General features: G+C 36.2%; 4 protein-coding genes and 1 pseudogene across 5 annotated transcripts in view; 1 reads left to right on the top strand and 4 right to left on the bottom strand.

Moving 5' to 3' along the window:
* LOC126722929 (GABA transporter 1-like) overlaps positions 1–1,770 on the bottom strand; it is a 7,802-nt gene extending 6,032 nt beyond the window's left edge. Inside the window, exons 1-3 of one of the 2 annotated variants that reach the window (XM_050426090.1) lie at positions 1,576–1,770; positions 1,082–1,312; positions 660–757 (exon numbers count right to left, since the gene is read on the bottom strand). In XM_050426090.1, coding sequence (XP_050282047.1) covers positions 660–757; positions 1,082–1,312; positions 1,576–1,687 — 441 coding nt within the window. In that variant the 5' untranslated portion in view covers positions 1,688–1,770. The remainder of the gene's footprint in view (positions 1–659; positions 758–1,081; positions 1,313–1,575) is intronic. The other variant, XM_050426091.1, reaches the window with a different exon arrangement.
* Positions 1,771–15,085: 13,315 nt separating this feature from the next.
* On the top strand, positions 15,086–15,580 carry LOC126722161 (40S ribosomal protein S2-2-like). Its single transcript, XM_050425311.1, has one exon. The coding sequence runs from the start codon at positions 15,086–15,088 to the stop codon at positions 15,578–15,580; it is 495 nt and encodes a 164-aa protein (XP_050281268.1).
* Positions 15,581–20,457: 4,877 nt separating this feature from the next.
* Positions 20,458–38,144, bottom strand: LOC126722928 (GABA transporter 1-like). The gene is made up of 7 exons (XM_050426088.1): positions 37,898–38,144; positions 37,408–37,638; positions 36,998–37,095; positions 22,170–22,356; positions 21,954–22,084; positions 21,269–21,502; positions 20,458–20,973 (listed from the first exon to the last, which is right to left on the bottom strand). Exons 1-7 carry the CDS (start codon positions 38,007–38,009, stop codon positions 20,593–20,595), a joined length of 1,374 nt encoding a protein of 457 aa, XP_050282045.1. The 5' UTR covers positions 38,010–38,144; the 3' UTR covers positions 20,458–20,592.
* Positions 38,145–53,205: 15,061 nt separating this feature from the next.
* Positions 53,206–57,758, bottom strand: LOC126722160 (uncharacterized; annotated as a pseudogene).
* Positions 57,759–60,652: 2,894 nt separating this feature from the next.
* Positions 60,653–65,083, bottom strand: LOC126722927 (uncharacterized). The gene is made up of 2 exons (XM_050426087.1): positions 64,383–65,083; positions 60,653–60,745 (listed from the first exon to the last, which is right to left on the bottom strand). Exons 1-2 carry the CDS (start codon positions 64,662–64,664, stop codon positions 60,689–60,691), a joined length of 339 nt encoding a protein of 112 aa, XP_050282044.1. The 5' UTR covers positions 64,665–65,083; the 3' UTR covers positions 60,653–60,688.
* Positions 65,084–72,089: the final 7,006 nt, after the last annotated feature.

Below are 72,089 nucleotides of genomic sequence, written 5' to 3'. Positions count from 1 at the left end.
CATATTGTTTAAAAAAAAATATATATAATTCAATCCTTACAAGAATGGAAAAAGGGAATTTGAACACTAGGAAGTGTTTGGTACATGCACTTAAAAACTGAAAATTGTTTGAAAATATGTACCAAACACCCCCTATATCTCCTATATGAATCTTAAGTCATTATTCCATACTTTAGAAGTGATGTTGCCTTTCAATTCTTAAATAATACTAGATTTCAATAATTAAATTCATAATGGGATATAGAAAATTGAATAATTATGGTTAAAGTTAAGAGTTTTGTAACCCAACTAGCACCTTCAGATGTTTTCAACAGAGACATTTAATATTCAAATTTTTCTACCCCTAACTATCAAATTATCAACCAAAAAAAAGGAGAGAGAAAGAGAGAGAGAGAGAATTAATTAGAGATGTTTACTAGTAAATTTAAGTAGAGAATCAATTAAGTATCCCAATAATAAACTATATAATGAATTTAATCACATATCCCAAATTGATAAGGAAAAATATTATTTTACCATTTATATTCACTATTTTACATCAATATTCACAATTAATACCGATATGTTTAAACATTTTAAAACATGAAAATGAATATTAAAAAAATAAAATGAATGTAAGAGTATCATAATAATAAACGTGGTAAACTGACACAACTGACCTTAAGGCTCTGCCCTCCCAGAAGGCTGCCAGCCACAACTGCGCCATAGCATATCCCAAATTGAAGTGGCCCAACAACATATTTGCCCCATCTAGGTCCTGCCAATGCCAACATATATATCTTGGACAATTTAGCATCAGGTACCAAAGCCTCAATTACACAGAAGAAAATATATATAAAAAAAAAAGAGAGGAAATGCATAAAACTAACAATTTATTTTCATTATAAACCCAGCAGGAAAAGAAAAATCATTAAGTATTGGTTCTTTTTCCAAATCAAACTTCACTTGAAATCTTAAAAAGGTTTTTAATTGTTTCTCTAATATCTTGAACATGGAAGAAAAAGTCGGTATAAAGAAGGAAATGGTATATATATTATGAGCAGTGTAGAAAATATAATCATATATATAATTATATACCCACCTAAAACATCACTAGCCACATCCCTATACCGAAGCTGGCGCTGACCAAGTTGTGCATGGTGTTCCAAAACCGCAGATAGAAGATTGTAGGAATAGAAAGTTACTAAACCTGCAAGGATTAAGCATACAACTCCTCCAACCCAGCCTAGCAAGCTTAGAGCAAAGGGAAGACTCAGAAGCACCGGTGCTACGATTGATGTGGTTAAATGGTATCCGCAGTGCAACCATGATCCTAATGATACCACAAAATTTACACCAAACCTTAGAATAATAATATTACATAGTTTAGGACCAATCATCATTACTCATATTTAGAATATACTACATGAAGCTAGAAAGTACAGAATAAAAAAAGGGAAAATTTGTCATGTACTGTTGCAGCATGTGAAGCTCTATATCAACAGGTCAAAGTTCTCCTAGAGTGGTCATGAAGTGCTAATGAAAGCATTTGAAAGATCTGTTGTGAACTGGGGGAAAAGAAAAGAACTTACAAACCTTTGGATTTGAGGACAAACAAAGCTCCAGCATCGAGCTGTTTGGGAGGGTGAATACCATTTTCCTTGCCAAATATGGAATCAGGGGAGGAGTCAGGAACCACAGCTGCCATCTCTCAGGCTCAAGAGCTAGGTGAATGAGTGGTATACCATTTGTGCAATAAAGTTCTAGGATAGAAGGATATTGACAAATGAGGATATTAATGTATAGAAAATTAGAAATGAAATAAAAAGGTTGAAACTCTTAGTCAACTGGTCACTATAGGCTGCTAATAAATATTAATAATCATGTCATGTTTGACTCAATGCAGGGAGAACATAAAACATAGACTTTTAGGTATTTATCTAGTGTAGTTGTTGATAGCTGTTCTGGTAGACTCCGCCAAGTGCACACGTGCAAATAGCCAATTAATATACTAGCTACTACATTTTTTTTTTTTTTTTGAGAATCAGCTACTACATTTTTTATTCAGGACTTATATGGTTTTTTTTTGTTTTTTTTTAAAACCCTTAAAGATTCTATGGGATTATTAATGACATAAACATGGACTAAACTATAATATTCATGATTAAATTTTTGAGTAGGAATAATTGTTCAAGTATATAATAAGAGCAAACCCCTTTTTGCAATTGACTCATATACATAGTTACTAAATGACTCTCGTACAAGAGGAATTTGTGATTGAACTAGGATTTTAGTTTAGGGGCAAGATCAAAAGCAAAATTAATAAAAAAAATATTAATAGATGTTAATGACAAAAAATAAATAATAGTAAGCTAATGTAGTTTTATTTATTTATTATTTTTTGTAAAATATGGGACCTACTAATTAAAATATAGTAAGAGAATTGTGAAAAAGTGGGACAAGATAAATATCAACGCTGTGAAAGCCTTCAAGGACACAACAAAAATTCACAAGTTCCCCTAATCTATCAGCTCATACGTGGTTATTAAAATAATTGTAAATTATGGTAGGCCTATGTGGGAGATGATAAACTAATTTAAAAATATTGTAAAATTATCAAATTATTGTGACTTTTTTTTTTGAGAAGTCATGTTACGTGCTGGCTTTATTCAGTGACAAAAGTTTATTTGTAATGCACTTTATCGGTGATATATTGTTTTCTGGGTTTTCATGTAAGTTGGGATAGTGTACTTGAGCCTCTCCTTGAAGACTAAAAACTACATCAATTAGAAATCTCACGGGTTGGAGGCGACCATCTCACGACCTAAGCTGCCTGCGAAGTCCATGTGGCAGGTGTTTGTTTAAGAGTACAATTGTGCACCTCGCGACCATCTCGTGACCTTAAGAGGTGAACAGGTTGCGAGTTGCACGATCTCTGTACTCTATAATTGCACCTACCACTACCATTCTGCCAGGACACACACATATAGTTGTGAGGCGTGTGTGGGAGCAAGCGCCCGTGATGGATCTATGGGAAGTACGCCTTGGCCTAGGGTGGACCATGGCGTAGAAAAATAATGGAGTCGCCACCTAGATTAGGTTTTGGAACCATAAGTGTAGCGCCCTTCGTGAAAGGATTGATCTTTTACTAGAGCACGTGTCCGGAGTTTATGTATGGGGATGGGAAGGTGTTAGGCACCCAACCCCACTCGACTCATGGGTTGACTTCCACTCATTGTATTCCAAATCTTAATCTCATTAAAGGTAAGTTCAATATTATTATTCTAACTCACACACACTCTAGCATGCATCTAAACATATGGCATAATCATCTCAAAACATAGCATTCACCTATCATGGCATCATAACATACATAACCCAAGGGCAAAAACATCATGAAAGATAATCAAACAAACATGTAAAGGCATCTTCACATCAAAGGCATAGCATTCAAACTAAGCATATTCATGTTCCTTAATCAAACCAAGGTTATATCCAAACAATGCATGTTCATGTAAATGCATAATTTATCTCACTTACCTCATTGCAACACGGCATCTATGCATCAATGCATGTTCATATTTATGCATGTTCATGGTATTCAAACAATCTAAAAACCTATAAGCATAAAAGAGATAAAACAAACAAAAATAAAACAAAGAAGTAGAGACTCAAAGACAGACAAAAAATGTTAAACAGTGGTTAAACATGTGAACATGACAAAAGAAAAACAAAAGGAAAATAGAACTAGGGTTTTTGGGTTTGAGTATGCCTGCGCATACATAGGTCATGCGTGCACAGCCCAACTGTATGCGTATGCATACTACAAGAACCTTAATCCAAAAACTGTAGAACAGAAACTCAGAAAGCAAGAAATCTAATAACCTAACATGCTTCAAATATAAACATGAAATAAACCTAAACTAAAAAACATATTAGAGCATATAAAAACATATATAAATAAAGAAAAATCAAAGAAAAGTGAAGAGCTAAAGTTAGAAAATTTATCTCAACGCTAGAACTCTTTTAGAGCTTGATTTTGACCATTCTCCTCGGTCAATCTAGTCACAACCAATTCAAAAATGAGTTAGTAAACTTAGAACTTAAAGATCAAGACTAGAATAGGTCCCAATCAAACAAAATTTGACTTGAGGATGTTTTATGAAAAACTTCCTCTTTGATTCACTATTTTCTAGTGAATCTTATATGTACCACCAGAATTCGTCCTCCTCTAAAAAGCAACCATTTTAGGCTTTATATAGTCAAAAATAGGGGTTTGGGGGTGGTCCTAGACCATGTGAGATTTGTTCCAAGTCAAGTTTTAATACAGAAAACTTTTCCATATTGGTTTTTGGAACCCTAGCATGTGCATGTATGCCCGTGTTCGTGTACACATGCATGAAGCATACGCATGTAGAGCTTGAGCATGTGTGTGCATATGCATGGATGCGTACGCATGCCCTAGGGTTCAGTGGCATTTCTTTTCCAAAAATAGATTTATTCTTCCAAAAATAAGTAATATTTTTCACAAATACTTTCCTTAAGTCAATTTTAATTTGATCGGGCTCTAAACCAACCTTAGGCTTTAAAATTCTAACATCATTAAAAAACGGAAACTCGAGTCGTAAGGGGTACAAAATGCGGTATCTACAGTATGGCAAGAGGCTTTAGATAAGTATTGAACAAACTCTAAAAACCCTAAGGGTGCCAAGAGAGTGAAGCCATTCCTTTGTATGGAAAGAGAGAACTTTTTCCTTAGAGAAAAACCAAGTTTCCATCTCCCTTATCCATCTCTTTCATTCCATTGATAGAGATTCTATAAACACAATCCTCATCCACAAACACTTAATTGTGAGTGAGTGAATAGCTAAGGAAATGTAAGAAACCACATCCTAAATCCAATCTTCATTGGTGGTGATTCCATTGGAGCTTCAATGGAGGGTCTTTGGTAAGCTAGGAAGAAAAAGGACTCGAAGAAGTTGGTTGGTAGCTGGAGCTTGGAAGGCTCAAGTACATGTAGGAGTTTGGGCTTAGAGGGTTCATTGTGTCCTTATGTACTGCAACTATCTTGACTAGTGGAGATTTCTGATGGGTGGTCGGGGGAGAAGCTTTTACACTCAGGGCTCAGGTTTTCCGCTTCCATAACACTTGTGGTGTTATGTGTGGTTTACTTGTTTTTTTCTCTCTATTTCCTTTAGCTTATTATATTATGCTTGTGTAGTGTAGTTTGGAAATTTTCTAAGTCACTTACACTTCGACTATGGATTAGTTTAATGATAAAATTAACTTAGTTGTAAAACTTTGTGTTAAGGGCTCTAAATACTTGCTAGGTCATATATAACATGCTTTCATGTTTATACTACACACAAATTTTGTTCACAAGTTTTTTCACCATTGTCTATCTATAAAAAGTGCCAATGCACAAACAATGCCACTTTGGTTTGTTCAATTGGCACTGTAGCTACAGTGCTTTATTTTTTTTTTCTCCTTTTATTTTTATATATAATTTTTAGTCATCTGTTCCATTTATACTTTTTTTTCCTTTAAATATTTATATGAGTTGGCATATATATTGTTATACTGACACAATAAATTTTACAATATTTTCATAATTATTGAGGTGTTAATTTCTTATAGATCGAAATAAAATAAAAAATATGAAACTGTGACCAACAACAATTGAAAATAAATGTTTTGTGAAAATATTGTAACATTTGTTGGGTGAATGTGTAAAAGCTACAGTATTTTTTGGTTTGTTTAATATGTACTGTTCATTATTATTATTATTTTTTCCAGTCATCGATTTGTGCTCTTTTAAAAAATATATATTTATTTATTTATGTGAGCTTGCATATATATTGTTATACTGACACAACAAATTTCATAATATTTTTACAATTATTGAGGTGTCAACTTCTTATAAGTCGAAATAAAAATATGAGACTATGACCAACCACAACTGAAAATAAATGTTTTGCGAAAATGTTGTAACACTTATTGTTATCACAATATTTTCCCAATTGTTAAGATCTCAGTATTTTATAGATCAAATATAAAAAATGCTAAGTCCACAACATTTACACATTAATTTCACAACAAATCATAGGTAAGCTACTATTGATGGATAAAAAAGTGATGTTAGTCATGGGTCCATTTTAAAATCAGTAACAACTTGCCAACTAGAATTTCTTATGAAACTTACCACATCTGAAAATAATGGTATTGTGAAAACATTGTGATAATTTGTTGTTTTTAAGACATATGTGAATCATGTTAGGAACATATATCAATATAGAATTGACTAATCCTTTGACAAAATGCACTTTACTTGTAACTGGGTAGATCTAGGATGTGTTTAATACTTCAAGGAACAAGGTTTCAAGTTCAAGTGTTAAAATTATCCAAGTCTGTCCAAGAATCAAGTGAAAAAGTGATGGATTTTAAAGCTTGACAGCTAGTATTTATCGAGGTTTAAAAGGCTGTTTAAGCTCGATGCTCGACAGCTTCTCGATAGCTAGGTTATCTGTCAAGATTTAAGAAAATCAGTTTTTCAAATCTGATTTCACTCCAATCCATGTATAGATGTTTGAGCTTTCTTTTTTCACAACCCTAAACATATATAAGGATTGTTTTAAAGGCCGTCATAACTGATGCAACTTAATGCAAAAGTTTTTAACAAGCATATTGTGAACCAAAGACATATGCCCTAGTTCATCTTTCTATTCAAGAAACTGCTGTCTTTGTACACCGTAGGGTTTTGTAACCAAGGAGTTTCGTGATCTTCATCGTATTGATGAACTGAAGAACTTTGCAGTCAACATCCTTCTCAAGTTGGTGAGTAAGCCGCGTACTGGAATCTGCGCATTGAATTGATTAGTCACGTACTAGAAGCCGTGCATTGAAAGAAGAGATTGTCACTACAGAACAAGTCCAATTGGGTATTAGGGTAAGAGTTCAACTGTAGGTTGGTATAAGGTATTGAGATTCCTTTACTTGTAACTGCTTGTTGTGATAATAGTGAATTCTCGGGAATGGTGACCTTAAAATCACCTAGTGGGGTTTTTGCCATATATGTTTTCCCCATTCGTAAACAAATCATCGTGTCAATTTATTTTCCGCTGCATTTTAACTTAGTTGGTGATTTGTTTGTGCTACCACGCGTATTGCATGCTAATTGAATTAATTAATTAACTTGGCTAATTAATTGGTTAACTCATCACAAGGGATCAATACATTCTTGGCCTATCAGTTGTGTTCTTAGACTTCTTTTTTGGTTTAGTCAAATTTGGTGAACAAAAATTCATTGTTTCATACACAATTTTCTTTTGTTGGTTTTTTGTTTGTTGTTGTTTTTAATGCATAGTTTAAAGTGGTTGTCCCAATTAAAAACCAATAACAATTTACCACCTAGAATTTGTTGTGAAAATGTTGTGGATGTAGCATTACTCTAAAATAAAATTATAAAATATCATATCAAGACCCACTATAGCTAAAATAAATGTATTGAGAAAATATCATGACATTTATTGTGTTATTGATTTTTTTTTTAGCCAATTTGTTAAGCCAAAATTCATAATTTTACGGACAGTTTTCTTGGGCTGACATTTTTTTTAACACATTGTTTAAAGTAAAAAATACATAGTTTTACCAACCAAAAAGAATTATGGAAAAAAGTACTTTCCCCCTTTATGTTTGGAGTAGTTTCATCCCCTCCAATTTTAAAGTTGAATAATTTCCTCCTTTTTTATTTTGTAGACAAGTATATAGTCCCTATTGTTACTCTCTTAGTTAAACCCTAACAAAATCTTAAAATTCCTAGAATATTTCATTGTGCAATAACTAAAATGCCTCATTTAATTTTAATGTCCCAAAAATTTTCCTTGTGTATTTTGAATTTTATGTGTTAGTCATACTTAGAAAGTAAAAATGGTGATGTATGGTATTCTATTTGTTGCCTAGAGAACACTAATTTATTAGTGGTTTAAATTTTCTATATTTATAATTTTATCTAATAGAAACTTCAGTGACATATGTCTTTTGTTATTTTGTTCTTTTTTATTTGTTTTCTTTCTTAAAAAGGTATTCATTAAAAATTAAGTAAGCTAAGTATCGTAGTTATGCTCATAAAATAAAATGACAAAGAAGGAAGTATGAATAACAATATATTCATTGCAAATGGTTCTAGGTATTTAGTTTGATGAAGAGTTTCAATTGTAGCATATGTCATTATTTATTGCGAAAATTTAAATATTGTGACAATGTTTTATCAAAACTTAGTTGTTAATTGTTAGAAGATAATGACATTTGTTATTATTCTTAGTAGATTTTTTTTTTTTGAGTAGATACTACCTTCAGTAAATAGGTTTTAAGTCCTTCTCAAAAAAAAAAAAAAAAAGATTTTAAGAAATGAAAAAGTATTTTGTATCAAATGATACCATGTCATCCGTATCAAAATCTAATAAATAAAAGACATATGTGCAAAAATAACTAACCCACTAATAATAAATGACATTATATCATTTGATACAAAATACCTTCTCTTAAGAAATTATCATACTAAATATATAGCCATATATTAAATAACAATTCTAAATTTAAATACATAGTTTGATACTACTTCAAAAAAAAATTATTTCTTAATTTTTCTCACAACAGCACGTGCAATCCTTACTTTTTTGTTGATACGATACGGTGCAATCCTAACTAGTATTAAACAAAAGCAAAAAATGAGATGTCAGTTAGGGCCTAGGGGAGCATTTTGTAGAGGCTAATGTTTTTTACACATAATTGTACATTTGAACAGAAATAGTCACTAATGACTAAACAACCCTTTTGTATATTGCACCAAAATCCACACCCGGTCTAAATTTACGTGCGGGAATGAGTGGGTCCCCTTATTTCTTTGTTTGACCATGTGTCAGTCAGCATCACTTTTTACATGTTAGGGAGTAGCTTGTTTCTTTGTTATACCACGTGTCAGTTTTTTTTTTTTTTTGTTTTTTTAATGAGTTATACGCTGTAGTCGAATGAGGAATGACTACGTTTCAGCCGTTCTATCTCTTCTTTTCTAGAAAGATAAATAGCACGTACAAAATAGAGTCAATTACCATACAAATTGTCCACAAAAGACAAATCGTGCTGAAGCTTGGTCCCTCCCCTTGCTAAAGTATCAGCATATTTGTTTGCTTCTTTCATTGCTAAACCATAGGCACATATTCTCTGCCTTTCAATACCTTGGGATGATCAGAAACTCAGAATTCCTCGTTGAAACCTAAGCTTAATTAGTACAAAATGTCATTGACATAACTTTCTCAAAACATTTTGGCACTTCAATGAAATGTCATTTTGTATCTCATTCCCAGAACTTCACGTGTACTATGTATCCTAATTCCTACATTCCAACAAAATATGAATATTGAAAAATTTGTCGTATTTAAAAAGAAGGGGAAAGTTAACGGGTGTTTTAGAGGTATTAATTTAATAAAAAAATTTTTTGAAACTTTTTATTAAAAAAAAAGAAAAAAAATTAATTTTTTTTATAATTTTTTATATTTTCCATAAAAATAGTATCAAAATTTTACTAAAATGATTATTAACAAATTTTTAAGGACACCCGTTAACCAGACTTTTAAAAGAAAATTCAGTTTTAAACCATCATGGTGCTAGCTTCCTTTTTTTTTTTTTGGCTTAAGTATATACTTTTTGTCACATATTTTACCAATAAATAAGAAAACTAACTTTTTAAGAAAATATTCCAACTTTGAAAATTATAGGATACCAAACTGATCACTTGCATGTACACAAAATAATAAGTCCAAATTCACAGCCTTTTAATTTATGCTAAAGTGCCTTTTTCTTTGGTTTCCCATTGTAAGAAGAAAACTAAAGTGGCCTTCATAAAGATTGGGCAGCTTTAGAAAGGGATATTTCGTTTTAGTTGGGCCAAAAATGAAACTTTAATTAAATAGGACTTTTGCTCGCCATGCTTGTGCTTAGAAGTTTACAATCTCAGGATCTGCGTTTTCTTTCCCACATAATGATGCCTATTGCCTTGTACTATGATTTCTTATTCGGTTTATTTGGTGCATATTAGGTTTGGATTAGTAGATTTGTTTGGATACTATTTATTTTGCTAAAAATTGAAAACTTATTACTAAAAATACTGTAGCTAAATAATTTTTAAAACTGAAAACACTGTATAACACTTATTGCTGCGTTTTTCCCTGGGTGGCTGGTCCATGAATAGTGTAGTGGGACTTGGGCTCCAAAATGCAGATTAATTGCTACACAAACACACGCTCAATGTTCATTTGGGAACAACTTATCTAGCTTTTTACTGAAAGTGTGCTAAAATATGTTTGTAGTTGTCTTTAAAAATTTGAAAAAGTGAGAAAATATAGGAAAAAAAATGAAGTTTTAAAAAACTGCACATAAAAACTAAAAAGTTAAAAACTGAGATTATAATCCAATATCAAGCAAAAATCCAGTCAAAATGAATACAGATTAGGTTCAAATCACACTTCATAATTCATAGCTCAACTACTAGCGAAAGCCTGGTCAAAATCGACACAAAAGGCAAAACTGCTAGTCTTTCCAACTTTGATTAGCTGTTAGCCTATTACCAACGAATGATGACAAATCAAATTAACATCAACCATCTTATAAAAAAAGAAAAAAAAAGAAGAAGTTAACATCAACCATTGACCCATTTGTTTTTTCTTCTTCTTTTTAAATTTTTATGAGTTTCTCTGATTGGGATAATTTATTTTTATTGATTTATTTCATCTAGAAAAATTTAGATAAAAATAAATTTTTTTTTAAAAAAAGTAATATTTTAAATAAATTATACAAACAAAAAAGTTAAAATTTTAATTTATTAAATTTTTTAGCCTAAAAGTTTATTTACTAAAAATTGATAAAAGTATGATTCTATTTATTGAAATTGAAATTTTAAAAATTTGTACATAAACAAATAAACTAATAAGCTAAGTGGGAAAAAAAGCTAATTTAAACCCACTATATATTTAATTAAAATTTAAGAGAGATACAAACAATTGAAGAAACAAAAATCAAAATTCTACAAACATATCTAATTTTACAATATATTGAAGTGGTTAATTATGAGTAATTGACAAAAAGTGGTATAGACCATATAAAAAGTACAAGACATAAAATGTTGACCACTTTAAAATATTGTGAAATTAGGTGTGACACCTTTTAATGTTTTCAATGGAGATATCAAATGTTCAAATCTCCCCTCCCTTATTGTAGCTATCAAATTATAAAAAAAAGTTATTGGGTGTATCCCTAGGTTAATTGAACAAAACTTTTAACTTTAGTTTATTGGATTAGTTTTTTTTTTTTTTGCTCTTAAAAGTTTATTTACTAAAAATTGATAAAAGAAGTACAATAGTTAAGGAGAGTGAAGTTTTAAAAAGTTGTATGTGAACAAATATAGTAATAAGCTTTTTTTTTTGTTTGTTGAGAAAAATATACTAATAAGCTAAGTAGAATAAAAGCTAATTCAAACACACAATATTTAATTAAAAGCTTATTTTCCTTTTCTTTTAAAATTTAAGAAATAAAATCAATGATACTAGTGATACACCTAATTTCACAATATGTTAAAGTGATTGATTGTGAGTTAGAAAAAAAAGTTGTGGATCTATGTAAAAAGTAATACACAGAAAGCGTCGACCATTTCAACATGTTGTAAAATTGGGTGTATCTTAAGAATTATTGAAAAAAAAATTCCAATTTAGAAAGTAAACACACATGAACAACTAATGCCTTGTACTTTGATTTCTAATTTAGTTTAATTGGTGGATATTAGTAGGAACGGAGCCAAAATTTTAATGGTCCGTTTGGATTGAAGGAGAGGAAGGGAGAGTAGAGTAGATTTAGCATAAAATTAACTTATTTTTAGTCAACTCAACTCTACTCCCCTTCACTCTCCCTCCTTCCCCCCTCCATCCAAATAGGCCATAAGTTAAGGGAGGTGACTTGACTTTGACCTTTAGCTTGGCGGCTTCTTAATCGTTGAGGTTTTTTTTTTTTTTTTTTTTTTTTTTTTTTTTTTTTTTTTTTTGATGTGTGCGTTTGTTGGATAAAGACAAAATTATTCTGTTTAAAACTTTTTAAAGGGCCAGTTGTTTGTTTGAGTAAAATTGGTTAATTGGACTTAATTTTTTTTTGCTTTGCTATTGGTGATTTTTGTTGTTGCACAAATTTTTTGGGCTAGTATATGTTGTTTTAGATTTTAGATCTGTAAATTTTTTAATGGCCTTTAAAATGAGAAAAATGTTAGAAGTATATTGATGATATAGTGAATGATTATTAGTAAGTAAAATAGTGGTGTAAGTGATAGGTCTAGATGTGAACCAATAAAAATTTGTATCTCAACAGTGTATAAAAATGTTATAGATAAGTTTATAACTATAACGTTACTCTAAAAAGAATCAATAATATTGTTAAAATGGGCAAATTGTAATTTTATAAAATAAAATTACTGTATCTATGTGTATACATATATATATATATATATATATACTAATATATTTAAAAAAAATTTAGGGGGACCATTGCCCCCAAAGTCAATATATGCCTCCGTACCTGGATATTGGGTTCCGATCACTTAATCAAAAAGTAATAAAGATTAGGTTAAAAAAGACACAAAAGGCTAAACTACAAGTTTTTTTTTTTTTTTGGTCAAAAAACTACAAGTTTTTCAAACTTTGATTAGCTGTTAGCCTATTACAGACGAATGATGACAAATCAAATTAACATCAACCATGGCCCCCATTAAAAAAAAGAAAAAAACTTTATGAGTTTTTTTTTTTGGGGATAATTTATGTTTATTGATTTATTTTATTTAGAAAAAAAATTAAGTTAGATAAAAATAAAGTTTTGTTTTTTTAAAAAGTTGTATTTTAAATAAAATTATGCATACAAATATATATATATATAAAATTATAAAATTATACATACTAATTCTTACTTCTTAGGTTCCATAATAAAAACAATTTATAACTATAAATTTAAGGAAAAATCTTAGTTTACACTGTACTATTACTAGCAATGTAAATTTATATTGTAAACACAAAATGTGTAAAATGTTATACACATTTTTAAAAACATTTACCAACATTGAACATATTTTGTATGTCTGCAATGTTATTAGTACAATATAAACCTATAAAGTTCTAAATTTAAAATGTAATCTCTAATTTTTTTAATTATGGTCATTATACATTTGATTGACTTTCACTGTAAATAGTGATATCTTTGATTCCACTGAGGGTAAAGAAGACTCCATTCTCCAACCAGCATGGGAGAGGAGAGGCATGGCTTGTGGAAATTAGGGTACTAAGTCATGATTAGAAGAGCACATGTAGCAGTAATATTGTGTTTATTTTATGAAGGAACTCTCTTTTTCATAGATGAATGGATGATTAGCACAACCTAATTTTATAGAACTAGAAAATTCAATTGCGGCTCTGATCAGATCCCAAAGTTTGTTCACTCTTCTTCTTTGACATTATCATCCCACGTCCTTGAGTCGTTAGAAAACAGAAAGAGGAGGAAGTGGCCTTTGGCGCAAGAGGTAAAAAGAGAATGGCTCCATAACCACTCACAAAAACATACCATTGAGGCTTGAGTGAGACAATTAGGTGGGGAAATAAAATTTAATTCAGTTTGGTCAAGAATTAGTCCTTATCATCCGGCATTGATAATGATATGTGTGTGTATATATATATATATATATATATATATATAAAAATAAATAAATAAATAAAATTAGGGTTTTGTTGCTTACTGTGTATGCTACCCTTCCCTTGGAAAAATTCCTGGATTGGGAGTTGTTGCACATTGGGTACTTAGTGACGTGACTCTCTTGTGTACATGTGCTTATAGGGTGAGGTGTGTGTAAGTCTCTTTTCTTATTTTTATTTTAAGGAGTCGCCACCAACCATTGGTGTATTAGATGTGATTGGTCACTTATTTATCTAATTCATTTTAGTTGACTAATTAACTAAAAACCTATTCAAGGATAGTTAATTAATTAAGGTAAACCAAAGTCTCGGACCAAAGATTCTTGCCACCTATTCAAAAGATAGAAGCCCATTTTAATTTTAATTCCAATGTTAAAGTTTTAGAGAAAATAAATTAGATACTTGGCATTTGGTTTTTGAAAAAAAGGTTTTGTACAAGAAAGACATAAAATTTCTCCTAAATAAATGCTAAATCTTGTCACATCCAATCTTATTCTCTTTCATGTTAGGAAAAGGGAGTCATTGGTACCTCTATCATTTTTCCGGAAGCATACCCATATTATGCTTAGGAACAAGCTTTAGGACCCATTTAAGAGAAACCCATCTATGGTAAATCACCAACTTCCTACTAAGGCAGGCTGTGTTCGAGGCTACTCCTCCACAAGCTTTTTAGTTAGAAAGATGAGGATTTATCAAAGATGTTGGGTTGTTATTTCTATTTAAACCCAAGGGATTTAAAGAGAGAAGACAACAATGAGAAAATGATAATTTTTTTTTTTTTTTTACTAGTATATAAAGTTTTAAAGAGTAAAGGGTATAAAAAATAAGGCGAAAAACACCTTTTAGTCCCTACATTTTCAGACTATTCCCATTTTAGTCCCTATATTTTTATTTTTACCACTTTTAGTCCATATCTTGAAAAAAGCTTCCTGTTTTGGTCCTTGCCGTTACATAAAAAACGGAGAAAGTTGACGTGACAAACGGCAAAAATAAATAATACTAAATTAATGTCCACGTGGCCTAAATTAATAATAAAAAATGTTTTTTGGCATTAAAAAAATGCCACGTCAGCATCTAAATTAAAAAAAAAATTTAATTTATTAATTTTAACTAAATAAAAAAAATTAAAAACTAAAAATCATATGAATTGAGATTTAAGTGTGCCTTGAACAAAAATAACAAGAACACAAACCCCGATCCAAGAACACAAATCCATAAATTAAAAAAAAAAAAAAAACAAAACCCAAAAACATTTTGGACCAATTTTAAATCCCCTGCTAGGGTTTCTCCTTCCTTCATCATTGCTCTACTCATTCTCATTTCCAAAAGAAATCATGGTTGAGCGTGGTGGAGGAGAATGCGGTGGCTTCGACAGAGGCTTCAGCGGAGGACGTCCCAGGGGAGACAAGGGATGTGGTGGAAGGCGTAGGGCCCATCACGAGGAGGAGGAGGAGGAGAAGTGGGTCCCAGTCACGAAGCTCAAACGTCTCGTTAAATCCAACAAGATTAAGTCTTTGGAGCAGATCTACCTCCATTCCCTCCCAATCAAGGAGTACAAAATCATCGATGAGCTCTGCCTCGGCCTCAAAGACGAGGTCATGAAAATCATGCCCGTTCAAAAGCAAACCCTTGTCGGTCAGCGTACCCGTTTCAAGGCCTTCGTCATTGTCGGTGACGGTAACGGCCACATTGGACTTGGCGTCAAGTGCAGCAAGGAAGTCGCCACCGGCATTCGTGGTGCTATCATTTTGGCTAAGTTGTTTGTGATCCCTGTGAGGAGAGGTTATTGGGGGAACAAGATTGGGAAGCCCCAAAAACTCAATAGTTAGTATTGTTTTTGGGTTTTGTTTTGTTTTGTTTTGTTTTTTTTTTTTTTGTTTTTTTTTGTTTTTTTTTTTTTTAATTTCTGAGTTTGTGTTCTTATTGCTCTTGTTCAAGACATAATTAGATCTCAATTCATATTATTTTTAGTTTTTAATTCTGTTTTTTATTTAGTTAAAATTAATAAATTAATTTTTTTTTTTAATTTAGATGCTGACGTGGCATTTTTTAATGCCAAAAAACATTTTTTATTATTAATTTAGGCCACGTGGACATTAATTTAGTATAATTTATTCCTACTGTTTGCCATGTCAGCTTTCTCTGTTTCTGATGTAACGGCAGGAATCAAAACGGGAAGCGTTTTTCAAGATAGGGACTAAAAGCGATAAAAATAAAATGTAGATATTAAAATAGGAATAGCCTAAAAATGTAGGGACTAAAAGGTACTTTTCGCCAAAAAATAAACATACACAAATAGAGAGATATAGAACAATATGTAAAATCAATAGATAAAAAAGAGAGAATTTCATATATATAAATAGTGTTTACAAGATAAAAAGGAAGGGGGTGTAGCTATGGAAGATGTTACATCATCCCACCTTCAAAAAGGGCTTTAGAAGCTCACCTAGGTTCTTAGAGGTGTGAAATGGTGAAAAAATGGGTCGGAGTTTTTGTTTGGGAGGTTTTTCTCTAAGGTAGAAAGAAAGAGAAAGTAGATCTAAAAATTTCCGAGAGAGAGAGAGAGAGAGAGAGAGAGAGAGAGAGAGAGAGAGAGAGAGAAGAAGAAGAAGAAGAAGAAGAAGAAGAAGAATTTTTGGGCATTTTTGTTGGTGATTTGTCCAAGAGGGAGTGGGGGTCTATTTATAGGGATTGAGAGACATTTCAGGAACATCTCACCCCAACCTCCCATTGAAAGGGTTAGTTTGGTGAGATGTTTCCGAATCATCTCACCAATTTTGCCTTGATGCCCACTCAATTTTGATTTTCATCTTTTTCCTCTTTTCGACCTTTTTCAAGCTGCTATTTAGAGGCCTTCTAGAGCTCATAATTCTTCAAACTTGGTGTCCTTGGAAAGGTATGGATGTCTAGTTTCCATAGGTCCTGACCTCAAATGATTTGGAACTACAGTCATCGAGATATCACATTTGAAAGGGAGGTGATGCATTGTAGGAAATTAAATAATACTATTCTTGGAAAATTCATTTCTCTCAATCTAGAGCAGATATCACCAAGCCTTCTTTATGGAAAGTAGATGACTTATCATGCTTCAATCTGGGTTAGGGTGATTACACCAGTTGTGGCTGGATTGGTACAATTTATTGAACAAAAACGCTCCAAAAAACTCTCTTTTTACTTGAAAATAATAATACATTTAATTAGCATTCTGGTATTTTCTTGATATATCATCCATTTTAACTCCAATTTTGTTCTATGAACTGCCATTTTGAAGGAAATTTCATGATCTTTAAGATGGTTTAAAATTTACCTCAATTGGACAATTAGATAAGAAAGCTAATGTTTTGACTGATCCCAGTTAGGGTTTAGTTAGCATTGGTCAAATTTTGCAAGAAATGAAAAGTTTGATTTTTGTAACATTTTGGATTGTTTTTTCCGTTGTCTAATTAGGGTAAATAGGATCTTTTCACATTTTTCCCAGCTTTTGGTTCTTAAAATCATGGTTTTCACCCCCTTTTTAAGATTTAAATCACTATTTTAGGAAGTTAATTGAGATTGGAAAAAATACGGTATTGACACTTACAATTGAGTTTTGTTTGAATCCTTAGGAATTTAAAGTTTTAAAGCCATAAACCTAGTAGTTCACTTCAATCTTGAGTTTAATTATGGATAAAATTTTTAAGAGTCGTGTAGTTCAATTGGTTGATATGGAGTTTTTAAAATCTTATTTATCTATTATGTACAAGACTAGCATGTAGCCCGTGCTTACGCACAAAAACATTAACAATTGTGATGATAAGATGTTCATCTTAGTTTCCACATTGAGCATTATGAATGGAGGTAACTTGACACCAAAATTTAAAAAATTAAATTGGACACAACACAAAATTAAGCTACAATTAGAAATTAATTTGAATTCTAAAATTGTACTTCAACTTAATATAATATATATGATTATATTTTTGTCCACTTTTAACAAATTAACAAAATCTTAATCCAAACACACTAAAAATGATTAAAAAAAAATAAGATTCAAAGAAATCTTAGTTTATTTTTAATTCCTTATTTTGTAGATTTTTTTTTTGTTTTGTTTTGTTTTGTAATTTGAGATGTTACTATAAGCTATAGTTTAGAGAATGCTTCATCAACATATGAGATTATTGTTACTGTGGTTCTTTCAATTTTGTTAGTTAAAAACCTAATTTTAATTATTGGGATAGCAGGGAATGTACAGTGAAGCCAAGAACAGATTCAAATGAAACTTATGTGTGTTATCATCAAGCTAGCAGATTCAATCATCGTTTTACTTGGCATGGGGGGACACCATCAAGATTTCGATACCATCGAGTTAACGGCAAGAATTGATCATTGAGATTGGAATCTTCTTGGAGGTGCCAATGAAGTGGTAATGTATGAGAATGTGAAGCAAGGAAGAGTGGGATTGAACATTGTGTTTGAACCTGGGCTTACTCTGAGAAATCCAAAAGGAGGAGGAGAAGGCGGTGTGGGGATCTAGTTGGTAGAGGTTGAGAGAGAAGAAGGGGGAGACTTGGAATGACGATATGGAATTGGGAGGAGGAGATGAGGTTTTACTTTTAAAGTCTTTCTCATTGGACTCCTCGGTTTTGGTAGTGGTATTAGAAGAGCTCCTAACTCTATTGAGTTCACCAATAAAAGTGTGCAGGTGAGATGTTCTTCTTTAGGCCAATGAGTATCATCATTGTGGTTTTCTTGGCTTCTATGTTAAATGTTAATGCATCATTTATTTTGACACAAAAAGTAGAAAATTTAGAAAAGACACATAACATAAAATTGGACTTTAATTTATAATCTAATTAGATTTTCTTAGAGTTTTGGCTAGGACAAGTGGTGCAAAATTGAGAATTCAATTGAAATCTAATTAGATTTTCTTTCAGCTTTGGCAATATATATATGTGTGTGTGGATTGAGCATTTTCATATATAATAAACATTTTTAACACTATATCAATTTAAATTAGGGTGGAGACGGTAAATTTCAATCCAAATTTTCACAACCGATACGGTAGCTTGAGTCTGTGTTTAGCATGGTCATGCCGAATAGACAAGCAGTTAGACATATGACTGACTGTCAACTCCAACCTAGGATCCCTATCCCCATGAGTAATCACAACAAAAATTCACAACATTTCATTACAACATCAAATTTTCCTATTATTAGCTCACACGATTCATTAAAAAAATCTTGAATCGTAAATTATGATGGACATCAATTGACGTAAGAGAGTGAATACGTTCAGATTCTTTGAGTATATCTTGATAACAGAACCTATTTATTTTTATTTTCGAACTTAAGCGCTGGAAAGGTCGTTCATTGCATGTGTTTATCTTTTAGTTTAGAAGTACAATCAATTGTATCATGTGGGAACAAGTTCTTGATTTTCGTGTGACAAAGATTGTATATTTTGGAAAAAATCAATGGGCACATGGTGGTGTTGCAATAATATTACACAAATAATTTACTTTTGTGATTCAATGAACTAGAACAACAATAAGAACAATACCTATTCAATGCATAAATAATCAATAACAATTAAATATTCTCACAAACTAGATGAATGCAAAATTATAAATGCAAATATGATCAAGGTTAGTGTTTGACACTATTTCCTTACTACAGATTTCACCCTCTTACACTATTTCATCAGTGGTGCTTTGAGACTCATAAACGTCTGCCTCTCAAGATATATAGATCAACAACAAGCAGAAGAAGCACTATATTAATTTTCGTGCACAATGGACATAACTATGTTTCCCTCTCTCTAAATGTCTCTATGCATGAATGAAAAAATGAAACCAAAATAATGAATGAGGGACTCCTATTTATAGACACACTTGCACCTGATAGTGAACATACACATTGTTCCACTTTGTTATGGAAACTCACTGTAAACAATTACTAAAAAAATATTAATTAAATACTAAAAGGATTGGGCCCAATTCAATAACGTTAATAATATACTCATGGAAGAGAACACGTCCGGCCCAACTCAGATCCGACAGGTGTGCCTCACATAAGTTTTGGCTCAAAACATTAGCCACCCCATACACCATTTTTCCAACAGGTGGAACCTCAACAATGTTGCTAACCAAAATGATCTCTCTCAAGATCAGTTAAGGATTGCCTGTCACTTTGGAGCAATAAGTGAAAGATGTGGTGCAAGCTTGCAACAACTTCTACAGTAAAATAAAGACCTAATACAATACATTCTCCAAAACAAGTGAACAATGGGCATGATGAGGCTGAAAGGAAAATGGCAGATTCAGGTGAAAATATACAAAACATAGTGTATAAAATTGATCATTATCTCCATTCCATCACTGACATGATTTCTGAAAATCAGGAAATGTTCCCTAAAATTCCTTTTTTTCCACTGATTTAAGCATTGGGGAGGTCTTGGCTGCCAACACATTGATGTCATCTCGATAATGTGATTCATCGCGAGTGTTTATCGTTTAGTCCGACCTTACAATCACTTGTATCATCTATAATAAATGAGTAGGATTTTAAGAATTCAACTATCCAAAAAATTTTAGAGAATTCTATTTCACTATGCTTTCTTTCTTCTATAAAAGCTCTGTACTGTGTAATGCATGAAAATCTGTTTTTAAATGTAGCTGTTGGAACCAATACGAAATATTATATAGCACGAAGAGAAATGCAAAGGAAGTATGTTAGAACCAATAGCATTGCATTATGGAGTGCTTCACGCATTTCTCCTAAGTTTTCCAGATATTTCGCTGCTTAAGAATCATACATGATACATTGTTCTGTTCTTCTACTATATCTGCTACACCAAATATTTTTACATATTAGCAAATAAACGATATGCTTTGGCATCGATAACTATTTGTCGAATTGATGCTATTGCGCCTATGGCGGCCAATGCTGTAGATGCTACTGCAATGAACGTGTTACCCCAAAATACAAGGCCACGCTTTGAGGGCTTGAAAGTCACATTGTAGACAACCATTGGGAAAATAAAATCTAGAGGAATACATCCAAATGCCCCCAAAACTGCCATGATATCTCCAAAGAAAGGTAGCATAGCCGCAATTAATGTACCTATAATCACTGATATTGACCGGGAAATCAACCTTGGCACAACGTTACGATTGGAAAATTGATCCATTTTGGGGTCTGCAAACCACTTTTCAAACACTTCATTTGTTGGTTGCAAGTAAACCTGCATTTTAACCATTGCAATATAGCCATGAAATTTAATGCTGCCATAATAGAGTGAAGGTTCGGAAGTGGGGTTTCTAAGCAAAAGTTAGTACTAATTTTACAACAAAAAAATTTATAAACCAACATGATAAAGAATATGGTTGGTATTGCTTCAATAATATAGTAAACAAATATCTGAATCACTTTTCTGTGACTTGTAAACATAAATTTGGAAAGTTTATATAGTTAATTTTATAATTTTCCTAGACAATCTTTATGCATTATCAAGCTAAATATTTATGAGTTGGACTTACCACTGTGACAGCTGATATTTGCAGAAGAATGAAAATATTGGTCATCAAGAGAAACCAAGTTGGTAGCAAAGGCTGTCCATTACCCATAAAATTTGAAAGAACTGTCCCCATAGCCTGATTGCCAAATGCCCAATACCCAGAGATTGCAACGCTGAAAAAAGTCGTGAGTATAACAGAGTAACAGACGCATAAACCTTTGAACATTTTACCCTTGACTGGAGGAGCTATAGTTGCCTGCGAATGGAAGAAATATAAGGCAACTTAGTTCTATTTCTCACTTATAGTCAATGGTATTGAAGTATTTAGAATCTAACTTCTATCAAAACATTAGGAGAAAGTATTTTTGTTAACAGTGATACAAGTTATCAATGTAACAATTAACCCGATAATTAAATACCATATGGAAAGTTGGTGAGACCAATTTTGACTAAAGAATAGAAAATTGAATCATATGGTATTCATTCATTGAGCTATTAGGCTTGATAGAACTGTTACAAGAGATACTTTCTTGCATATTATAATCGTAGTTAGATGCAAGTTATATCACAATTTAACTGGAATTTCAGTTTGTTTAACTTATATACAAGCTCAAAATAAAGAAAAGGGAACAAAATAGGATTTATTTTTTCTTTCTTTTCTCAAAATATTTTCTTGGCAACAAATTAATGTAGGGGCAGAACTAAACCTGTATTTCAGGAATAATTCCACAGGCATATGTAGTAGCAATGATTGAAACAGCATTAACACCACCAAAAACACGATTTACTCTGGAGCTATTTAGGGAATAGTCCCTAGTAGGAGCATTCTTGGAATATCCTGTAAAAGCAGTGTATGTCTCAATGTCTGTGATATTCATAGACACAGACATGTTTTCATGTAACTTGTGGTGTTGAAGTCTTACCGACGTGTATGGAACCGGCTGTGACACAAGCACTGAAAGCAAGGCAAAGGGTTAGAGAGACAAGATTGATATGCCTTAGCGAGTGGAAGGATGGAATTTGAGCTAAAAACAGTATTAGTACTCCAAACATACTAATAAACTGGTAAAGCTTCATAGTCCCATTTGGGTTATGGAGCAAGTAAATGAACTGCCAAAAAGAAAAATTAAGAGTTAGTAACAAGAAAAATAGAGCATTTTTTATATGGAATCAGTTCTCAGAGAGTTCCATTATGATCTTTTTCATTGTTTAGATTATAGTCCAAATGGAGAATCTAATTTTCTTTAGACATTTCATTATTTGTTTTGAGATGAATAACTTATCTTCTTTTACCTTATGGTGATGAAAGGATTAGTATTTGTGCATATCAACTAGCTTAATTAGTAAAGTTTCTAGCCTATATCAATCAAACAATGAAGATTACTTGGTCATGTGGGATTTAGTAGGTCTTAGATTCAAAATTTACCAACAAATGAAAAAAAAAAAAAAAAAAGGTTAGAAAATTAGAACATATCTTAAAGTACGTACTTCCTATAAGTTATCATATTCAACTAAAAGAGTGAATATGACCCATCCCTTTCGTGTGAATTAAAAATTCTCTTTCTCACACTTAGTATTTCAATGTATACACCACCAACTACAGTACTACATGTTATATCTTTTTTTCTTTTTCTTTTTTCATTTTAAAACTTTAATTAGAAAGAAAAACAGATGTGTAATAGAATGTGATAGATGGAACATAAAATGGAGTACTTTAGAGTGAGAGAGGAGAGTTTTGTTACTTTTATGTCTAAATAAAATAACGATTAATTTCTCATTAAAAAAAAAAGTAAGCTATTATGATTACACATTGATATACAGATGATTACATTCTTATCATTTTTTTATGTAACAAAAAATAAGTTATTTCTATCATATGTGTAGGTTTTTTGTGCTTTAAATTGAAAAACTGTCTTAGATATTTCTTTTACAATTGTGTCTATTTGGGATAATTTATTTTTATCTAATTGTTTTAATTATTTAAGTTAAGTAAAAATAAAAATAAAAACTATATCTATATTTTAAAATGGAGAAATTGTGAAGAGATTGATGGAAAAAAGAAACAGAGGAATAGAGGCAATAGGAATTTAGTGATTTTTTTTTTAATTTTTTTTTTAAAATTTAAAAATGCTAAAAGTGTTGTAGCTCAACTAAGTTATTTCTTAATGTTTCAAATAAAGAAATCTAGAATTTAAAATCTCATTCTCCCATAATAACTGTGGGGACCCGAGGACCGAGAAAGGATACAACAAGCTGTGACTATCATTATAAAAGCATTCTAAGCTTGAGGAGGGGATTCGCCCGAGGATAGGAGGAGAGGGGACAAAATACTTCATGGAAGGGCGAATGGAGAGGATGGTATTCAGTGAGAGTCAAGGTAGGTGAAGGAAGTTTCCAGTGAAAGCTCACCTATTGCCTCCACATTAAATGACTAGCAATAGCTTTATCAGCTGCATGGATGAGAAAGTGACCTGAACAATAGAATTCACAGCTAAACATCTCCTTCTACTACCTTCAACAGAAGTTTAAAGGGACAAGTGTCCTAAGGAGAGTAGGAGGGGATTGTAGATGGAGGGTTAGGATGCAATAAGCTGAGGAGTATATAAAGAAAGAGGACTTCCAGATGAAGGGACCCCCCCCCCCAAGAAAATCAAAAAGAGAGAGAGAGAGAGAGAGAGAAGAGTGTACATCCTTATGCAAGAACATCGTCCTTGGGTGAGATTGTAAAGAACCATTATTGGCTTTCGTTCATTCCTTCTCTATCTAAATCCTTAGGCTAAGCCCAACTTGTTTTACCTCACTCTCTTTACAAATATCCATTGGTTTGGGCCTAGCTGGATAGCACAAATTTCACTATTCTAAGTGAGTTTGGATTGCCAGATTTTTGTGTCCTTACAATTGGTGCCATCTGTGAGAAGCAAGGTTTTGTTATGGGTTTATTTTTGGTTAGCCATGGCCAACCTGGAACAGAATAGGGAAGAATCTGTTGGTTCATAAAGGGAAAATTAGTTTGTTAATCTAGAGCGAAGGAGAGACAGACATCATACACCAAGTGTTATGGTAGAGTCCTACCATATGGAGCGTATTGAGAGGAGTCACTCAAGGATAAGGAGCCATGTTTCGCATGAGTAGGAAACGTGAAAATTGAAACTTGAGATAGATCACTTGCACAGGAAACTGCGGCAAAGGGAGTGTGGTGGAAGGAGTCCATCACCCCCATCAAGTAATGGATCAGAGGAGAGTAAGGATTGCTCATATCGCCATAAGTCTAGAACCCCATCCAGTGAGTCCTTCTCAACATCTTCACACTAGGATAAACTGAAAAATGGCAAGTTCAAGCGTGGGCAAGGGTCATTTGACCATAGCATGGGGAATGACGCAATGAGTAAGGCACTTCGTCAAATCTTAAAGTCACCCTTCGTTAGGATAATCAACAAGGCCAGGCTTCCCCACCGGTTTTCACAACCAACGTTCACTATCTACAATGGAAGGTCCGATCCCGTAGAGCATGTGAGCCACTTCAATCAGAAGATGGCAGTCCATTCTAGCAATGAAACTCTTATGTGCAAGGTATTCCCTTCCAGCCTTGGGTATGTGGCTATGTAGTGATTTGATGCTTTGGAAAAGGGGTTAATAAGGTCCTTTGAGGAGTTGACAAAGGCATTTGGTGCTAGATTTGTGATGTGCAGTAGGGTCCCTAAGCCTTTAGACTCTCTGTTGTCTATGGCGATGAGGGAAGGGGAGACCCTCGAGACCTATTCAGACAGATATTGGGAAACATACAATGAAATAAATGGAGATTTCGAGGACATGGCAGTAAGAACTTTTAAGGTAGGGCTTCCAATGGAGCATGAGCTGAGAAAGTCACTAACAATGAAGCTTGCCCTTAGTATGTGCCAGCTTGTGGATCGCATTGATAAGTACAAATGAGTAGAGGAAGATTAGACCCAAGGAAAGGGCAAGACGAAGGCTTTTCCTGAAAAGAGGGATCCTCGAGGAGGAGGATATCATAGTAATTGGCTGAGAAGATATTTCTCCAACTAGACATTGATTACGGGTGCTCAAGTGGTTAGTTCATTGTTTAAAAAGCCTATCTATCAAATACTGGAAAAGATTAAAAAAAAAAAAAATGAACCATATTTCAAATGGCCTAATAAAATGGGTGGGGACCCATCCAAGAGAAACCAGAGCCTTTATTGCCATTATCATCAAGAAAAAGAACACACAACTGAAGATTGCAGGACTTTACGTGATCATCTGTGTCAACTGGTGAAGGTAGGGAAGTTGAGGTAGTTCTTGCACCAATTTGCTGTTTAGTTTGGACAGCCCGAAACTGGGTATCAAAGGGATAAAGCTCCTCGACCAGCCCTAGGCACAATTAATGTCATTTTTGCTAAGCCTAGGGGCAATGCTGGAGCTTGCTCGGGGGTTATGTTTGTGGTTTCAGGTCCTAACTTGGAAGACAGGAGCCAGACTCGCAAAAAGGACAAAATAATGGCTATGCCCACTTTAGGTTTTTTAGAAGAAGATAAGGAGGGGATGTTCCAGCCACATGATGATGCCTTGGTGGTCACCAATTAGATTGGGGGGTATGATGTAAGAAGGGTCCTAGTAAACCAGGGAAGTGGAGCAAAGATTATGTACCCGGACTTGTATAAATGGATAAATCTCAGGCCCGAGGACTTGGAGAAGTATGATTCACCACTGGTGGGCTTTGATGGGAGATTGGTAATTCCTTGCTGAATGATAAGGTTACCTGTACAAGCTGAGGAAGGAGATGCAAGTTAATTTCATTGTAGTCAAAGCTTATTCCCCTTACACAGCTATCTAGGCTGGACCATGGTTTCATGCTATGGGAGTAGTTTTGTCAACCTTACATTTGAAAGTTAAGTACCCCATGCAAGGGAGAGTAGGGGAATTAGTAGGAAGTCAAACAATGGCTAGGCAGTGCCTGATAATAGCCATTACACGGCAACCTGCGGATTAAGCCGTGGCGGAAGAGGAGAGAATCCCATAGCAATCAAAGCGTCTTGAAGTAGGACTTGGGACCGAGTCGTAGTGGGTGTTGTCCGAGGAATCGGAAAAGGTTTTAATTGGTCAAGATGAGGAGAGATACTTTCAAGTGGGGTCTCAGTTGCCACCCTTAGAGAAAGCAGCGGTGGTGAAGTTTCTGGAAGATAATATGGATGTGTTTGCCTGGAGCACTTATGACGTGGCTGGGATTGATCCAGAGTTTATATGTCACCGGTTGAATGTGAATTCAGATGCGGTTCCACGAAAGTGACCACCTCGGCACTCGTCAAAAGAGCATGCTGAGGCAGTAAAGGTTGAAGTGAATAAACTTAAACAAGCAGGGGCAATCAAGGAAATCTTTTACCTTGAATGGTTGGCCAATACCATGGTAGTGTAGAAGAAAAACGAGAAATGGCATGTATGCGTGGATTTCACGGATTTGAATAAAGTCTGCCCGAAGTATCCTTTCCCTGTTCCTCGAATTGACTAGTTGGTGGATGCAATAGTTAGACATCCTTGGATGAGTTTCTTGGATGCTTTTCGAGGGTATCATCAAATACCTTTAGCATTACCCGATCATGAGAAAACTGCTTTTCGAACTCCCACTGGCAATTATCATTATCAGGTGATGCCTTTTGGCCTTAAAAAAGCAGGGTCCACATATCAAAGAATGGTGACACGAATGTTTGAGTCACAGATTGGGAGGAATGTGGAGGCATACATCGATGATATGATGATAAAGAGCAAACAGGTTGAGGAGCACTTGTTAGACTTGGGGGAAGCATTTTCTATATTGAGGGAACATAGGTTGCGCTTGAATGCATCTAAATGTTCTTTTGGGATTAGCTCGGGAAAGTTTCTAGGCTACACGATTACACGTTGAGGAATTAAAGTCAATTCTGATCAGATTAAAGCCATTAACAACTTGCATCCTCCTCGGAATCCTAAGGAGGTATAGAAGTTAATAGGGATGGCAGCAGCTCTGAATAGATTTATCTCTTGGTCAGCAGATAGGTGTCATCCATTTTTCCAGATCCTCTACAAGTGGAAGGACTTTCAATGGACCGAGGAGTGTGTATTGGCTTTTGAGGAGCTTAAACAGTATTTGTCATGCCCTCTTGTCCTCTCTAGGCCCAAGAAGGAAGAAATATTATATGCATACTTAGCAGTCACAGTTACACAGTTAGTTTGGTTTTGGTCAGAAATGAGAGTGGAGTACAAAGACCTATCTACTATGTTAGTAAATCCTTGCATGAAATTGAGACACGTTATTTACCCCTAGAGAAGGCGGTGTTGGCCATTGTACATGCCACAAGGAAGCTTCCACATTATTTTTAAGCACATATCGTGGTGGTGCTTACCCAGCTCCCCTTACAAGCTCTCCTACGAAAATCAGACTACACGAGTAGGGTTGCTAAATGGGGGACTATGTTGGGTGCCTATGATGTCAAGTACATGCCTTGTACTGCCATAAAGGGACAAGTCTTGGCAAATTTTGTGGCGGAGTTTATAGAAAGCATGGTCGATGATAGGAAAGGAATAATAGAGGCTATGATGGTCTTTGTTTCTGCTGCTGCCACCTGGGAAGTGTACATAGATGGAGCATCTAACCAAAAAGGATCAGGAGTAGGAATCGTGTTGATAACCTTGGAGAAGCTAGTGATGGAGAAATCACTTCGTTTGGGTTTTCTGGCCACAAACAATGAAGCTAAGTATGAAGCTTAATTGGTTGGGATGACAATGGTTAAAAAGTTAGGAGGAGAAGTTGTGGAAGTGTATTTAGATTCTCAGTTAGTTGTTGGGCAAGTCAGTGGTGAGTTGAAAGCTAAGGATGAATGCATGTAGGGGTATCTTGTTAAGGTTAGACAAGCTTAGTCCTGTTTCAAGAACTTCACTTTAAGGCAAATCTCGAGGGGACAAAATTCTCATGCAAATTCTTTGGCTATACTGGCAACCTCTTTGGGATCAAATTTGCCATAGGTCGTCATTGTTGAAGACATGGTCCATCCCAGCTTTATAGAGAAGCCATTGGTTGGAGTGCATAGTATCTAGGTTGGACCAAGTTGGATGGACCCGCTGGTAATTTTCTTAAAGCAAGGATTGTTACCCAAGGATAAGGGTGAGGCAGAAAAGATATGCAGGAAGGCCCTGCGTTACTAGTTGTCCAAAGGGTAGAAGTTGTATAAACGCTCTCATTCGGAGTTGTATCTACTGTGTGTACATCTCGAGGCAGTGGAGCCTTTGTTAGAGGAATTACACGAGAGGATTTGTGGGAGCTATACAGGTGGGAGGTCTTTGGCCCACAGGGCCCTTACCCAAGGATATTGGTGGCTGAGCATGTAGAAAACCTATTAGGATTATGTTAAGAAATGCGATCAATGTCAGAGATATGCCCCAAATATTCATCAACTAGGGGGGGGGGGGGGAGGGGATTCTGAACCCACTTTACAGTCCTTGGCCTTTTACTCAGTAGGGCTTGGACATAGTGGGACCATTTCCTCGAACCATAGGAAGCCGAAGATGGCTCCTTGTCTGGATAGACTATTTTACTAAATGGGTAGAGGCTGAACCTTTGTCCAATATCAAGAATGTGGATGCTAAGAGGTTTATATGGAGAAATATTATCACCAGGTTTAGAGTCCCGCACACGCTGATTTCAGACAATGGGCTGCAATTTGATAGTAAGGCCTTTTAAAGATATTGTGGGGAGTTGGGGATTAGGAATAGATATTCTACTCTTGCTTATCCATAGGGGAATGGGCAGGGTGAGGCTACTAATAAGGCTATAGTGTCTAGATTGAAAAAAATGTTGGATGATGCAAAGGAAAGGTGGGTGGATGAATTGCCCCATATGCTATGGACTTATCGCACTACCCCCCGAAGATTAACTGGGGAGACTCCTTTTTCCATGACTTATGGGGCTGAAGAAATAATTCCCCTTGAGTTAGGGTTTCCAACCCTAAGAATTGATCAGTTCAACATCGAGGAGAATAATAGCCTGCTCTTGACTAGCTTGGAATTGGTTGAGGAGAGAAGAGAAGTGGCTGTAGTGAAAATGACACATTACCAGCAGAGACTTAAACAGAGGCATGACAAAGGAATGAAGTTAAGACCATTAGCCCTAGGAGATTTAGTTCTGAGAAAGGTGGTTGGAATAGCCAGGAACCTGGCCTGGGGGAAGTTGGCCCCAACGGGGAAAGTCCGTACAGAATAACATTAGTGACGGGCATTGGGGCTTATTTTTTGGAACACCTAGATGAAAATGTGATTCCACGACCTTGGAATGTAAAAAATCTGCGGTGTTATTACTATTAATGATATGAAGTTCTTTTTATTCATGTCTAGCTCATTTATGTCTCATTATTGTTGTAGGTTGTACTATATGCACTTTATGTAAAAAATTTTAAGTGTTAAACAGAACCTCGGTTTTGTTCGACTCCTTAGGTCACAAACCTTGGGTAAATTAACTTTTATGTAAAAGTTTCTAAGTGTTAAATAGAATCTTAGTCTTGTTTGACTCCTCGGGTCACAAACCTTGGGTAAATTAACCTTTATCTAAAAAGTTTCTAAGTGTTAAATAGAACCTCGGTTTTGTTTGACTCCTTAGGTTACAAACTTTGGGTAAATTAACCTTTATACAAAAAGTTTCTAAGTGTTAAACAAAATCTTGGTTTTGTTCTATCCTTTGGGTCACAAACCTTAGGTAAATTAACCTTTATACAAAAAGTTTCTACGTGTTAAACAAAACCTCGGTCTTATTCGACTCCTCTAGTCATAAACCTTGGGTAAATTAACCTTTATGTAAAAGTTTCTAAGTGTTAAACAGAACCTTGGTCTTGTTACCCCTCGGGTCATAGACCTTGGATAAATTAACACTTACGTGAAATTTTCTAAGTGTTGGATGAAATCATAAGTCTTGCCCACCTCCTTGGATCACAAGTTCTGGGCAGATTGGCCTTTTAGCATCCTAAGTTCGAGATAAGGTAAGTCTCACTTGAAATTTTTACTAAGTGTTAGAATATCATTGCAAGTTACATTAAGTGACAATCCAACAACTTTATTAAGAGTCATTCAAGATTGGATGGAATAGTGTTAGGCATAAATTAAGTTAAATATAGGTTAGCACGTTTCAGATAATATTAAAAAAAGGAAATAATAGAAATTATACTTAGACAAATTATACTTGGATGAGTAAAAAGTGTGAAGTAAAAATTGGATATTCATTGATGCTCAGGAATAGGTGTACAATAAGAGAAAGATAAGGGCATCAACAAAACTTGGCCCTGGTACAAAATTTCATGATAGTTCTTAACATAAGACTAAGCTACGCCGAAGCCTCTTTCTCTTTTTCCTTCTCTTTCTTCTTCTTGTTTAGCTGCCCAACTTCAGTAGCCTCCTCTGAGTCCTCATCCACAACAGATAATGGAGGAGGCTGATCTTACTCTTTTTCCACCATGAGTGTAGCAGCTGAAGTAGTGGTGGGCTGGGTCGAGGCAGAGGCAGAGATGGGGTTAGCTACAGGTTGAGTGGGGCCAGGGGTAAGGCACAGAGCTAGAGGATAGTATACTTTATCAAGAGCCCTAAGCTCTGATTCAATACTAACTCCAGTTGTGGTGAGGGCCTGACCCTACACCTCAAGGCAAAAAGCCTGAGCAACGTCCCGGAGCTAGGCTGTCAGACTTTGGGCAGTCTTGGTCATGCCTATGTCATAGGCCCCTCGCTCGGCCTTAGCCTTCTCAACGTCCTTGGCCTCCAGCTGTTTTTGTTGCTGTTTGGTCATGGCCAAGGCCAATTGATTTTCAGCCTTTTTCTTTAGCCTTTTTCTGGGCAGCCTTAGCCTCCTCAGCCTATTTCTCATAACCGGCCAAGGCAGATTTAGCATTCTTCCGAGATTTCTCTACCTCGGCCAGGTGGAAAAGGGCGTCTTTAAGCCTCTTCTCGAAAGTAGCATGGGCCTTCTCAGTTGTTTCCAGCTTGCCCTCAGCTTCACGAGCTTGACCCAAGGCGTGGTTCACCTATTCCTCAACCACGAAGGCTGCTTGCACCAACCGCAAAAAATGTTAAGTATAAGTATCTGTACAAATCTTGCATAAATGTATAAGAGCAAAGGATAGGTATATATCTTAGTAAGGTCTCTCTTAAGTGAGAGAAAGACCTCACGCTTCCTCAAGGATTGCAGCTCGTGCATATCCTTGGGAAGGATAAGAGCCTTTTCAAGGCATTTTGAAAGGATGCCTAACCTACTCTTCTGGGGATCCCTCAAGGTGGTGTCATTCATGATCGGGTCCCCAGAACTTAAAACAAATGAGGGTTTCCATACGGAAGTCTTTAAATGTTGTCCCCCTTTAGTGCCTTTAGAAGCTCCAGAGGGAGCACTTTTCTTCTGCTGAGCCCTAGTCATTTAGGCCTCCTTGGCTGGGGGCTATTGCGAAGGGCGTTTGACCTCTCCCTCTTCAACATCCTCAGATCCCTTGGCCTCTTTTTCTTTTTTTATCAGCGGCATCACCAGAGGACGCACGCATGAGGGTAGGAATTGGTGGTTGGGGAACCACAGGAACTGTTGGGGAGGCACCCCCAACGTGGGCTGTGAGCAATGCTAGCAGGTCTGGGGTCTTTTTATTGAGCACCATTCCTTCAGGGATGTTGGCTTCTTCTTGGCTGGTGCTGATTTGGGCAAGAAGTAAACTGTGCTGGGAAAGGCCGGGGAGGTCTTCGAGTCCTCTTGCCTGTAGAAGACTTCAAAGTCCTTACTTGTCACCTCCTAGGTGGCTTTAGGAGTGTGCTCCTCAGCTTCGTCGTCTGAAAGTATGGGCAACTCCTGAGAGTGAAGGAGTTTGGTTACGAGCGGGGCTGGAAGTTGGGCGTTTTATGTTCTGGATGGAGGAGGAGCTGTTGTTAGAAAGCTCGGAACTGCTACGTCAATTAAAGCTAGCCTTGGATCCTTAGTTCTGATTATGTGTTTAGGGCTTTGGAAATGTTTGGAGATAGGGTTGAAACCAAGGATCACGTGCACCACCCGAAGCTGACCATCTCTAGGAAGAAAAATTTCTAACCTGAGGATGCGGTTTAGCTTAGGAAAATTCACTAAGCTCTTGTTCGGGGCGGTGTGATGTTCGTCTACCAATAAACATGCAATATAAGTCATAGATTAGAAAAAATCCTTATAAAATTTTTCTCTATTTGAATGTGAAAATCCTACTTGCATCTAATGTTTGTGGGAACCCTACTTGGTTCCCCATCTTGGGTGGGACAGTACAACCCATCATGCTAGTCTCTTGAGACGATGAGAAAGTCCTCGTCCATGCCCTTGTTTGACTCAGGCATACAAGAAATTAACCTAACGGTTGGGACCTACATTTGATATAGTAGTTGGTTTCCTTTCCTTTTTGGTAGTTGTATACCCAGTTCACATCATGCCATGTGAGGTTGGTCCCCATCTTACAGTTTATCATATCTACGCTACTAAGGACCCTAAAGATGTTGGGGGAGCATTGTGTGGGGGTCAACCTATAATTCATAAGGAAGTCTTTGGTAACCCTACCTATGGGAATTTCCATCCCGCCTTCTATGAAGGCGATCATCGGAATCACTACTGAGCCAGGAGGTCTGTTCATGACTAGCCATTCGCCTAACTTACAGTGTTGGAGTTCAACATCGTTAGGAATCCTATATTGAGTCCTAAAGGCAGCCATGCCTTTGGGGGTATCCACTAACCTAGCAAATCTACCCATGGAAATTTATGGTGTAGGTAACGAAGAATCTACGTATAAAAGTAAATGAATGTAGATGCACCTACAAGCAATAGAAGAATATCTCCTTGGACTACTGCTTCAACAAAAAAGTTGCAAAGTGAATAAATGGGGCAAAATTAGCCTTAACCTCTCCTTATATAGGGGTGAAAAATGGGCGGTAAAATTCCCGCTCGTCAATATAGGTAAATGAGGACTGTAGGATCATCATCGCATCGTAGAACATGGGGGGACAAGCAGTTGCCTGACACAATAAATACGAGATCGTGAATACTGAAGTGTCAAGAACATGCTGAAGACAGATGAAGAGATGTTACCATGTGGGAACGCGTCTGGCACGTACCAAGTAGTGTTGCACAATCAAAACCTTACTTTTTATCTCAAGGCTAATAGCAAGGTTTTAGGGGGTTATTGTGGGGACTCAAGGACCGAGGAAGGATACAACAAGCTGTGACTACCATTATAAAAGCATTCTAGACCTAAGGAGGGGATTCGCCCGAGGATAGGAGGAAAGGGGACAAAATACTTCCTAGAAGGCCGAATGGAGAGGATGGTGTTTAGTGAGAGTCAAGGTAGGTGAAGGAAGTTTCCAGTGAAAGCTCACTTATTGCCTCCGCATTAAATGACTAGCAACAAATTTATCAGCCGCATTGATGAGGAAGTGACCTAAACAGTAGAATTCACAGTTAAGCATCTCCTTCTACCACCTTCAATAGAAGTTTAAAGGGATAAGTGTCCTAAAGAGAGTAGGGGGTATTGTAGATGGAGGGCTAGGATGCAATAAGCTGAAGAGTACATAAAGAAAGAGGACTTCTAGATGAAGGGGGCCCCCCCAGAGAAAAAAAGAGATTAGAACAAGAATGGAGAGAGAGAGAGAGAGAGAGAGAGAGAGAGAGAGAAGGTCTACTACTGGTTTTTGTGTGTTTTTAGGAGACTCCTTGATCTCATGGAAATCTAAGAAACAGTCCATAGTTTCTAGATCCTCAGCTGAAGCTGAGGGCAATGGCCTTAAGTGTTTGTGAGATGACTTGGCTGTTGGCTTTGTTAAAGGATTTTGAAGTTGATCATCCACAACCAGGCATGCTTTTCTGTGATAACCAGGCAGCAATCTATATTGGTGAGAACCTTGTCTTCCATGAATGTACAAAACACATATAAGTAGACTGCCACTTAGTTAGAGACAAGGTACAAGAAAAGGTGATTCGTTTATTCTTCACTCCCACACATACACAGCTAGCTGATCTGTTTACCAAGGCTTTATGCAGTCAGCAGTTGAAGTTTTTAATTTCCAAGATGAATGTATTAAACATACATAATTCTGAGTCTCATCTTGAGGGGGAGTATCAGACAACAAAGAAGAAAGGAGCAGAGAATAAAAAGACTGAAAGGAAGAGTAAAACGACACTACAAATAAACTAAGCTACAAGCCTACTTAGAAGGGCAGCTAAACGGCATGTAGTCTTGGTTGATTATTTAACTCAGATTATGGCACACGTATTGTAACTAACTCCCACACGTGTTGTAACTAACTCCATTGGCTCCTTCTCCCATTTCTGTTATTCTTTCTGTTATTCCGTTGCTCTCTGTTTTGGGTGATTGATTTCAGAGATGTATATAAGCTTGATGTATGTACAGATTCATTTAATACAGAATTTAGAGAAAGTTTCTAATCTCTTCTCTCAATTTCTCTCTCTGTTCTTCCTGTGTGTTCACACATCAGTTTCTTCCTTTATTTCTATTTCGTTATAACCTCTAATATTTTCCAAGAATGGCAAGAAAGTTATGTTGAAAGAGGGGTATGAGAGCGGTGCTAATCTTGTTTGGTATGACATAAAAAAGAGAAGAGGCAAGCGGATTGAGATTCAGAATTTGCCTAGTGATTTTAGCACGGCAATTTGTATTGGAAGTCTTCTCCTACTTGATGATGGTGATAATGTTGCAGAAGAAGAGAGATAAGAGGAGGAATAAAACTGCGGAAATTTAATGAGATTGTTATTATTTGCTTAATTTGTCAGTCTCAGTATAACTATCTTCTAGATCATATCCATGTAATTTCTGTAGTTTGATTTAGTCTGTTTGTGTTGTAGAGGTTCAAGCTTTTTGATCCTCTATTCCTCTGATGTGTTGCAGTTGTGTTATGTTTTTCTTTTAACAATATCTGCTGAATTATTAGTAAAAATTATTTTGTGGTTTGGATTTCTATGGCTCCATTGTGTGTGCTTGGAGTAGAAGTTTGTATTTAGATAGATGAAAGTCTATAAGAATCATAATCTGCAGTAGATGACTTAGCAAATATAAATCAAGAAGGATAAAGAGGTGATCTTATAAAAGTAGTTCAGTAAAACATGATGTTTTCTACCCATATATAACTAAATTAGTCTAAAAAAAAAAAGTTGTTTGTGACTTTAAAAAGCTATTTATAACCATATATTTTTTAGATCCAAAGCAAATCCCCTTGATAAAAAAGTCCATGGACGGTGATTGCCTTAAAAACATTTTACACACGTGTTAGGCTGGATGTGTTTGCATGTATGACTAAAAGTGGAGATGGAATCTTGACTTTTCTTTATCATGCATTCAAGCTTTACAGCTTATGGGTTTTTTAGTGCTTTTGTCTTTGTTCTTTTCTGTTTGATTATTAAATGGAAAAGTGGGAGCATAGAAAATTAGGAAATGATAGAAAAGTGGAGGAATAAAAGAGATTTTAATTTTAATTTTAATTCTCTTATGGTGTTTGGTTGAGGTGTGGAAAAATGAAAGTATAAAAAATTCTTTTGTTTGGTTGTGAAGAAAAAAGAAAGGATTGAAAACATTATTTGTAGAAATTTACTCTATTAGGGAAAAAACCCTAGAGTTAGGGTATCAAAATAGATGCTAAATGTTAACTTAAAGTGAAAAAAAAAAAAAAAAAAAAAAAAAAAAAAAAAAAAAAAAAAAACTAATGTGAAAGCAGTGGGGGAAGGAGTGGGGGAAAAGAATTGTAATTACCATTAGCTCCCTCTCATCCCCAATCATCTCTCAAAATTGCAGAGGTTGGAATTTGGTGGGCCTAGGGAGAAAGCTATTAGGCCCCACCACTTTCTCCCCTTTCCCTCCCAAGTAAACAATTCTCTCTCCCATTTCCTATCCCTTGGTTTTCCACTCAACAAAACGGACTAGTGTAGTATAGGTTTTCTATATCAAGCTTCCTACGGAATGTATCAAGGTATCCTACAAGTGAGATAGAGTCCAATAAAAGTGAAGCAAGTGCATGCACTTCCTAGTGCATGAATAATCTTAGTTAAAATCAAAAGTTTTGTAACTCGCACATCCTAGTGCTTTTAACAAAGACATTTAAGTTTTGAATGCCTCCTACTCCAACTATCAAATTATCAAAAAATAAAATAAAATAAAGAGAATAATCTTGGTTATTGGAGATGTTTACTAATAAATTTAAGTAGAGAATCAATTAAGTATTCTCAATAACAAACTATATAATTAATTTAATCGCATATCCCAAATTGAATAAGGAAAAATATTATTTACACCCATTTACCTTCACTATATTACATCAATATTCACAACTAGCCTCATCACACGCACTTTGCACATGCAATGAGACTTTTTTTTTTTTTTTTTTTTGGTCTAGTGTCATAATTTCCCTATTTTTAAATTTTTTTAATTTTGGATAAGTTTGTTTTGAAAACATGTATTAGTAGAAGAGTATCCTATTTTGTAGTCATTTTAAGTGGAGTTGGAGATATATTTTTACTGGATTGTTCTCAAGTTTTTCCATTGTTAAACGTAAGGTTTAGAGATATTTCTGAACCATATAAAAGTTTAATTCAAAAAAAAGAATTCTCTTGTAAATGGAATAGATTAATACGGATATGTTTAAATTTCAAATTGTTTACATTTTAAAACATGAAAGTGAATATAAAAAAAAAAAAAAAAAAAAAATGAATGTAAGAGAATCATAATAATAACCATAGTAAACTGACACAACTGACCTTAAGGCTCTGCCCTCCCAGAAGGCTGCCAGCCACAACTGCGCCATAGCATATCCCAAATTGAAGTGGCCCAACAACATATTTGCCCCATCTAGGTCCTGCCAATGCCAACATATAAATCTCGGACAATTTCGCATCAGTTACCAAAGCCTCAATTACACAAGAAAATATACGAAAGAGAGGGAGTGCATAAAACTTAAAATATTTTCATTATAAAGCCAGCAAGAAAAGATAGATCATTAAGTATTGGTTCTTTTTCCAAATCAAACTTCACTTGAAGTCTTCAAAAGGGTTCATTTTTCTTTTTAATTCTTTCTCTAATCTTGAACATGGAACAAAAGTTAGTATAAAGAAGGAAATGGCATATATGAGCATTGAGCAGTGTACAAAATATAATCAAATACGCCTACCTAAAACATCACTAGCCACGTCCCTAAACCGAAGCTGGCGCTGACCAAGTTGTGCATGGTGTTCCAAAACCGCAGATAGAAGATTGTAGGAATAGAAAGTTACTAAACCTGCAAGGATTAGGCATACAACTCCTCCAACCCAGCCTAGTAAGGCTAGAGCAAAGGGAAGACTCAGAAGCACCGGTGCTACGATTGATGTGGTTAAATGGTATCCACAGTGCAACCATGATCCTAATAATACCACAAATTTACACCAATCCTTAGAATATTACATAGTTTAGGACCAATCATTAATCATGTTTAGAATATATTACAGCATGAAGCTAGAAAGTACAGAATAAAAAAAAGGGAAAATTTGTCATGTACTATTGCAACAGGTGAAGTTCTATATCTACAGGTCAAAGTTCTCTTAGAATGGTCATGAAGTCCTAAAATGAAAGCATTTGAAAGATCTGTTGGGAATAGGGGGAAAAGAAAAGAACTTACAAACCTTTGGATTTGAGGACAAACAACGCTCCAGCATCGAGCTGTTTGGGAGGGTGAACACCATTTTCCTTGCCAAATATGGAATCACTGGAGGAATCTGGAACTACAGCTGCCATCTCTCAAGAGCTAGTTGAATGAGTGGTATACCATTTGTGCAATAAAATTCTAGTATAGGAGGGTAATGACAAATGAGGATATATATATTTTTAATAATCGACAAATGAGGATTTAATGTATTAGAGATGATATAAAAAATTGGCACTGTTAGTCAATTGGGTCACTGTAGGCTGCTGATAAATATTGATAATCATATCATGTTTGACTCAATGTAGGGAGAACATGAGGTGATATATCCTATGCCGGGTACCTCACAAGCAGGCGGGACCCACACACTGTGGGGTCCATCTCTTTGCGTGGTACCCTGGGTCCCGCCTCCTTGTGAGGTACCGGCATATATGCCGGGTCGTCGGGTACAGGATATACAAAATCAGGGAGAACATATGATATAGACTTTATGTACTTATCTAGTGTAGTTGACAGCTGAATGGGTGGTATACCATTTGTGCAATAAAATTCTAGTATCGGAGGGCAAGGACAAATGAGGTTAATGTATTAGAAATGATATAAAAAATTGGCACTGTTAGTCAATTGGGTTACTATAGGCTGCTAATAAATATTGATAATCATGTCATGTTTGACTCAATGTAGGGAGAACATATGACATTTATGTACTTATCTAGTGTAGTTGATAGCTGTTTTGGAAGACTCAGCCAAGTGCTCACATGCAAAGAGCCAACTAATATACTAGCTACTACATTTTTATTCAGGACTTACATGGTTTTTTTACCTTAAAAAAAATCACTTAAAGACTTTATGGGATTATTAATTAATGACATAAACATGGACTAAACTATAATATTCATCATTATCTTTATGAGTAGGAATAATTGTTCAAGTATATAATAAGAACAAACCTCTTTTCTGCAATTGACTCATATCTATAGTTGCTAAATGACTTGTATACATGAGGCATTAGTGGTGGAGCTAGAATTTCAGTTTAGGGAACAAAAACAAAAGCAAAATTAATTTAAAAAAAATATTAGATGTTAATGACAAAAAATAAATAATTGGTGATTTCAAACCCATAGGTTAAGCGTACTCTGGCAACTTTATGTAAGGCATGTAAAGTGGTGGGCCTTGCTTGTAGTGTTGGGCTGCTTTCTGCTGCACTAGGCCCAAGTTTTCTAGGTAAGGAAGTTGGGACCGGACCAACTGCAACTCAATTTAGTCTGACTTGTGCGCAAACTATGCCTTGTTTGCCAGAAACATGCTTGCGGTAGGCAGAGCTGTTTTAGACAAGTTATGTCAGACAGACGTAATAATAACAAGGGTTAGGCTCCTCTCCCGTTAGAAACCATCCCGTTCTCTCCCTTTTTTGTATAGATAAAGGACACGTGGTAATTAAATGATCTAATGGTTCAAAATAAGCCAACTCAAACTATCTTTATTTCTGCAATCTTCTACCCTTCGCCTCCCTCTACTCTCTGAAACATCACCACCGCTGGACCCATTCTCTCCTTGTTTTCTTACAAACTCATCATCGTTTCAAACTTCATCACTTATGAACTTGAGCTTTTCAAAGGAATCAACAAAAAGAACCTTTTTTTACTATAAGAATGCAGGTATTTTAATACCACTTTAAAAAACTTAAAGACTTGTTATAATCACAGCCAGAAAATTTTACAGAAATTCAGCCCATTTGGCTAACTTTTACTGTCAAAATATGAATATGAATAATGAAATCTTTAATCTTTTCACCATTTTGCATCCTAAGAAGCAAAAATACCCAAGTAGCAGTAAATTGGGTTCTAAAAAAAATAAAATAAAATCATTCCTTGCCATAGTGTTCTTCTAGTTTGAAAAACAGAGTGTAAAGAAAGCTAGTAGCCAAATCAATCTCCAGGCTTCCATATGGATTTCATTTATAAGGATAATTACAAGCATTTGAAAAATAAAAAGACTACAACAAAAAGGGATAAACTCTAGTTATCTAATGTTATGTGCAACTTTATCTTTTTCTCTAATTTTATCTTCAATAGCTTCAACAAATGGTGATTTACTAGGATTCATATTCTTAACACTACTACCCATCAGAAACCCACAAACAAATAGAAAACAAAAACAGAAAAATTACTTCTCTATTGTAATCCCATCTTCATAACCATTGCCATACCTTTCTGTTACAATTGACACCATAAAGAAATTACTCACATCAGAAATCACAAACACAGGTTACGCATCCCTCAACCCAAAATCACTATTTAAGCCATCTTCGGCAGAGAAACCCAGATAAAGTGAACAATTACCCTCAATCCAGTCAAGCCACTCCACGAAGTATCGTGCTGCCACCGAAATCCCGCCGGAAGCCTTCCTACCCACTCATTGTTGTGCCACTTAAAAAAAAAAAAACCAAGGAGAGAATGGGTTGTTGCAGAGAGAAGGGAGAGGCGAAGAATAGGAGATTGAAAGAAATAGGATAGCTTGAAGTGGCTTTTTTTCAACCATTAGATCATTTAATTGCCACGTGTCCTTCATCTATACAAAAAATGGAGAGAACGGGAGGGTTTCTAATGGGAGAGGAGCCGGACCCTAATAACAAAATAAAATATCCTAGCTACTTTAATAGAAAATGACCAAATGATCCCTAAGAAACATAATCACAATAATAATAATTACTTTTAGAAAAGAACAAAGGGAACAAATGGTAGTATATATGAGTTAATCAAAAGATAAAAAAGCCAGATTGAATCTGGTCCGCAGGAGCAAAACTAGAGAGGAAAGAACGTTTCTTCTCAACGCAATCAATCTCCCAGGAAAGTCCTGCCTTGGAAATTAACTACCTTGAGGGAAACAGACCTGAATGGTTGATGCGCAAATGACTCCTTTTGATTTTGACAAAGAGCAGGATTTTGTAAGGGAAAGAGGGAATCAATTTATTGGTGCATGCCTGTCGTTCTAACTCTCCATCTATTTTCTTTCTGGTTGTTTGCTTTTCTTTCTTTCCCTCACACTCGTTTCTTTTCTATTTCCTGGTATATCTTTTCGAATTCCTATTCCTTAGTTATGTTCCCGTTGTTGCTCTGTTTTTTATTCACGGCAAGGTTCCCTTTTTATAATGCCTGCCATGACCAGATTTTATTATTTTAGCTCTTAACCTCCTTTGTCTGGTCTGGGTGTACTGGCCGACCACCACTGGTCCGTCTATGTGCCACCCCCCCATCACTAGACAAAGAAGGGTATTTTGTTTGTTTGTCTGTTGTGGCACCATTTCTTGCTACGGTCTGGGTTCTTTCTCTCTCCCTATCCCTCATGGCATGCAGCTAGTGGTTCCAACTTAGCTTGCTTCTTTTGGGTAGTATGTCATCTCAGCAGGATACTTCCCCCAAAAGAGCCTGAGCCGGAACCTCAAAAATAGATTTTTTCCCTCTCCCCACCACCAAACCATGCCCTCTTACCTCGGACCCACAACCTCACCATGCCCTGTATTGGCTGGGTACAGGCTGATGGTGCCTGGGCCTTGCACGTGCCTCCCTTCTATGTGTGTCCAAAATCTGTTTGCTGCTCATTCGCCTGCCGTGGTTTGGAGGCTTGCCTGCATAGTCTGTCGTCTGTTTTCTTTGACTTTTTATGTTAGTTGCTTTTCGATTTCCTGCTCCCCTCAGGAGCTGGGCTTTATTTGATACTGGGCCTTACATTTCTTTTAACCCATTTCTTGATTGCCCTTATTTCCTGCCATATTACTCTGTCATTCCTGCTATAATGACTCAGTCCTACTAGGCCTCTTTAGGCCAGCCGTTTACTCTTTCCCCTAGTGGCTTGGCATGACCATTGGTTTTCCTACTTATGGGCTCTTGTGTCCTTTTTGTCTTTCTCTTGAGCATCCTTGGCCCATTTGCTTTCTTTGGGCTTCTTTGGCCATTTTACTAACTCTGTATTCCTATGGGCTTTTACTAACTTTATTGGGCTTCCCTGACCCAATTACCTTATTCTCATCCTTGAGGTTCATGGGCTTGCCATTAACCCTTTACTTTCTTTGTTTGCATTACTTTGGACCTGCGGTGGCCCTTTCTCACTTTTCTATATCATATACTGCCCATGGGTATGCTATTTCTCTCTTTCCGGGCTCCTTTAAGCCCACTTGCCTATTTAAGGCCCATTTGTTTATTTCATGAGCCTACGATCCATTATTCTTGCTGCTTGGGCTTTGTTTGCCAATTCTTTGCTGCCCTTGTCGTTGGGCTTTCTTCTTTCTACTTGGATTCTCAAAAATGACCCTTAACAAGGCAGAGTTTGGTTTTTTAGGGGTGATAGTGGAAAAGTTGACAGATAAGTCACTCTTACTGCCACTTTACAGAACTGTAATAGACTAATTTCTTCCCTTTGAATAGCAGATATAGCAATTTCTCTTGCCACAAATCAATTCAAGAGTAAACATATGCGGTGATTCCTAAACGGGCTTCTCTCCTACATCTAATCGTAATCAGGCCTGGTCTTAGGCCCTGACTCACCCTCCGTGGATGAACCTTGCGAAGGAACTCTTAGGTTTTCGAGGCATTGGATTCTCACCAGTGTTTGCATTACCGTTTAGTTAACCTGTGCCTATTTGAACAACCTCAGTTAATCCTATTTTCCTTGATAAGAATCAATATGATCTTTGTAAGATTCCTCTTCCAATGGAAATTCAATGGTACCTAAATGATTCACTTTGTAGTGAAAGTGATTTAGTAGTTCTTATTGTTAGATTATTTAGACTCTTGTATACTCAGATTGTTTAACCTAATTAATTGACCAAGTTGTTACTTAGGTTTATTATTCAGATCTAGATTAAACACAAACAATCATATCACTAAGTGTGGGAAAATAAAGAAGACAAGCGATATGATGACTTAGGAAAACCAATGAAACCGTTTAGTTTCAAGGTAAAAAACTTGAGGAGGATTTAACCTAAACTATTCTTAAGGCGACAAATTCACTATATAGAAAGGAAGTTTTACAATAGATTTTTCCCTAAATTTAAAGCTACCTCTTGTAGTACTTACTCACTTGAACACACGTAACTTTGAATCCATGAACTCTTCTATCTTTATTTGTTGAACAAAAAACACCAACGTTTGTGACTCTGAGATCCCACTAAAAACTTCAGACCATCAGCAGTAGTTGATCTTGTATACAGCAACTTCTACAACACCGGATCTTGAGTTTCTTCAAAGAATATCGTCGGTAGAAGATTTTAGAGAGTTTTGGGTACAAAAACCCTAGATCTACAATTGGAGGCACAAGATGCACTCTTCTCTCTCTAAAAAATGCTTTTAAAATGTGCCTTAGAGTTTCCTTTAAATACTAGGTGAATTAGATCTAAAACCCTAATCACTTAATGGGCTTAATGAGCTGTTGAGCCAACATTAAAATTTGCAGAAACGCATCTCAATCGGTTGAACCTTCTTCTCGATCGGTCGAACCTGACATGTTTCAAATTCTTGAACTTGTAGTTTCCTTTTTCTTGTATTCTAACTTGTAGCACCTTGAGCATTATCTAATATATCCTATAGACTTAGTAATCTATATCTTGACAAGTTTGTGTTCACGGTTTGCCAATTGTTCTAAACTTTTAGAACTTAACACTTGTGAATCTAGTTAATTGAAATTCCATCTAGTAAAATGGAAGAATTATAAATCTCCAAATAATAGATCTGAAATCTGATTAAAATCCAATATAACACCTGTGGGTACATAATAATTGTATTGAACTGATTATTTTTACTGAATAGATCTTATCAAAACTTTGAATATGGAATTCAAAGGGACCCCTTTAATTCGTCGAGTAAATAAGGAAGGTATAGGTTTGCTATGAATGACCCATGTTGATTGCTTTACACTATTATCTTAGTCTTGGTAGGTAATATCACATCGATTTTATGTTTAATTACACGTAAATATGTGAGTTTGAAATACTTCTAAAAAATATACTCATTACGTGTATTTTTCTCTTGTAGGAGATTAAAACCATTCAGCTAATCATATTGTCAAGAGAATCAAAGGATCAAGATCAATTGGAGCATGATTTTTGAAGGTTTTTTTTTTTTTTTTTTTGAGATAACTGATAGAAATATTTTATTGATAGTAATATCATTTGTATACAGAGTAAAGGGAAAATGGGCACACTTGTCCCAGACTACATTTTCCTTATACCAGAGTGAGGCAAGAACCCCCATAAACTCGTGGACCCCATGTCTCCATATCATGGGTTTTCCTGAGTGGCTGAGAGTGTTTGATACGCAGTCAGTAGCGTTATAGAACCATCCAAAATTGCTTGAGGTTTTGTTTGTACCTTGTCAAAATAAGCTTTGTTCCTTGCGTTCCAGATTGCCCACATTGTAGTAGCCCACTGTTCAAGCTCCTTCATTGTCAGTTTCTCCTTCATCCCTAGGAAGAGTTGGAAAAATTTGCCCACTTCGTTCCTGCATTTCTGCACCCTCCCACTGGACAAGGACCAAACATTGTGAGCAAATGGACACTCCCACAACAAGTGTGCTCTCATTTTAGGTTGGTGGTAGAATTCACAGTTTCTATCCATATCCACTCTTCGCCGGTGCAGGTTGTCACAAGTTGGCAGAATATTTTCATAAGCTCGCCACATAAAAGTTCGGACTTTCGGTAGGAGATTGAGTTTCCAAACTCCTCTCCTGCCTGTGAGTGTTCTGGTACCTCCTATTTATTTAGTTGGAGAGTGACATGATAGGCAGACTTTGCTGAGAATTCATGCTTTCTATTTTCCTTCCATATCAGTGTGTCTCAGGTGCGCTCTCGGCTGAGGGGAATTGCTAGGATTTCCTCACAGGTTCTGGGCACAAAAATCCCTTCTATCATTGTCCTTTTCTACTCCTAAGCTTTATCATCAATCAGGTCTCCCACCCTCAGGGCGCCAATTCCGTGACCCAACTTCAATCTGCCTCCCATTCCCCACTCTCCATCTAGATCCTTCCATTATCACCTCTCTAGCAGCTACCAAACTCCACCACACATATGATGGATTGTGTCCAATCTCAGCCTCCATGAAGGAGTTGTTTGGAAAGTACCTTGCTTTGTATACGCAATAAAAGAGGGAGTGAGTGTGGTGTATCAATCTCCAAGCCTGTGTAGCCAGCATAACTAAATTGAAGGTTTGTATGTCTTGAAATCCCATTCCTCCCTTCTTCTTTTTTTTTGCATAATTTTCTCCAATTTATCCAGTGTATCTTCCTCTCATCCTTTGTTTGCCCCCACCAATATTTGGCTAGTGTAGAGTTGATAGTCACATGGTGCTTTTAGGAGTTTAAAGAGGCTCATAGTATATGTGGGTATGGTTTGGGCAATAGTTTTGATTAAAATCTCCCTACCCGCCTTGGAGAAAAATTTTTCCTTCCATCCCATGACCCTCTTTATGATCCGCTCCTGCAATTCTTTAAAAGTGTTCACCTTTGATTTCCCACATCCCATTGGTAGGAGGGAATTTGTAGACTAGCATAGTGAGGAGAAAGAATATCATAAGTTAACATGCGGTTGGAAGAAAATTGCAAACTAGTATCTTGAATTTTATAGACTCGATTTTAGTTTAAAAATCGAGGGTTAAAGACTCGATTCCCAGTTGGTGAGTTGGAAATATGATGCCAGATAGATCTCGAGTTCTAAAAAGCAAAACCGAGTCTCTAAGATTTGAATTTGGTACTTGAAGAACTAACCTGAAGAAGAACAGGAAGAATGATTTGACGAAGAATAAAGGAAGAACAGATTTGAAGAGGAACGATTTGAAGACGAAAAATGAAGAACGAAGAACGTTGGAGCTTCAATTGGATGATTGAATGCTAGGTGGGTGATTGGACGATTTGGTCTTCAGGTCTACACGAAGAAGAACACTGGGTCAGAAGAACGCAAGGAAGAACTCAAGTCTTAAAAACTTGAGTTCCACGTGGATTTTTTTCCACATTAGATGCCACCACTTACAAATCGAGACTTAGAAACTCGAGTTTTATCTTGGAACTCTAGTTTTAAACACTCGAGATGCTAGTTTCTCACATTGTTTTGAAACGTGACAATTAATTAAATGGTTTGATATTTAAGGTTATTTGGAAAAAAAAAAAATTCCCATTGGGAGACCAAGGTATTTTTCACAATTGGTCATAATCCTTGCTCCCAACATTTGCTGAATGTTCTGCTTTACCTCCTCCCTTGTGTTTCTACTAAAGAGGAAGGATGTATTCTGCTTATTTATTGCTTGGCTTGATGCTGCTTCATATTGTCCTAAGATATCCATAAGGCATTTGCATTCCTACCGATGCTTCATAAAATAGTAAATTGTTGTCAGCAAACAATAGATGGGATATGCACACCCCATTTGGACAAGATAATACCCCATGGATCTCCCTATTTTCCATAGCCCTTTTAATCATTCCAGACAAACCTTCAGCACACAATAAAAGTAAATATGGTGATAATGGGTCTCCTTGCTTTATGCCCCGGGATGGTTGGACAAAACCTTCAGGCTCTCCATTTATCAAGATTGAGTACGATGCAATGCATTGGTCTCCATAGCCAAGTTGACCCATCTTCCATCAAATCCCAATTTTATCATCATTTGTCTAAGGAAGCTCCACTCCACCCTATCATATGCTTTACAGATATCCAGCTTCACTGCCATTTGGCCCTTCTTGCCACTCCTTTTGTTGCGCATCCTATGTAACACTTCAAAAGCTACAGTGGTATTTTCAGTTATCAGCCTATCAAGTACAAAGGCACTTTGGGCATCTGATATTACATTTGACAAAATCATTTTCAACCAATTTGCAATTACTTTTGAGATAATTCTAGCTACCACATTTTCTAAGCTAATTAGCCAAAAATCAAACATATACAATGGTTCATTTTTTTTTTAATTTTTTTTTTTTTAAGGATTAGTACAATATGTGTGAAGTTCATTTTATGTAGCATATGACTTGAGTGGAGGATGGATAGTACAACATTTATGACATCAACACTTACAATATGCCAAAATTTTTGGAAGAAAAAAGAGGACATACCATCGGGGCCCGGATATTTGGAGGGATGCATTTGAAGGAGAGCACGCTGAACCTCTTTAACGATGTAGTTTTGGAGAAGGCTTTGGTTCATCTCTGGAGTGACCACCCTCTCTACTGAATTCAACACATTATTCATGTCTGATGGGTTTGCCGATTTAAACAGCTCATGGAAGTAGCTTTGAGCTGCCCTTGCTATTCCCTCCTTAGATTCTTGCCACACCCCACCTCCATAAAAAATACCTGAGATATTATTTTTTCGACATCTATGGCTTGTCCTCTGGTGAAAAAACTTTGTGTTTTTATCTCCTGCCTTTAACCATACTGATCTAGATCTTTGCCACCAGTGTAACTTGTCATGGTACAATATGGTATTAATTTCATCCTTTACCCTTCTGATTTCCTCCCAATGTGCTACTGTATTTTCTCTAGTCAATTCCTCCAAAATCCTATGCTTTTCTTGGAGAGTATTTCTTGATTGACCAAAGGTGATCTTACTCCATCCCACCAACGCACTCCTACAATTTTTTATTTTTTCAAATAGGCGGTACATAGGGCTTCTCGTGGTCACTATGTGGTTCCATGCTTGTTGAAAAACCACGTCACAATCTGGATGCGTTACCCACTTCTCCTCAAACCTTCATGGGAATTTCTTGGCTCAGACTTGGTGGCTTGTTGGGTTTGTATTGAGTAAGATAGGCACATGATCAAAGTAGGAGGCTTGGAGGTGAGAAACCCAAACCTATGGAAATAGGCTCCTCCAATTGTTGCCCAAGCTCTGTATAGTCTCAATTGCACAAAATCATCTCCTCCCCTTCCATTATTCCAAGTGAAAATATTTTCGGAAAATCCCAGATCAATCAGTCCGCAGTGTAGCAGTGTGCTCCTGAAATTATTCATCAGCCTAATTGGTTTGGGTTGTCCACCTTCCTTTCCCTTGATGCCAAGATCTCATTATAGTCCCCAATACACAGCCATGGGGTTGTAATCCTTGATTTGAGGTGCTTAAGCAAGTCCCAAGTTTCATGTCGAAGCTGTTCTTCCGGTTTACCATTGAACCCTGTAATTCGCCATGGAGAGTTACAATTTGTGAGAATAAGAGTGTCGATATGGTTTTTTGTGTAGGTTTGGATGTGCAAATCCACTTCCTTGTTCCACATTATAGCTAGGCCGCCTTTTCTTCCCAAACATGGGACTGCTAACATTGAATCATAGTGCGATTCCCTTTGAACCTGTCTTATCTCCTCAACGGTTTGTTTTGTTTCCATTAGAAACAAAATGGTGGGAGCTTTTTCCCTCACCAAGTGAGAGAGAACGTTGGCTGCGCGTTGGTTCCCAAGCCCACAGCAATTCCAGCTTAATATGATCATTGCTCCCGGTGGGGCTGAATTGTAGCCTCCGCCGATGTTGGTTTGTTATTGTAGCTCTCATCTTGAGTTTTTGTTTTTTCTTGCTTCCCGTCTCAGTACCCTTCCCCATTTCCTTTTGCTCCCCACTCTCTCTTTTCCTCCCTCCTGCCTCCGAGAAAGCCCCAGTAGCTTTCTTTATTGTGTTTGTGGAAATTTTTTCCAAGTCCCCATTGTGTTTTTACTCTTCCTTACGGCCTTGTGCTTTTTTTTTTTTTTTTTTTTTTGACTCATTTAAAAGTGCACGTGCAAGAGGCATGCGATCAGTTGCTACGTAATCAGATTTTATGTTTCCGTTTGAGCCTTCAACGAAATCAATTGGCACGCTGAATAATTGCACCCTTGGATTTTTGGCTTGCCCTTCAAGTCCTGTCCGTTTTTGCTCTCCCTTCTCCATTATTGTGTCCAGATTCATCAGTGTGGTATTTGTTTTTGGAGTAAATACCGCCTCATCCGTAACTGTTGGAGCATTTAGTGGCGTATCATGGTATGGATTTAATGCCATATCCGTTCCATGATTTTCGAGGCTGACGTGTACGTTGTCGTTTGTTGCCAGTGGTGTTTGACTTTCTGGCATCGTCTCCCTCCTCAGTGGGTCCGTGAGTGGTGTTCCTTCCCTGGCCTTCCACCCTCTGGTGCCCCGCCCTCATCTAGTCCCCATATTGGTTTTCCTGCGTTTCTACCTCCCTTGGTGTTGCACAATTTTTGACTTCATGGTCGAGTACACCGCATCAAAAGCAAAAACTTATTAGTCTTTCATATTTAGAAGAGAAATGATATGTCCACAACATTTTTACAACAAATCATAAGTGGTAGGTTGCTACTGATTGTTATTTTTTGTGTTAGGTTCTAAGGAATTAGGAACTAATGTATTAGAACTTCATTTTGTAATGTTGGCAAACCATGATCAAAACGTTTTAGTCTTGTTTAGATTTGCTCAAAGTACGTGTTTTTATGTAAAGTTGGAATCGAGTTACTGCAGGATTTACTGTGTAAATCTGCCTGGCTCGATTGATCGAGAATTAGACTCGATCGATCGAAAGTCGTGCAGATTGTTTTTTCTGCAGAATTTCCAACTCAACCCAAGCCCATTTGACGTGTAGGCTTTTATGTTTTGCCTTAAGTATAAAAGGGAAAACCCTAGCCACGTTTTTGAGGTTGCTCTTTATGCTGTGTGTGTGAATCTTCTGTGAGATCTAGAGGTGTTTGCCTTCACATACACTTAGGGTTTCCAATCTCAAGATTGATGTCGAGAGTTTGGTGATCAATTTAGTTGCTGCTTTCAAGAGCTTAAAGATACACAAGCGGGAGTGCTTGTACTTGCTGGGAATCCAAGAAAGAAGTAGTTCGTGGATTCGAAACTGTCACGTGGTCATGGTAGTAAGTTTCCTACTTGAGGTAGCAATAGGATGTTAGTGGTCTAAGTCACTATTGTGTAAACTTCAAGTTTGGTCCGGTGGTGGAAGTGGTTTGATGCGGCTCCCTTGCAGTCCACTTCCACCACTGGACCAATTCCTCTCCCAATGTCTCTCGCTATATCTTCACTAAAGAGTTCAAAAGGCAAGCCCCACACTTGCACCCACATTGGGCAGTGGGTAAACTTTATCATGTTTGCATTCATTCCCTTTTCCCATCGCCTAAGAAGCAGGAGATAGTTGTCAAAACTCCATGGTCCGTTGTTGAGTACCTATGTCAATTGGCTTTCCATAGCGAATTTGAACTGGAATAGTCCTTCACCCACGTTGATAATCTTAAGGTCCGAATCAAACTTCCATGTAGTGTGCAAAAGATTCTTTGCAGCTCGTTGATTGAATGGTCTATTCGTTAAGAATTTTCCAAACAGGCTGAGTGAACATTCCTCCAAAATTTTATCCCTTTGGCTTGGGCAAACTTGGATGATTTCACCCTCTTCATTTGTCAGTTTGATTCTACGCATCCTCTCGATAAATTCCGAATCCATCTAAAACTTGAAGGTGTTACTGCTGTATGAGAAGAGTAGTAGAGTGAAGCCACTACGTTTAGGAAAAAAAGTAGTGGAAAGGAAAGCTCACCCACAGTGAGAGAAAAGGCTCCTACCTAGAGGAGAAGAAGTTTCAATCACTATCCCTTCTTGTTCGGCTTGTGAGAACTTTTACTATTTTTGAAGTATTAAATAAGTCAAATATGTGTGAGGATAAAATAAGGGAAGAAAGAAATTCGTCCGAGCCAAAATTGGAAAAATCCTTATATGGAAACATCCTGCATTGTTTCAGTATTTTTGACATTACTTCTTACACAGATGTCCGATTGACCTGATTCTTATGGCCACGGAACAAAGACTTGAAGATCTACAACTTTGTTAACTGCAAATTCCAGAAAAATCGTTTTGAAGGTCAACAGTGGGTTGGAAGCTGACAATGGATAAAATTCTGAAAATCAAGGGATTCCCATCCTAAATTTGAGGGATTTTCTCTTTTTCTTTTGGAGGAGGCTGAGGTTATAGTGGAGATGAAAAATGTATAACCTCAGCCTCCTCTGAAAGAAAAAGAGAAAATCCCTCAAATTTAGGATGAGAATCCCTTGATTTTCGGAATTTTATCCACTGTCAGCTTCCAGCCCACTTTTGACATTCAAAACAATTTTTCTGGAATTTGTGGTAAACTACAAAGTTGTAGATCTTCAAGTCTTCTTTCCGTGGCCACAAGAATCAGGTAAATCGAACATTTTTGCAAGAAGTTATGGCAAAAATACTGAAACAGTACAGGATGTTTCCATATCAAGATTTTTCCAATTTTGGTTTGGACAAATTTCTTTCTTTCCTTTTTTATTCTCACACGTTTTTGACTTATTTAATGCTTCAAAAATCATGATCCAATTGATCTTGACCCTTGGATTCTCTAGACAGCATGTCTGTACGATTAGGTGAATAGTTTTTATCTCCTACAAGAGAAAAATACAGTAATGAGTATATTTTTTAGAAGTATTTCAAACTCACATATTTACGTGTAATTAAACATGAAATTGATGTGATATTGCCTACCAAGACTAAGATAATAGTGTAATTTTAAGCAATCAACACACCCTCCAACTAGCATTTTGCTTGTCCTCAAGCAATGAATATGTAGAAATTCAACAAAAGTATTGCAACACAACCAAGAGTTTTGGAGAACATTGGAAATACTCTAATCTAGAATTTTAAGGCACAAAAGATTGAGAATAATTCTAGCCTTATTATAATTTCCAAGACAACAACTTATGTTCAATGTATTAAGCCTCTGTTAGAAAATCGCAAATTAATATGCACCAAGTTATACTATGAGTATGGCTTAAACAAGGTAAACTTTTAGTTCTCCAAGGCAATGTCAACACCAATATCCACTACGAACAGGTCAAAAACCTGAGACTCTAATTCCAAACCGAGCTCACTGTCCAAGTCAACGAGAGATGTGGATATTCACCTTAATACCTCTTGGGCTTTATTTGTGATATTCCAACTTACTCACATTTTTACAATAATGGCTTTCACTCTAGTCAGATAGACCAATTAAACAAAAAGATCAGATCACATAGAATTCATGGTTATGTTGCTTCCTTCTTCAATCAGAACCCCCATTTTTTTTTTTTTTTTTTTCATTTAGAGATTTTCGCAACTAAGTAGCCCTTTTCATTGTACCTTGTCTATTCATTGGTCCCTTATTAACCCTATAATACAATCCGGAGATTGAATAAAGGTTGCCTTAAATTTGAACCAAAATATTTTTTCTTCTTCAGCAAACCAAGTGAACAAGCAAGTTAAAGTTCATTAGGCCTCAGAGTGGCTATTAGGATAACACTACCTTATCCAACACAAGCACAACTAAAAGTTCAACATTAATTGCTCACTGCTAACAAAAGATTAATAAATAAAAACTAAGATTACATGTACTTTTGAATTAGGCAAAAAGCATAAAAAAAATTCTCAAACTCATGTGCCAAATCATTTAGTTCAAGTACAACAAATGTGATCTCAAATTATTTTATTTATTTATTTTTTGCTTTTGAATTTTTTTTTTGAATGAAAATGAACAAAAATCTCAAATTAACATGGAAACAATTTATGCAAAGCCACACCCCCCAACTTAAACTCAACATTGTCCTCAATGTTATAAGCCAAAGCATAAGTCATGCAAAAATTATTACATAGAAAACAAAAATATGAAATAAGGAGAGTTGGTAAAGAGTACCTGAGAATGGCAGGATGAAAGCAGTCTGAAGACTAACATCACTGTATCCAATTGTTAATGAAAAAAATAAAATAAAAACTAAAGTAAAACAACTCCTCCCATGAGAGCATGGATCAATCAAGATAAATATGTTCTTTAAGAGAGGTGGTGTCCACCTCTGGAATAAAGTTATCAAAAATGGTTTTAACCTTTGGCCATTGACCTTGAAAACACTGCCATTATTTGGATTCTCAATCTCAATGGCCCCATGTGGAAAGATAGTTTTAACAATGCAAGGGCCAGACCATCAAGATTTTAGCTTCCCTGGAAACAAATGTAGCCTCAAATTATAAAGAAGAACTTTTTGAGATGGTTCAAAAGACCTCCTCATTATATTCTTATCATGAAAATCTTTCATTCTTTCTTTATAAATCCGAGCATTGTCATAGGCATCATTCCTTATTTCCTCAAGTTCATTCAATTGCAACTTGCATTGAGCATGAGCATTGTCTAAATCAAAATTCAGAATTTTTATTGCCCAATAAGCTTTATGCTCAAGTTCCACAGGCAAGTAACAAGCTTTACCGTAGACAAGTCTATAGGGTGACATACCAATCAGGGTTGGTATGCCCAAAGTGCATCAGTTAGCCTAAGAGACAAATCTTTGCGGTTTGGTTTAACCGTTTTTTTTTTCTAAAATCCTTTTTTATTTCCCGATTAGATACCTCTACTTGACCACTTGTTTGTGGATGGTAAGGAGTAGCAACCTTATGAGTGATTCCATATTTCTTCATCAAGACCTCAAAATATTTATTGCAAAAATGAGTGCCTTCATCACTGATTATGGCACGTGGTGTTCCAAACCTAGACAATATATTTTCCTTAAGGAATTTCAAAACCAGTCTATGGTCATTGGTCTTACAAGGAATGGCTTCAACCCATTTAGACACATAATCCACAGTTACCAAAATATAAAGATATCCAAATGAAGAGGGAAATGGTCCCATAAAATCAATTCACCAACAATCAAACATTTCAATGATTAAAATTGGGTTTAAAGGCATCATATTCCTATGAGATATTGCTCTCAATCTTTGACATCGCTTACAAGTTTTGCAAAAATTATGTGTGTCCTTTAAAAGTGTAGGCCAATAAAAACCTGATTGCAAAATTTTGGCAGTTGTTTTCTTTGCAGAAAAGTGGCCACCACAAGCCTCAGAATGACAAAAATTAATCATACTCATGAACTCATTATCAGGGACACATCTCCTAATTATTTGGTCTGGAAAGTATTTAAACAAATAAGGATCATCCCAAAAGAATTTCCTTACCTCAACCAGAAATTTCTTCTTATCTTGCTGTCCCCAATAATCCGGATAAGTGCCTGTAACAAGATAATTAACAATATCAGCAAACCATGGCAACTTAGAAACAGAAAATAATTGTTCATCAGGGAAAGTATCATGAATAAGAGAATGTTCAATGGAATTTGGAAGAACAATTCTTGACAAGTGATCAGATAACACATTGTCCACTCCCCTTTTATTTTTAATTTCAATATTAAATTCCTGGAGTAGCAAGATCCATCAAATCAATCGCGGCTTAGCATCCTTCTTGGTGAGAAGGTACTTGAGAGCTGCATTGTCAGAATAACGAGAACATGGGATCCAATTAAGACCGACCTAAATTTATCAAGAGCAAAGACTACAGGTAAAAGTTCTATTTCTGCAGTAGCATAATTAATTTGAGCATTATTCAAGGTTCTACTTGCATAATAAATGACATGAGGTTTCTTGTTCTCTCTTTGCCCTAAAACAGCAACTACAGCATAATCACTTGCATCACACATTATCTAAAAAGGAAGATTCCAATTGGGTGGTTGCATAATTGGAGCTGAAGTGAGCATACCCTTTAGCTTATCAAAAGCTAACTAGCAAGCTTCAGTCCACTAAATGGAATTTCCTTTTGTAGGAGATTACATAAAGGTCTAGATATAGAACTAAAATCTTTTATAAATCTCCTATAAAAACCTGCATGTCCTAGGAAAGACCGCACTTCCCGAATGTTTTTAGGGGCTGGCAAATTAAAAATTAAATCAATTTCTGCCTTGTCAACCTCTATTCCATCGGAAGAAACAATGTGTCCCAAAACAATTCCTTTCGTGACCACGAAATGACATTTTTCTCAATTCAAAATTATGCTCTTTTCTTCACACCTGGACAAAACCAATTTCAAATTAGCCAAACAATTAGTGAATGAAGATCCAAAAACAGAAAAATCATCCATAAATACTTCCAAAAAGCATTCTACCATGTCAGAGAAAATACTAAGCATGAATCTTTGGAAAGTAGCTGGAGCATTACAAAGTCCAAATGGCATTCGCTTGTAAGCAAAAGTGCCAAAGGCGCAAGTGAAAGTGGTTTTCTCTTGGTCCTCAGGATCTATAGCAATTTGATTATACCCTGAATAGCCATCTAGAAAACAATAGAACTGGTGACTTGCTACTCTTTCTAACATTTGATCAATAAAAGGCAAAGGAAAATTATCTTTCCTAGTGGATCTTATGGGTACAAATAGAGGGACTGATCCCTCTAATGTCAGCTATGGTCTAACATAAAGCTCCCTTACGTTCTCTTAACACATTCAACAAATCATTTTCATTATTGTCACTCAATTGTGCAGCTATCACAACAGGAAAAGTCTCATCTTGACCCAAATAAGCATATTTCAATTCAGAAGGCAATGGTTTTAAGTCAAGCTTTGGTGTTTGAACACTAGATGGATAGATTTTATTAAGTGTAGGTAATTCTTCAAAACATGACTTCCATCTATTATTGTCCATTGCTGTAGTAGCATCTAGCAAAGCATTAATCATGTCCAGCTCTATGTCATCATTATTGGAATTAAGTAAACATGCTTCTATAGGATCAGAGAACATAGAATGAGCAAATTTACCTTCCACCAATGTTTGGATCATGTTTACCTCATCAATCTCTCCATCATCATCATTATCAGTAGGTTGCTTACAAATGTTGTAAATATTCAACTCAATGGTCATATTCCCAAATGTCAGCTTCATGACACCATTCTTGGAATTAATCAAAGCATTAGAAGTAGCTAAGAATGGCTATCCCAAAATAATAGGAATAGGGATAATAGCTTGTGAAATAGGTTATGTGTAGTGATCCAAAAGGGGGTCTTGCAATCCATGGAATCTCACATCGCTTAGGGAAGCACATCTCCATGTGCTTATAAGGAGTGACCTTCCTTTAATGTGTAGAGGTTTTTTCCCCCACTGTTATGTGCTTTGAGGGAGAACAAAACCGTGAGGGATATGGGCCCCAAAGCGGACAATATTTACACAATTGGGGTGGGGCTATTACAGATGGTATCAGAGCCATGCCCTAACCGGAAGTGTGGGTCCCACATGCGAGGACGCGTGTGCTCGTAAGGGGGTGGATTGTAGTGACCCAAAAGGGGGTCTTGCAATCCATGGAATCTTACATCGCCTAGGGAAGCACATAGAGATATGCTTGTAAGGAGTGACATTCCTTTAATGTGTAGAGGCATTTTCCCCCACTGCTGTGTGCTTTGAGAGAGAACAAAATCGTGAGGGAAATAGGCCCCAAAACAGACAATATCTACACAGTTGACTCGGGGTCGTTGCAGATGGTATCAAAGCCATGTCTTAGCTGGAAGTGCCTTACACGCAAGGATGCATGTGCTCGTAAGGGGGGTGGATTGGTGACCCAAAAGGGAGTTTTGCAATCCATGGAATCCCACATCACCTAGGAAAGCACATGAGAATGTGCTTATAAGGAGTGACCTTCCTTTAATGTGTAGATGCCTTTTCCCCTACTGCTGTGTGCTTTAAGGGAGAACAAAATCGTGAGGGGCATGGGCCCCACAGCGAACAATATCTACACAAACACATCCTCTCAGTATACGTATAGATCGGCCTGCAAGTTGTAGAACAACTTCCCAACTGTTCGTACACAAAGTAAGGCAATAAATTCCCTAAATCAACTTGGATCTTTGTATTTCAATGGAATTTTGTGTTGGATGAGAGCACTTACCTGCTCTGTTAAAAACGCCTTCTTTTGTACATAGAGCTTTCCCTTCACTATGCAAAGATCTTTCAAAAACTTTGCATAAGAAAAAATATATTTAATGGCATCTTACAAAGGAATATTTACCTTCACTTGTTGAAACACTTCAAGATGTCTTGATTTGTTGCCCCCCTTTTTAGTGCATTTAGTCTTTGAGGGAATGGGGCAACTGGCTTATATATTTTTTCTCCCCACCTTTATTGTAAACATCACTAGGCTCATCATCACCCTTAGTTTCTGAATTTTCCTTAGAATGTGAGACATTTATAGGAGTATCTTTATTTATCACTTTTCCACTTCTAAGGGTGGTGACTGACTTAGCAGTTCCATGTGAGGATCTTGAACCTCATGGACCTCAAATTGGGTCTTAGGGTTAGGTTGGGGTTGGGCAGGAAAAATTCCTTTTTCCCTCACATTCAATCTTGATTCAATTCAATCAACTGAATTTTTTAACTCTTGAAAATCTTGCATTGTATTTTGGTTGATCTGGGTTTGGCCTTGTATGAAGGCCTGCAATGTATCCTCAAGGGAATTCTTATGTGGCGCTACATAAGGAGCATGGTAAGAAGACCCTTGGGGTTCATTGGTAGATGAGTCATTTCTCCAACTAAAGTTCGGGTGGTTTCGCCTATTAGGATTATAAGTTTCAGAATATGGCGAACTAAAAGGCCTCCTATAAGCATTGGCTACATTAGCCTGCTCATGTAAAACATCCTGAAATGCAGGAATTGTGGGACAATCTTTGGTCAAATGTGTATTGGTCTCACACATCCCACAGCTACTCTCAATGGGTCCTAGTTTCTTAACCTCACTAGTTTTTCCCAACTCTATGGCCTCTACCTTTCTGGTCAGTCTGGCAATTCTAGCATTTACATCATCCTCTTCCTTGAGATGATATAAACCTCCCTTGGAACTAGGTCCAAGTTTTGCCCTTTCACTTGTATTTGTGGTCTCCAAAACTTGAGCATTGTCAACCAAAAGATCAAAGTAATCCCAGGCTTCATCTGGTGATTTATTCATAAATTCACCGTTGCACATCATCTCAACAAATTGCCTCATGTTTGAAAACAAGTCATCATAGAAAAAAACTAATAACTCTCCATGTCTCATACCCATGATGCGGGCATGCAAGTAACAACTCTAAAAATCTCTCCCAACACTGAAAAAAAGTTTCATTCTCCTTTTGAGAGAAATTCATTATGTTCCTCCCAAGTGTGTTGGTCTTATGGGTCGGGAAAAATTTCTTAAGAAATTCCCTAGTCATCTCTTGCCATGTACTAATGGCATTAGGCCTTAGGCCCTCAAGGAGTGTAGCCAAGATTTGGCCCTCTCCTTCAATGAAAAAGGAAACATTTTAAGCATCACAATATCATCAGTAACATTGTTATATTGCAATGTAGCACATATCTCACCAAATTCTTTGAGGTGCAAATATGGGCTTTCAGAATCAAGCCCATGAAACTTAGGGAGTAATCGGATCACACCCGGTTTCATATCTTAGTTTCCCATAGCATCAGGGAACACCATACACGAAGGTGTACTAGTTCTGGTAGGTTGCAAATAATCCCTAAGGGATCTGACCGGTGGGTCATTATGGTACTCATTATCCCCTTGAGTATTCTCATCATCAGCCATGGTTGAAAAATTATCAAAAAGTTTTGTATAAGGCTCAGTTAACTCAACAATAACTTGCTCCAATTCAATTCTATAAAGCCGTCTTGCATGGTCACGTTGCCAAACGCTCATACACAATTAAATCAGTAACTTCAAACAAATTGGAACAAATTACCTGAAAAGTTTTGGTGAAGTTTTTGTTAAGTGTTCTACAAACTTGATGAACTTCCCCAAACTTTGCTCCATGATGAGAATCTAAATAAAAACAAAAGAAAACTATTAAATAAAAACGACTAATCTAAACCAAAATCTAGCAAACTACTGAAAATAATAGAAATTAAAACATAGTGTTCAAGACGCATTCCCTGGCAACGGCGCCAAAAACTTGTTGCAATTAAAATAATGCAAACCCTAGAACATTTTTCATCTTTGGTTTTATTTTTTAGACGTTTAGCATTGTTTTTATGGATTTCTTTTGCATAACTATGTGTGGCTAAATCTCTAGCTAGGGTTAGAGGTGAAACCTAATATTTTTATATTGTGCTCTTGGAATTATCTACATGCTTTCTATGTATTGATGATTGAATTTTGAGATTGATTTACTATTTGGAATCATTGCATGTTGATAAGTTTTTAAGATTTAATATGATTTTTATTTATTTTGAATCCTTGAACTCCTTGATTCGTTATGATTTGAGAATATATTGAATGCATAATCTCCCTTGTAACATGTCAACTGGATGATTTGCTCAATCACTCATATTCAATCTACTTTATATTTTGTTTGAGTACTTTATTGTTTTATCTTCCGATTAGGCGAGTTGGCTTTCTACCCTAATTGAGTTAAAAATAATCCAAGTTCATGTGATAAAATATTAGGTGGATCCTTGAATCCCTAGTGTTTTCTCTCCATTAATTTCTCTTAGATTTATTTTACTATTTTCAATTATAGTTTCAATATTATCTTGCTCCATCTTTGGGTGGAAAAACAAACAAACAACTGTTTTTATTTACTACTTAATAATAGTGGCTTTCACATTAGTGCCAATAATTCCCTATGGATTGACCTCGGACTCACCGAGATATTATTACTTGTGAAAAATCTGCACTTGGGTTTGCATTATTTTAATCACAACAACCTAGTATTGAATACAAGTAATAATATCAGCAAAAAAAGGTTCTTCCTTGCTTCCGGACATGCCGAGCTCCAATCAATAGAAATACCCTTGTCATATATTCCATACATCACACTATATAGACATCATAGGGTATTTCAATTGAAATACCAGAAGGGGGTATTAGCCCTTTTTTCTCATTTTGGAATCGATTGTAATGGAATGATGAATCTATTTCTTCATCTCTTTTCCAATAAATAAAAATTTTCTAATTAATATAAAAAGAAAATGATATATGTAAAAATCCATAGATGACCATATCTCTCAAGTCACATGTTGTTTTTTACCACATCGTTTTAAACGAAGTTTTACCATTACATTTCCTAGTAGCTTGCTGGTTTTTCCATCATCCAATCCACAACAAATCAAATGAAACCTGGCGAAAAAGAAGTGAACACTTTGTTGAGGTTATTTATACTCACTACATCAAAAAATTTCCACTAATGAAAGACGTAAATTCATTGGAAAATAAATAATACACACGTCGGATGAAATGGTTGTTGCTGTAAGCTAACATAGTTTTTTTAATTATTATTTTGTGTAAAATATGGGACCCAGTAATTAAAATATTGTGAGAGAATTGTGAAAAAGTGGGACAAGATAAACATCAATGCTATGAAAGCCTTTAGGGACACAACAAAAATTCACAAGTTTCCCTAATCTATCACCTTATACATGGTTATTAAAAATTATGGTGGGTCTATGTGTGAGATGATAAACTAATTTAAAATTTTTGTAAAATTATCAAATTATTGTGACTTTTTATTTGTTTATACTACACGCTACTTTTATTCACAAATTTTTTCAACCATTGTATTAAATAAAAGCAAAAAAATGAGATGCGTAGAGGCTAATGTCTCTTACATACAACCATACACACATGCCACTTCTGCACAAAAACCGTCACTCTAGACACAGTCAACACCCTTTTGTATATTACACCAAAATCCACACCCGGTCTAGATTTAGGTGTGGGAATGAGTGTGTCCCTACTCCCTAGCATTAATTAATTTTTTTTTGGTAAATAGGCGATATATTAAAACTCAAAGAGGAAAAACAGGCCCATGGCAGGTCCTATTTACATACAAACCAATCCTATCATCCTGAAGAATTTGCAAAACATCCACAGGCGGAATCAAAAACTTAAGAAAATCTATTTCCTGCTCCACTCCCATTTTGGCCAACAAGTCTGCACATCTGTTAGCTTGCCGGTAGCAGTGCTTGATCTGAATTTGCTGAAAACAGGATAGTAGCTTCCTGCAATCATCCATTATAGGAGATATAATAGTGTTATCATAGTTGTAGTTCCTTAAGACATCAACCACTGCTTTAGCATCCAGCTCTACAACAAGACATGGAATATTAAGAGAAAGGCACAAGCTGAGACCATCCCTTAGACCCCAAAGTTTAGCTGCAAAACAGTTCGTAGAACCTATATGCCTTGTGAAACCCGCTATCCAACTCCCATTATCATCTCTAACAACACCACCGCAGCCTGCTTGACCAAGTCTACCCAAAACCGACCCATCGGTGTTCAATTTCTTCCATCCCATTGCTGGCTTCTCCCATCTGATGCTTCTAGTCACAACTCGAGTTGGGCTCCTAGGAGAAGCTACATAACACAAAAACTCCATAGCCTGGTTCACAATTACATTGGAAAGATTTGGGTTTTGGTTCTTCCTCTTAAAAATAATCATGTTTCTACTCTTCCATAAGTTCCAAACTGCTACTGGAAATAAAATATTCCATGGAGGATTACCTTGAAAACAACTTCCCCTATCTTTGCTATTGATCTTGATCCAATCTTGTAAGTTGCTAGTCCAAAACACTCGGTCAGTCCTTTGAATTCCCAACTGCCGCCATACTTCTTTAACATTTTGGCAGTCCCTAAGAGCATGAAAAATTGTTTCTGAGGCCCTTTGGCATATTGGGCATGACTCCTCCTCAACTACTCTTCTTTTCACAAGACAAGCCTTAACCCCTATACTTCCATGAGCACACATCCACAAGAAGGTCTTGATGCGGGGCAAAGTGTTCAACCTCCAAATCCACCCAAAATCATGCACACCCAAGTCAGCTTCCGCTCCCATGGCAATGGAGTAAGCACTCCTTAAATCAAAAGTGCCTCTTGGATTGCCCATCCAAGAGATTCTCTCCCTTCCTCTACTAGTGAAGGGTGTAGGTATGGCTTGAATCAAGGATTTTACATCCAAAGGCAATTCAAAAGGAATTTTGCTCCAATCCCACCCCGTATCTGTAAGGACATCCTTAACTTCCAATTGGGTTGCACCTTGAGTTAGAGGCCCTTGAATCAAATTCCGGAGAGGGCCTTTGCTCAGCCAATTGCCCCTCCAAAAACTAATATTACTATCCCTACTAATCATCATCAAACTACCCTTCTTGAAGGTCTCCCTACCTCTTTTTATGGCTGTCCAGACCTGGGAGCATGGTAATCTGTCCGGATTTCTAGCATTAAGCCTTCTATTGTTATGGTACTTTTGCCAAAGGACTTGCGCCCACAAAGCTTCGCTCTCCATGTGCAGCCGCTAATTAAGCTTGGCAAGGAGGGTTGTATTTCTACCTTTAGCTTCCTGCAACCCAAGCCCCCCTTCCTCTTTTGTTCTAGTAACTTTTTGCCACCCCACCCAGTGGATCTTCTTGGCGGTATCCGTGGTTCCCCATAGGAAATTTCTATTTACCTGATCAATCCCATCCAAAATTCTTCCCGGTAACTTAGTGCACTGCATAATATAGGATGGTATAGCAGCAGAAGAGGCTTGAATAAGGACAGCTCGACCCGCAAAGGAAAGCATATTCGCCTTCCATCCTGCAAGTTTTTGCTTAACCCTATCCAAAACAAAGTTGTACTCATGGGATGAGGACCTCGAATGCATAATAGGAATCCCAAGGTACTTACCAAGCGAAGGAGTTGAGGCAAAGCCAAGAATATCACTTAAGGATTCCCTAGTATCCCTATCCACATTAGGCGAGAAATAGACTCTAGACTTTGCCTCACTAATAGTTTGCCCAGATAAGCTACAAAACTCATCCAAAACATCTCTAACAGCAGAACAATTAGTGCCATCAGCCCAAGCAAACAAAACCAAATCATCTGCGAAAAACAAATGAGAGAACGCCGGCCCACCGCTAGACGCCTTAACTGGCTGCCAAAGTTTAGCATTACATTTTTCCACAATAAGTTGACCCAAATACTCCATACAAAGAATAAACAAGTATGGAGATAGCGGGTCTCCTTGTCTTATCCCTCTTGAAGGGTATATAGGTTCCAATGCTTCACCATTAAACAAGATAGACGTAGAAACGGTGGAGATGCAACTCATGATTATATCAATCAAATCAGCCGGCAAATTTGCTCTAATGAGAACTTCCCTTATGAAACTCCACTCAAGCTTGTCGCAAGCCTTCTCAAGATCGATCTTCAAGGCCATATAGCCACTTTCCCCTTTTTCTTACCCAAGGAATGAATAACTTCTTGCACTATGATTGCATTATCAACTCCCTTCCTACCAGGAACAAAGGCTGCTTGGAGGGGTGAGATGAGCTTCTCCAAGTGTGGCCTTATTCGGGCAACAATGATCTTAGTGATGATTTTGTAGACGGTATTGCAAAGGCTAATCGGCCTATAGTTAGCAATCGTTTCCGGCCCTTGGATTTTTGGAATAAGAGCAATGTGGGTCTTGTTAAGATATTCTGGAACTTTTCGTTCTAGAAACACCTTCTTCACTACATTAATCACCGAGCTACCCATAATCACCCAAAACCTATGGAAAAAACCAGCATGCAAACCATCCGGACCCGGCGCTTTGAACGCTTTCAAGGACCACAACGCCGCTTTAATTTCATCCTCCAAAGCAGCCCCCCCAATGCTTTGTTTTTCCTCTTCAGAAAGACTAACCTGCTAACGGGAACTAGCTGGGACATCTCGGGTAACACAGGAAAAAGAGGAGGTATAAATACCCTCAAACCCATTCCTAATGTACTCCTTAATAGCCCTTTCCTCACACAGCCACTCACCCGTTGAATCCTTGATCGCCAAAATCTAGTTCCTTTTCCTCCTAACCAAAGTAGATACATGATAAAAATTAGTGTTTCTATCACCTTGAACCAACCAGTTAACCCGAGACTTTAAGGCCCAAATCTCCTCCTCTTGACTATGCACAACCTCCAGATCTTTAAGCAGCTCATTTTCAAGATTGATGAGAAAATTTGAAGGCCTATTAGCTAAAGCTCGCTGGATGCCATTAAGCCTTGCCATGATATTCTTCTTCCTATTAAAAACATTCCCAAAGTGCAATCTATTCCACCTTGTAGCTTCATCAGTGAACTTACTAATGGCATCCACAAGCATTTCAGATTGACTCCAAGACCGAGACACAATGGCAGGAAAAGTGGGGTCAGACAACCAACAAGTTTGGAACTTAAAAGGTCTAATTCTCCCCCCACCAACTCTTGGCTGCATTTCCAGTAACACTGGACAGTGATCAGAGTGGCACCTGGTAAGATGCACCACTTTAGCTTCCGGATATAACAGACACCAACTGGGATTCACAAAAAATCTATCTATCCTTTCTTGAATTAGGCCATGGAGATCTCTTCTATTAGTCCAAGTGAACCGGGGCCCAGAAAAACCAATGTCTATCATACTACACTTATCCAGACATTCTTTGAACAACAGAGACCTATATACACTAATTGCTCTACCCCCAAATTTATCCTCACCTATAAGCGGTTCATTGAAATCACCCGCTACCACCCAAGCCATGTTATGAAGCTCAGCTACATTTGCTAAATTATTCCACAGGATATGTCTTTCAGCAGTCCTAGGACTAGCATACACAGCAGTAAACATCCAGCTAGAGTTTGAATTTCGTACCTTAACTACTGCATGAATCTCCTGCTCAGTGCTTGACAGAGGTGTAACCTCAACTCTATCCGAGCTCCAGAGCATCCAAAGGCCACCAGAATACCCAATAGTCTCTGTATGATAGGCTCCGTCAAATGGCATCCTATCAGTGATCTGCTTAGCCCGATCACCCCCAATTCGAGTTTCCATTACAACCATTATAGCTGGATTATGATTGTGGACCAACGTACTAACATGTTTCAGAAAAGAGGGCTTCGAAGCACCCCTGCAATTCCATACTATTATATTCATAATGATATTGGAGATCAAAGAAGAAACACTTATCAACAAAAGGTAGCGGCTTCGCCTTCACCCTCAAATTCCATCCGCTCCGCCTCAGCATGACTCTCATCTGTCCCAAGCTCGGCGGCATGATCAGCTTGAGCTGAAGTAACCCCCACTCCATCTCCAGTGCAGCCACGAGTAGGTAGAGCACACCCATCAATTGAATCGCTTGAAACACTATTGCCGTGATTAAGCTCCTTCAAAGGTTCCATGGGGATTTCGCCATAACCCACACTGGGTCCAAAAAACCTGCCTTGCCCATCTTTGCGCTCACCTTCATCAGAAAAAATCTCCAAGTCCATGGCTTCATGGACTCTGCCTTGACCCATATTAAAACACGATTCAAGCTTGCCATCTTCAGAGATACAGCTGCCACGCTCACGGAGAGAAAGGTCCACCTCTAGTTGTTGGCCAGTAGTGAAGAGAAATTGGCTAGGACAGCCCAATTGTTGACCGCCACGTTTGTTGTGACTGGAGCTAGCAGCGAGAAAGGTAGGTTCGTGAGGCCTGATCGGCACCTGAGCACCAGCTGTGTTGGCTTCTTCAACGGCGCTCCCTAAATTAGTTTGGGATGCCTTTTGACGAGCAAGTCTTTTCTTGCCCTTGACCGAAAATTTGAGGCTTGGGTTGGGCTTACTAAGGTCCACATCAAACCGGGTACTAACCTGGTCTAGCTCCAAAGACTTTTGACTACTCTTAACACTACCCTGGGCCCACCGATTGGGCTTATTTATAGTGCGTTGAATAACGCTTTCTAAGACAGGCCCATGCACCTTCCGTTTGGACTCCCTTGCCTTTTCGCTCCTGGGATCAAATTGGTGCGGGACAAAACTCGTCCTCAAGACCGCCTCACTTCTCTTGTGCAGCTGCTAAGTATGGCCACTACCTTGTACAATAGGGACCCCACCACTCCTCTGATTCTTCATCCCATTCTTTTTTCGTGTGACCACTACCCACGGCCCGTAACTACCATTTGTACCTTCATTCTACTCCTTAGCCAGCACGCTTTCAGTGGGTCCCTGAAATTCTTTGTCAATATCTGCAACACGTTCATCACATGAACCAACAACCCGCTCCCCTTCTGCCACCGTCTCCGCCTTCTTTGATGGCAAAACTTGCCGGACAACTTGTGGGCAGTACTCTTGCTTATGCCCCATCCTCCCACAGACAAAACATACTTATGTATACCTTCATAACAGATAGGCTGCTCAAACTTGCCAATCAAAATAGCCGTGGCTAGAGGTTTATTCACATCCACTTGAACACAGAGCCTAGCAAATCTTCCTCTCGTTTCAGAGGCCGTATGCGTATCCACCCTTAAGACATTGCCTATCGTCTTACCGATTTGGTGCAATGCTTCTGCATTATGGACAGAAACGTTAGCCATCGCCGGACAAAAGTTTGGCGTCCACGGCCTAATGGACAGAAAGTGCTCACCGATAAACCACGGTCCCCTTTTCAGAACAGTTTCGAAATCTTCTCTCAAATAGAACCTTGTGAGATAGAACCCATTTCCTAAGCCCACGCAATCTAATCTACCCGCTGGTTTCCATAAAGCCAAAAGCCTATTATGGAGGTAGTTAAACCCAACAGACCGGCCATAAACCTTCACAATGAGAGTTTTTGCCCACGGTGTACGAATCCGTTGCTTAAGATCCTTGGAGAATTTCACTGCTAGAAGGCCGTCACGAAGAGCTTCAACCTCATCATCCAACTCCACATCATCTTCCATAAGGTCGCCGAAACTAAAAGCCTGCGTGAAAGCTCCTGGAATCTCGCCTACCAGCTTTTCTTTGAACGAAGTTGCTTGGTTCCAGGGGCTGAAACCTTGACTCGGCGTTGAAGGAGTAGACTCCTGGCCATCTTGGAAGCCTGCATGGCTAACTTTTTAAACTTTTTTATTACTACGTGCTAATTCCTCCTGTTCTTCTCTAGAAAGGGAGAGAGAGCGTTCCATAGAGAGAAAAGAACCTAGTATGGGATTTAACCACTGCTGCCCTAGCATTAATTTTTGCATGTTAGGGAGTATTTTGTTTCTTTTTTTTACCATGTGTCAGTTTCTTTTTTTTTTTTTTTTTTTTTAATGAGTTATACTTAATACGCTGTAGTCGAATGAGGAATGACTATGTTTGCTGTTCTCTCTCTCCTTTTCTAGACAGATCAACAGCACCTGCAGAATAGAGTCAATTACAAACAAATTGTCCAGAAAAGACAAAATCGTGCTGAAGCTTGGTCCCTCTCCTTTCTAAAGTATCAGCATATTTGTATAGGTACATATTCTACCTTTAAATGCCTTGGGATCAGTCATAAACTCAGAATTCCTCGCTGAAACCTATGCTTGGTTAGTACAAAATATATGGCAACATAACTTTCTCAAAACATTTTTGGCACTTCAATGAAATGTCATTTTGCATCTTATTCCCAGAACCTCACGTGTATCCTAATTCCTACATTCCAACAGAATACGAATATTGAAAAATATGCGTTATTTAAAAAGAAGGGAAAAGTTAACGGTGTCTTAAGAGTATTAATTTTTAATTTTTTTTGAAACTTTTTACAAGAAAAGAAAAAAGTAATTGATTTTTTTACAAATTTTTATATTTCCCATAAAAATTGTATCAAAATTTTACTAAAATAATTATTATCAAATGTCTAAGGACACCCATTAACCAGACACTTAAAAGAAAATTTAGTCCTAAACCATCATGGTACTAGCTTCTTGTTTTTTTTTTTTTTCTTAAGTATAATTTTTTGTCACACAGTTTACCAAATCAATCAATATACAAATACAAGCATAACTAATAAAGTTATATATAAAAAATATTTTAGTAATATCATAACACAAATTAGTATACTAATCAAACAAATTTAACAACATTATAACTTAAAAGGTAGCAAAACCAACATCAAATTCTTCATTTAGAAATCATAAGCATTCCTTCATTTTGATTATAAGTTTACTAGAACCTAAAAATCATTTGCCTACATTAGCATAATTTTCTAGAAAAAACAAAAAGCCATACCATCACAACATGAAAAAAAAAAAAACCCTTAAAACTTCATCAAAACCAAAAATTCATCCCATCAAAAAAAAAAAAAAAAAAAAAACCAAAAATTTATGTTTTGGTAGGAACGGTAGGATTTCATATGATTCTATGTACGATCTTACAATTTTTACAATCCTATAGTGCAATCCTAAATGTTTTGGTGAGGTGGGATCATAAAATGTGTGATTTTACGATCCATGTAGATCGTGATTTTGACAACCATGCCGCCAACACATATTCTTGCAACTGTTTATTTTTGGATATGGCCAGTTTCTTACCATCCTTATGAGAAAGGGAAAGCTTGGTCCATCGATCAAAGAGATCATCCATCATCTAGAAGAATTATTTCCCAGACTCCACAAAGAAAGAAACCCTAGTCTTGCATGCAACCTAGTTACTGCAAGGAAACAGAAACATCTTCTTCACTAAGATAAGAAGGAAATTGACTACTACAGTCATGAGAGTTGGAGAGAACCAGCCTACCAGCTGAGAACTCTGTCAATCTCAAAGACGTCTTTGATTAGCTGTTAGCCTGTTACAGATGAATGATGACAAATCAAATTAACATCAACCATGGCCCCCATTTTTGTTTTTTCTTTTAACTTTTTATGGGTTTTTGTTTGAGATAATTTATTTTTATTGATTTATTTCATTTTAAAAAAATAAGTTAGATAACAACAGATGAATGATGACAAATCAAATTAACATTAACCATGGCACCCAATTTTGTTTTTTCTTTTTAACTTTTTATGAGTTTCTGTTTGGGATAATTTATTTGTGTTGATTTATTTCATTTAAAAAAATAAGTTAGATAACAACTTATTTGTTCGCATCAATTTCCTTAGATAAAGTAATAAAAAGTGTTTTATCAAAACATGCAATATGCATTTTAGATAAAATAACAATAATTTTGTTAACAAAACATGCAACATGCATCTAAGTTTCAGTAATGGTTGTCAAAATCCTGATCTGGATCCTATGATCCTATGATTTTATGATCCCACCTGCCTAAAATGATTCGGATCTTTTAAGGATCTTTGCAATCATTCAGGATTAGTAGGACCGTACGATTCTGACAAACCCAAACAATCCTAGTTTCTCATAATCTTCTTTAACTTGACAGAAGGCTCAATTGAACCCAAATGAAAAATAACATCTCAATAGACCAAGTTTTGCTATTCTAATGTAAAGAAATAAAGTGTTAGTTGGACCTAAATAAAAAATAACATCTCAATAGAGTACTTACAAATGGAGGTAGTAATGCATGATAATTACATCAAATGGATTCAAATTTACAAAGGAATATATAATTTATGTGATTATTTAACATACCAATGTGTTTTTTATGTTTTTTTTTTTCCTCAAATAATGTAGGATCTTACGATCCACGATCCAATCTTACATTCCACAATTCCACTCACCTCTCACCATCCTACATAAAATCCCAATTTTGATAACCTTGGTTTTAGTTGATAGAGACAATAACATATTTGTTCTTATCAATTTCTTAAAATAGAGTAACAAGAAGTGTTTTAACAAAACATGCACAACATGCATATAAGTTTCAGTTGATAGAGTTAACAACTTATTCTTGTCAATTTTTTTAGATAAAGTAACAATAAGTGTTTTAACAAAACATGCAACATGCATTTAGATAAAAATAACAATAAGCTTTTTAACAAAAAATGCAACATGCATCTAAGTTTCAGTCATGGTTGTCAAAATCTTGATCTGAATCCTACGATCCTACGATTTTATGATCCCGCTTGCCTAAAATGATTTGGATCTTTTAAGAATCTTTGCTGATAGGCCAAGAATGTATTAACTCCTTTGGTAAATTAATCAATTAATTAGCCAAGTGAATTAATTAGATTCAATTTCATGCAATAAGCGTGGTAGCACAAACAAATCACCAACTAAGTTAAATGCAGCGGAAAATAAATTTGACACAGATGATTTTTTTACAAATAAGGACAACCACTGAGGCAAAACCTCACCAAGTGAATTTAAGGTCACCATTCCCGAGAATCCACTATTATCAAAACAAGCGGTTACAAGAAAAAGGAATCCCAGTACCTAATACCAACCTATAGTTGAATCTTTACCCCAATACCCAATTAGACTTGTAATGCAGTGACAATCTTTCTTTTCAATCCATAGCTCCCAGTACGTGACTAACCAATGATGCACGGATTCTAGTATGTGACTAACATACTAACTTGAGGAAGATGTTGGCTACAAAGTTCTTCATTTCATCCAACAATGAAGATCAAGAAGTCCCTTGGTTACAAAACCCTTGGCGCAAAGACGCAATAGCTTCTACAGAGAGAAAAATGAACTAGGGCAAATTGTCTCCGGTCATAATATGCATATATAATCACTTTGCATCAAGTTGCATCCCTTGCATCATCTGTGACGGCTCTTAAAATAATCCTTATATATGTCTAGGATTGTGAGAAAAGAAACTCTACACAAATACACATGGATATGTATGAAATCAAATCTGGAAATTCTAATTTTGTAATTTTCGACAGATACAGTTGCTGTCGAGCTTCAACATTAAACCTCAATAAATATGATTCTGTCAAGCTTTAATGAACAGCACTTCTTCACTTGTTTTTTAGACAGATTTGCATAGCTTCAATACTAAACTTAAACTCTTGTTCCTTGAAGTACTAAACTTATCCTAGATCTACCCAATTATAAGTAAAGTGCATTTTGTCAAAGGATTAGCCAATTTACATCACATATGTTTCTAACACTTTTCACATATGTCCTAACATTTGCGATCATTCAGGATCGATAGGATCGTACAATTTTGACAATCCCAAACGATCTTAATTTCTTGTAATCATCTTTAACTTGACGGAAGGCTCAATTGAACCCAAATGAAAAATAACATCCGAATAGACCAAGTTTTGCTATTTTAATGTAGAGAGATATAGTGTCAGTTGGACCTAAATTAAATTAACATCCCAATAGAGTGTCACGTTTTGAGGTTTTTGGCATTTTCAAATGATGCTTACAAATGGAGGTAGTAATATATGGTAATTACATCAAATGGATTCAAATTTTCGAATGAATGTATAATTTATGTGATTATTTAACATATCAATGTGTTTTTTATGTTTTTTTTTTCTCAAATAATGTAGGATCTTACGATCCATGATCTTGCCCACCTCCCATGATCCTATGTAGAATCCCGATTTTGATAACCTTGGTTTCAATTGATAGAGACAATAACTTATTTGTTCTTATCAATTTCTTAAAATAGAGTAACAAGAAGTGTTTTAACAAAACATGCACATAAGTTTTAGTTGATAGAGTTAACAACTTATTCTTATTAATTTTTTTAGATAAAGTAACAATAAGTGTCTTAACAAAATATGCAACATGCATTTTAGATAAAAATAACAATAAGCATTTTAACAAAACATGCAACATGTATCTAAGTTTCAGTTGATAGAGATAACAACTTATTTGTTCTTATAGATCAGGCAAGCTCTATTGTGTATTTATTTCATAAAAATTTGAGAAATGGTGTTGCTAGACAAAACATGCAACATGCATTTTAGATAAAAATAACAATAAGCATTTTAACAAAACATGTAACATGTATCTAAGTTTCAGTTGATAGAGATAACAACTTATTTGTTCTTATAGATTAGGCAAGCTCTATTGTGTATTTATTTCATAAAAAATTGAGAAATGGTGTTGCTAGACAAAACATGCAACATGCATTTTAGATAAAAATAACAATAAGCATTTTAACAAAACATGTAACATGTATCTAAGTTTCAGTTGATAAAAACAATAACTTATTTGTTCTTACAAATCAAGCAAGCTCTATTGTGTATTTATTTCATAAAATTTTGAGAAATGGCGTTGCTAGGTGTGGAACCTATGATCTCAAACCCTATTGTCTGTGGCTGATAGTGCGACCAACAGACCAAGCAAGCTCCTTGCAAGCTAATATGAAGTATTATTAAATTTATATTAGCTTTACATGATTTATAGATTTTGGACTTCTATATCACCTCCAACTCAATGTATTAAATAATACTATTTTTTTTTCATTGCTAAATTAACTTTTGATTTAAGAATAATACAATTGCATAGGAATTTAATATTTATGAATTTATTTTAAAAGTGATTTTTTTTAATCAAAATAATTTCTACTTGAGGAATTATTATACAATATTTATTCATGCTTATTTATGCAATACTATTTTCTATTAACCTTATGTGCTATTTTATGTTAACCTTATAATATCAAGAAAATTTATTTGAAAGTTTGTTTCAATTTTTTAGATATTTTAGTCAATTTTGCTAATATTTACTAATT

The sequence above is a fragment of the Quercus robur genome, chromosome 4, assembly GCF_932294415.1.
Source record: "Quercus robur chromosome 4, dhQueRobu3.1, whole genome shotgun sequence".
Taxonomy (NCBI): domain Eukaryota; kingdom Viridiplantae; phylum Streptophyta; class Magnoliopsida; order Fagales; family Fagaceae; genus Quercus; species Quercus robur.
Note: the sequence above shows the minus strand (reverse complement) of the source record. Positions and strands in the feature narration are given on the sequence as shown.

Coding starts and splice junctions, on each gene's coding strand:
- LOC126722928 (XM_050426088.1), bottom strand. CDS start 38,009: ATGGCAGCTGTAGTTCCAGATTCCTCCAGTGATTCCATATTTGGCAAG. Junction 37,639..37,897: donor GTTTGTCCTCAAATCCAAAG/GTTTGTAAGTTC, acceptor TGGTATTATTAG/GATCATGGTTGCACTGTGGA. Junction 37,096..37,407: donor CGTGGCTAGTGATGTTTTAG/GTAGGCGTATTT, acceptor TGGCATTGGCAG/GACCTAGATGGGGCAAATAT.
- LOC126722927 (XM_050426087.1), bottom strand. CDS start 64,664: ATGAATATAATAGTATGGAATTGCAGGGGTGCTTCGAAGCCCTCTTTT. Junction 60,746..64,382: donor AGATTCATGCAGTAGTTAAG/GTACGAAATTCA, acceptor GGATGATTGCAG/GAAGCTACTATCCTGTTTTC.
- LOC126722161 (XM_050425311.1), top strand. CDS start 15,086: ATGGTTGAGCGTGGTGGAGGAGAATGCGGTGGCTTCGACAGAGGCTTC.